The following is a 72,089-nucleotide window of genomic DNA, read 5'->3' on the forward strand; positions in this document are numbered from 1 at the left end:
ACTGGAATGGGTAAATTTAACTCAGATGACCATCATATCTACTACTGTGGGCAGGAATCCCTTAGAAGAAATGGAGTAGCCATCATAGTCAACAAAAGAGTCTTTAAAGCAGTACTTGGATGCAATCTCAAAGACGACAGAATCATCTCTGTTCGGTTCCAAGGCAAATCATTCCATGTCACGGTAATCCAAGCCTATGCCGCAACCAGTAATGCTGAAGAAGTTGAAGTTGAACGGTTCTATGAAGACCTACAAGACCTTTTAGAACTAAAACCCAAAAAAGATGTCCTTTTCATTATAGGGGACTGGAATGCGAAAGTAAGACGTCAAGAAACACCTGGAGTGACAGGCAAATTTTGCCTTGGAGTACGGAATGAAGCAGCGCAAAGGCTAATAGAGTTTTGCCAAGAGAACGCACTGGTCATAGCAAACACCCTCTTCCAACAACACAAGAGAAGACTCTACACATGGACATCACCATATGGTCAACACCAAAATCAGACTGATTATATTCTTTGCAGCCAAAGATGGAGAAGCTCTATACAGTCAGCAAAAACAAGACCGGGAACTGACTGTGGCTCAGATCATGAACTCCTTATTGCCAAATTCAGACTTACACTGAAGAAAGTAGGGAAAACCACTAGATCATTCAGGTATGACCTAAATCAAATCCCTTATGGCTGGGTCGTAAGGCAGTTCTATTTCCAGTTTTTTAAGGCATTTCCACACTGTTCTCCATAGTGGCTGTACTAGTTTGCATTCCCACCAACAGTGTAAGAGGGTTCCCTTTTCTCCACACCCTCTCCAGCATTTATTCTTTATAGACTTTTTGATAGCAGCCATTCTGACTGGCATGAGGTGGTACCTCATTGTGGTTTTGATTTGTATTTCTCTGGTAATGAGTGATGTTGAGCATCTTTTCATGTGTTTGTTAGCCATCTGTATGTCTTATTTGGAAAACTATCTGTTTAGTTCGTTGGCCCGTTTTTTGATTGGATCATTTATTGTTCTGGAATTGAGCTGCAGGAGCTGCTTATATATTTTTGAGATTAATTCTTTGTCAGTTGCTTGTTTTGCTATTATTTTCTTCCATGAAGGCTGTATTTTCACCTTGCTTATAGTTTCCTTCATTGTGCAAAAAAGCTTTTAAGTTTAATTAGGTCCCATTTGTTTATTTTTGCTTTTATTTCCAATATTCTGGGAGGTGGGTCATAGAGGATCCTAATGAGATTTATGTCAGAGAGGGTTTTGCCTATGTTTTCCTTAGGAGTTTTATAGTTTCTGGTCTTACGTTTAGACCTTTAATCCATTTTGAATTTATTTTTGTGTGTGGTGTTAGAAAATGTTCTAGTTTCATTGTTTTACAAGTGGTTGACCAGTTTTTTTCCAGCACCATTTGTTAAAGAGATTGTCTTTTCTCCATTGTATATTCTTGCTTCCTTTGTCAAAGATAAGGTGTCCATAGGTGCTTGGATTTATCTCTGGGCTTTCTATTTTATTCCATTGATCTATATTTCTGTCTTTGTGCCAGTACCATACTGTCTTGATGACTGTAGCTTTGTAGTATAGTCTGAAGTCAGGCAGGCTGATTCCTCCAGTTTCATTCTTCTTTCTCAAGATCGCTTTGGCTATTTGAAGTTGTTTTTTTTTTTTTTTTTTTTTTTTGTATTTCCGTACAAATAGTGAAATTATTTGTTCTAGTTCTCTGAAAAATACTATTGGTAGCTTGATAGGGATTGCATTGAATCTACAGATTGCTTTGGGTAGTATGCTCATTTTCACTATATTGATTCTTCTGATACATGAACATGGTATATTTCTCCATCTATTTGTGTCATCTTTGATTTCTTTCATCAGTGTTTTATAGTTTTCTATATATAGGTCTTTTGTTTCTTTAGGAAGATTTATTCCTAAATATTTTATTCTTTTCATTGCAATGGTGAATGGAATTGTTTCCTTAATTTCTCTTTCTGTTTTCTCATTGATAGTGTATAGGAATGCAAGGGATTTCTGTGTGCTAATTTTATATCCTGCAACTTTACTATATTCATTGATTAGCTCTAGTAATTTGCTGGTAGAATCTTTAGGGTTTTCTATGTAGAGGATCGTGTTATCTGCAAACAGTTAGAGTTTTAATTCCTCTTTTCCAATCTGGATTTCTTTTATTTCTTCTTCTTCTCTGATTGCTGTGGCTGAAACTTCCAAAACTATGTTGAATAGTGGTGATGAGAGTGGGCACCCTTGTCTTGTTCCTGACTTTAGGGGAAATCCTTTCAATTTTTCACCATTGAGGATGTTTGCTGTGGGTTTTTCATATATGGCTTTTATTATGTTGAGGTATGTTCCTTCTATTCCTGCTTTCTGGAAGGTTTTTTATTATTAATGGTTGTTGAATTTTGTCAAAGGCTTTCTCTGCATCTATTGAGATAATCATATGGTTTTTATCTTTCAATTTGTTAATGTGATGTATCATTTTGATTGATTTGCAAATATTGAAGAATCCTTGCATTCCTGGGATAAAATTCACTTGGTCATGATGTATGATCTTTTTAATATGTTGTTAGATTCTGTTTGCTAGAATTTTGTTGAGGACTTTTGAATCTATGTTCATCAGTGATATTGGACTGTAGTTTTTGTTTGTTTGTTTGTTTGTTTTTTTGTGGTATCTTTGTCTGGTTTGGGTATTAGGGTGGTGGTGGCCTCATAGATTGAGTTTGGAAGTTTACCTTCCTCTTCAATTTTCAGGAAGAGTTTGAGTAGGATAGGTGCTAGCTCTTCTCTAAATTTTTGGTAGAATTCAGCTGTGAAGCCATCTGGTCCTGGGCTTTTGTTTGTTGGAAGATTTATGATTACGGTTTCGGTTTCTGTGCTTGTGATGGGTCTGTTAAGATTTTCTATTTCTTCTTCCTGGTTCAGTTTTGGAAAGTTATAATTTTCTAAGAATTTGTCCATTTCTTGCAAGTTGTCCATTTTATTGGCATATAGTTGCTGATAGTAGTCTCTTATGATCCTTTGTGTTTCTGTTTTGTGTGTTGTAATTTCTCCATTTTTATTTCTTCTTTTGTTGATTTGATTCTTCTCCCTTTTTTTCTTGAATAGTCTGGCTAATGGTTTGTCTATTTTATCTATCTTCTCAAAGAACAAGCTTTTAACTTTGTTGATTTTTGCTATGGTCTCCTTTGTTTCTTTTTCATTAATTTCTGCCGTAATTTTTGTGATTTCTTTTCTTCTACTAACCCTGGTGTTCTTCATTTCTTCTTTTTCTAGTTGCTTTAGGTGTAGAGTTAGGTAATTTATTTGATTTTTCTCTTTTCTTGAGGTAAGCTTGTATTGCTATTAATTTTCCCCTTAGCACTGCTTTTCCTGAATCCCATAGGTTTTGGGTTGTTGTGTTTTCATTTTCATTCATTTCTAGGCATATTTTGATTTCTTTTTTGATTTCTTCTGTGATTTGTTGGTTATTCAGAAGTGTGTTGTTTAGCTTCCATATGTTTGTATTTTTAATAGTTTTTTTTTTTTTTTTCCTGTAGTTGACATCTAAACTTACTGCACTGTGATCAGAAAAGATGCTTGGAATGATTTCGATTTTTTTGAATTTACCAAAGCTACATTTATGGCTCAGGATGTGATCTATCCTGGAGAAGGTTCCGTGTGCACTTAAGAAAAAGGTAAAATTCATTGCTTTGGGGTGAAATGTCTTATAGATATCAATTAGGTCTAACTGGTCCATTGTGTCATTTAAAGTTTGTGTTTCCTTGCTAATTTTCTATTTAGTTAATCTATCCATATGTATGAGTGTGGTCTTAAAGTCTCCCACTATTATTGTGTTACTGTTAATTTCCCCTTTCATACTTCCTAGAATTTGACTGGCATATTGCATTGCTCCTATGTTGGGTGCATATATATTTATAACTGTAATATCTTCTTCTTGGATTGATCCTTTGATCTTTATGTAGTGACCTTCTTTGTCTCTTTTTGCAGGCTTTATTTCAAAGTCTATTTTGTCTGATATGAGTATTGCTACTCCTGCTTTCTTTTGTTCTCCCTTTTTCGTGAAATAATTCTTCCAGCCCTTCACTTTCAGTCTGCATGTGTCCCTTGATTTGAGGTGGGTCTCTTGTAGACAGCATATATAGGGATCTTGTTTTTGTATCCATTCAGCCTGTCTTTGTCTTTTGGTTGGGGCATTCGACCCATTTACATTTAAGGTAATTATTGATAAGTATGATCCCGTTGCCATTTACTTTGTTGTTTTGGGTTCAGATTTATACACCTTTTCTGTGTTTCCTGTCTAGAGAAGATCCTTTAGCATTTGTTGGAGAGCTGGTTTGGTGGTGCTGAATTCTCTCAGCTTTTGCTTGTCTCTAAAACTTTTGATTTCTCCTGCATATCTGAAGGAGATCCTTGTTGGATACAGTAATCTGGGTTTGTAGGTTTTTCTCTTTCATCACTTTAAGTATGTCCTCAAATGCAATGTTCTATGTTGGATTGCATCCAGGAACAGAAGAGTACACTAGTGGAAAAAAACTGATGGAATTCAAATAGAGTCTGCCTTTTAGTTAACAGCATTGTATTATTGATATCTTAGTTTTGTCCAAAATGTACATGGTCATTAACATTTGGAAAAACTCGATGAATGGTATAAGGCTACACTTGGTACCATCTTTGTAATTTTGCTGTAAATATAAATGTATTCTAAACATTAAAAGTCTTTAAAAAATGGTTCAGCATTAGAGAAAATGATGGACTTCCTGTGAAAAGGAACAACATATGTAAAGACTAGAAGGAAAATGAAAACATGTCTTGTTCATATAATCATGAGGATAATGCTTTGTTGGAATAGAGAATGCATGAGAAATAGGTGCGGTAGTGAGATGATGGAGAGCTTTGAAGGCCAGACTGAGTAGAACGTGGCTGAGAGGATAAAACACTATACTCTGGTAAAGGCAGAAAGCAAGTTTGGGCCTGACCAAGGAGTCAGATTTCCCCAGGTGCCATAAATCTCTCAAGACAACAATTTCTTCTTCATCACTCCGCTCACCCATCCAAAGACACCTGTTCTCTATCATGTGCTAGGCTCCAAATGGGCAGGGGGACAGAAGGACAAAGCCTTGTCTCTTGGAGCTACAACATCTTAACAGAGGCACACAATCAGGTCTGAGTCAAAGTGACCAGGATGGGGGCTTTCCTGGTGGTCCAGTGGTTAAGAATCTGCCTGCTAGTTGCAGGCAGGTTTGATCTTCGGTCATGGAAGATTCCCTATGCCATGGAGGAGCTAAGCCCATGCACTGCAAATACTGAGGCCCAAGCACCTAGAGCCATGCTCTGAAACAAGGAAGCCACTGCACCACCCATGAAGAGTAATCCTCACTCCCTGCAACTAGAGAAAGCCTGAACGCAGCAGGGAAGACCCAGTGCAGGCATACATACATAATTTAAAAAATAAAATAGCAAAAATAGACATAGGGTCTCTAATCTTTATTTATAAAGAAAGTGACCAGGATGATGCAGTGAGCACTAGCACCGGAGACAGAGGACTGAGAAGGAGCCAGGCTACTGCTCCCTGCCTCCTGGGGAGGTCTTCCCAGGGGAGGTGGCGCCTGCACTGGGACATGAAGGGTGAGCAGGAATTGGACAGGTGTACAAGAAGGAGAGCATTCCTGAGAAGGAAATACTATAATGTACAAAGAATGGGGTTTGAGGTTGCCTTGAGGAACTATAAGCAATTTGCAGAAGACTCTCACTATGGTTCCAAGAGAGAAAATGACCCAGTCTCCCTTGATAAAGTAGAATAACACAAAATGTATTGAATATTTTGTACAGGCTAAGAACCAAATCTCACATTTATCACCTGAAACAATGTGTTTTAATATTAGGTAAGCATTAGGGAAATGATCTGAATTTCACTGACTAAAAGAAAAAAAAATCAAGCAACTTAAAAACATAAAAGGATTCAAAGCAAAACACTTTGCACATGGAAATGGACTCCCACAGGGGAAGAAGAAAAGAGATGGTAAGTCAACAGTATTTGAGGAAAATTTGCAACTTTCCTTAAATGTAAGTGCTTCATTGTTATTTTTCAGTTGTTCAGTTCTGTCCAACTCTATGACCCCATGAACTACAGCACACCAGGCATCCCTGTCCTTCACTATTTCCTGGAGTTAGCTCAAAGTGCTTCATGGTGGGGTGTTTTTTGCTAAGTGACTTCTACCTAAATATAAATTAATAAAAGTTGGGGACGCTATCTAAGGTAAGAGTCCTTGAGCAGCTTGAATTTAAAATAATAATAAATGCAAAGCTCAAAGTTTGTTTTTAGATAAAGACCCAAGAAAAACATACTAACTGGGTTTCTCTATGATTATTGACCAGAAAACCATGTCCATGCCACCTTGGAGCCCTTCCCCTGACAGCCCTCCAGCCTCCCAGCTTGTGCTGAATCAGGTTCAAGCATACAGCAGGCACAGTGAGGATCACTTAGATTCAATACAGCACACATACCTGCACACATCCTAGAGCACAGATGAATCCAAAACAACCCAGTAATTAAGTCTGGAGAGTCAAGCGAACATCATCTGAGATTCATAAGCATCTGGCAAGCACATCAACCAGTGACAGCACATCAAACAACAGCTGTCACTTGCTATAATCATTTTGGATTTATCTTTAACTCTCTAAGAACTAATGCTGAGTGACCAATGCAACCTTCTGTGACAGATTGCAAGAGACAAGCCCATGGTATTTTGATGGGAAGATATACCACTCTTTACATTGAAGTTGTTGTTGTTGTTGTTCAGTTGCTAAGTCGTATCTGACTCTCTGCGACCCCATGGACTGCAGCATGCCAGGCTTCTCTGTCATCCACTCTCTCCCAGAGTTTGCTCAGATTCACGTCCATTGAGTTGATGATGTTATCTAACCAACTTTTCCTCTGTCACCCCCTTCTCCTTTTGCCTTCAATCTCCCCAGCATCAAAGTCTTCTCCAATGAGTCAGCCACATCAGGTGGCCAAAATATTGGAGCTTCAGTTTCAGCATCAGTTCTTCCAATAAGTATTCAGAGTTGATTTCCTTTAGGATTGACTGGGTTTTGCATTGAAGAGCAGTGGCCATTAGCACTCAACAAATCTTGCTTATCCTTCAGTTTGAGGAAGAGACACTGGACAAAGAAAAGGCTGTCCCCAAACTGTCTTTGTCAATTCTACACATTTTGTAACTCACCAGCCCATCCCTCAGCCCCTCTTGGAGTAGTTAATTTTTCATTCCATTCTCCACAGTGACAGGGCAGATGACTTTCCAGCACCACCTAACATGGGTGATGACCACTCACTACCATGGTTTAATGGGAACTTTCTGTACCTTGTGTCTAAGGTTATGTTAGATGATGCACATGATATACACAGCAAGCCACATTAACCACATGGGGATGTCTGCTTGAGTGAGATACGCTGAATTCAGTCCCAGCGTTAGAGTAAGGCTGTCCTGGGACTGTTGACCATGGCCATTCGAAACTCTTCAGATCCTCTGGTAACGCACCATGCCTCCAATGCTAGTGTCTTCCTAGTCCTAGTCCAAAACATGTTGCCCAGTCCTCCTGGTATGAGTCCCTAAATACCTGTTGATCTTTATACACTACCAGATCCTTTGTGGTACTTCTGTCAGCTTTTAGAGGTGCAAACTGTTCTTCAGAACACTAATGCATTGGTAAAAGGGAGGTTAGCATGGAGTAAACATTACACATCAGAAAAAACTTTCAACATTAGATACAGCCATGGAGGCTCAGGAGCAGAGAACAACTGCAATGAGCTGCAGTTATACTCAAGCCAAGTCTGCAATGGCTTCACACTTGTTTTCATTGGCTGAAACAAAAAGACAGCAGTAAGAAAGAGGGAGGATTTTTTTTTTCTTCACATAAAGAACCCAGATGCATGAGTGACCCCTTGGAAAAGAAGTACCAGGAATATCAAGTCATTTGGTCACTTACATGGTTACAGACTGAAATGTCAGCAAGAAATACACTTTAACTATGTAACCTCCAGAGAGTAGGGAGTTGCTTGTTAGAAAATAGCAATACCAGTGACCATGTGTTTGACGTTCAGAGCCTGGCATGGTTGAGGGCACAGGGCAACAGTCTCATGTCTGTACTTATTACATCTAGAGGGAAACTACTGACACAACGTGGGGTATCAGTTTATGCAATTTAAAGTTTCTGTGCCACATATAACCCACTGTTCATGGCAGAGCTATTTACAATAGCTAGGACATGGAGGCAACCTAGACGTCCATCAACAGATGAGTGGATAAAGAAGATGTGGTACATATCTACAATGTAATATTACTTGACCATAAAAAGGAATGCATCTGAGCCAGTTCTAATGAGGTGGATGAACCTAGATCTTATTATACAGGGTGAAGTCAGAAAGAGAAAAACAAATATGGTGTATTAACACGTATATATGGAACCTAGAAAGATGGTACTGATGAACCTATTTGCAGGGCAGCAATGAAGACACCGACTTATTAGAGAACAGACTTATGGACATGGGGGTGGGGGAGGAAGGAGGGGGGTGGGGTGTATGGAGAGCAACATGGAAACATATATTACCGTATGTAAAATAGATAGCCAATGGGAATTTTCTGTGTGATTCAGGGAACTCAAACCAGGGCTCTGTAACAACCTAGAGGGGTAGGATATGGAGGGAGGTGGGAGGGAGGTTCAAGAGGGAGGGGACATAGGTATACCTATAGCTGATTCATGTTGATGTTTGGCAGAAACCAATACAATATTGTAGAGCAATCATCCTTCAATTAAAAATAAATAAATTTAATTATAAAAAAGTTATAAAGTTTCTGTGCCAAGAACTGTGGTTTCCTGTGAAGTGAGAGTGTGCTATGAACATATTCCTCCTGTGGAATATCAAAACAATTGAAAAGCAAACCAATAGAAAACATTTAAATTATAATTTGTATCAAATTATCTGAATATCTATAACCACAGCTTTCTTAAATAATTTAAACATACACATGGTGGTTACAGGAATGGGCTTTGGGGTTGAGCAGACATTCTCACATTCACGTTACATATGCATGAGCTGGGTAAATGGGTAATATGAGGTTAATGGATTAATAAGGTTGCCTTAGACTTGTTCTGAAGATTAGGTGGCTCAGTGGTAAAGAATTTGCCTGCAAGTGCAAGGGATACTAGAGACTCTGGTTCAGTCCTTGGGCTGGGAAGATACCCTGGAGAAGGAGGTGGCAACCCACTCCAGTATTCTTCCATGAAAGGTCCCATGCACAGAGGAGCCTGATGGGCTATGGTCCATAGGGTTGCAAAGAGTCAGACATGATTGAAGACACACACACAGACTTATTCTGAACTTTAAAGAACACAGCTTGTGGTATTCTGGAATATAGAAAGCACTAAATAAATATTGGTAATTCTTATTCTGGAAAGCATTCTCTCAGTTAAAATGCATTGATCCTGTCTCTGGTCTAAAATGGGTAGATTAAAATAAAATGTAAAAACCTGATAAAACCTGTAAAAATAAATTCCTCAAAGTTTGATTTTTACAAGGTTTACCTTGTAAACTTTCTTACCTTTCTCTTTAGAGAAACCCGAGAACTGTGTCCTATTTTGCAGAGCAACTATTTGAAGCTTTGCTTATGCAAACATAAATAGGAAATCAACAAGTTTATTTATAAGGAATAAATGTGTTACTATTTAGAAATAGAGAAAGAGAATATATCAAAATTAAAGTTAGCTAAATTGTGAGATTCTTATTTCCCCTAAAAATAGGTTCTTAATTTTTGACAATCTAGCCATCATAGGTTATCTTTTAAATTGTTATTGATGTCAGTGTCTCTTTATGTGATCATAAATATAAGCTCCTTGCTTGAGAGTTCTAGGAGCAGAAAGAAAAAAAAAAACATAATTAAAATGTTAGAAGTGGCTGTCAATACAAATTCTAACCAAAATTAATGTAAAATTTCTCTAAAGCTAAAATCTGTCAGCGAACATAACCCTACATCCAAAAGTCCACTTAAGCATAAGTTGTACAGAATTTCACCTAGTGTTGTTTTTAGTGTAAGATTCAGAGGCAGTTTCATTTGTTAAGCAACTAGAGGGTTTCTTTCCAAAACAACTCTGCACTGTTTTTGGAGGCCAGCACACCATTCAGCCTCCTTAGTGGACTTGTACTTTATTTCACCACAAGGAAGCAGAACAGAAAGGCAGATGAGAGAGCTCTGGGTTTCACAAGGGACCTTTAAATATTGTTTCATTGTTCAGTAAATCTTTTTGCATCTTTTGAGTTTTGGAGCCCTCTTCTGGACAATCTGTTTCACAATTGCGACTTCCCTAAACGCTTAAATAAGCACATGCATGGCTGACAGGTACGCAAAACGGAATCAAAAACATAATTTCTGACAGTTAAGGGTAATACTATTTCTAATGCCTTAGGAAACCTTGCTTGTTTTTCCAAGTAAATAACTATGCAAAACAGGAGTCAGTTATTTCCTAAGCTTGAGCCTATTTTTCACGGAGGTCCAGAAAGTTTGCATTCCCTCTGCAATTAGAGAAGGTCTTATGCATTTTAAAAACAAGGGCATATAGGACTTCCCTGGTGGCCCAGTGGTTAAGATTTCACCTTCCAATGCAAGAGGTGCTGGTTTGATCCCTGACTGGGGAGCCAAGTCCCACATGCCTTGTGGCTGAAACACGAAAACATAATGTAACAAATTAAGTAAAGACTTTTAAAATGGTCCATATAAAAAAAAAAATCTTAAAAAAATAAGGATATCTGACATTAAAGTATGCTGTTAACTTTCAGCCCAGGACTCTAGGCACGAACTATTAGCTCAGGTCTCTGTGGACAAGTATTCTGCTGAGCAAAGGGGCTGCAATTTCAGTGTATCCACACAACCCAAGGCACTGCTCACTAGGGACATGAAGTCTGATGCAAATCAGGCCATGGTGAAATCCAAGTTCACCAGAGCCCTTGGGCCTGTGCAAGGCTGCTATGGACACCATCATTCTTACTGCATCACTCCATCAGTCTTACTGCATCACTCCATCATTCTTACACTCCATCACTCTTACTCCATTACTCCATCACTCTTACACAGGACCCTCCCCGAGTGCTCAAGCACAGAGAAGCATCATGTAACTGGTGGGAAGTTGCCGTGTAACACAGGAGCTCAAGCCAGTGCTCCATGACGACCTAGAGGGTAGGAAGGAAGGATCAGGAGAGAGAATATATGCATGCTTATGGTGTACATTGCTATACAGCAGAAACCAACACATTGTAAAGCAATTATCTTCCAATTAAAAATAAATTTAAAAAATACTGTTATCTGTTGTTATGATAGGTACCATATATCGAATGCTATGGTAATGAGGCTTTTGAGGAAATGACTGGGGTAGGGGTGCATCTTGTCCCCAGGTCAGGGGACTAGATTGTCCTTCAGGCTCTCCTACCACCTGAGTGCTAGACGTAGGCTGTGTCTAAGCTTCATGTTTAACATAAGAGAATTGGGTCATAGGTGGTACCTGATGTTGCTGCTGGCTCCTGCTGTGTACAGGATGCTCAAGCAGATGACTGAGATGAAATCAACTGTAACAAATGTTTCTCCAGTCTTCCCATCACTCCTAGCAACTGGACACATCTGTGTGAACAAACCAAAGGCAAAACAGGCCAACACAGGACATCTCATTGCATGATGAAATGTGCTCATCATTAAGCTCTTAGAATGATTCTAAAAGTTTGGCCTAAGGGTTGTGGGAGAAGCAGTAAGCCTTGTTAACAGGTTGAGAAAGAGCCCAGCGCTGGACTTATATTCTTCTGATTTGGGCAGATATTCTCAGCCATAGAAGTGGAGCGGTGGGAGGGAGTGTTAATATCAACACCACATCTTCATTAACAACCTCATTGCTCTTATCAATGCTATTTGCTAACAGGTTAATTCTTTTTGAAACGTTATTTTCTAACAGGTTATTTTATTCTGACAACATGGTGAATTTTGATGAAACATAGTCTTTTACACCCATGAGGATCTTTAATTCTTCAAAAATGAAGTAGAAAGGACAGTGCAATATTGCCAATTTGAGACAGCATGCTGGAGTACCAAGCTCAAAGCAATCCATGAGAAAAGAATAAATTGAATAAGTTTCTCTCTACTGTTCATTTTTTAACATCACAAAAACTTTCACCTAAAGATAACTAAACATTTTTATTGTAATCTTATCCTATATTTACCCCATTCTGCTTAAGGGAAAGAGTAGATCAAGCATTGGAAATGCTTCTCAACCTGAGGCATATATATCTCTTCATTGTGCCCTTTCAACTCACCAGTCCTTGAGCATGAATCCAAGACCTTCAAAAAATACAAGGAACATCTTTGCAGATTTTCAGTAATGCAGGATCCATATAGGTAGTTCTTGCACAAGTAAGGAGAAAGCTACATGAATTTCAAGTGCTGGAAATGAAACAAGTCACACATTTATTATCATCTCATTCTACATATGTTGATTATATTTAAATATCAATCACATAATTTTGACAGGAATTTATTCTAATACAATGAGGGGTACCCCTTAACTTAAATAATTGTTTCTGTGCAACATAGTTTGTGGTTGTGATGTTAAGTCTTATAGGACAAAGGGTCTATGGTGGTAGTTTGTCTTATTGCTGTTTAGGAGCAGAATGTATTTAAAGTGGGTCTCATATAAATTTGGCCACGAGGAAATTCAATAGAATATACACCAGGACAAGATTGAAAGCAATTTTTAATTGAGTCTGATTCTTGCCTGAAGTCTGTTTTAACGATGCCTGACACAGGGCAACAGAAGTGCAGGCACTGCGGTTGGGCAAGATGGTAGCGCTGCACGTGGGACGTAATAAATACTGGATGAGGAGGAGGAAGGCAGTGTCGACATATTTATTGCTTTTGCCTTGGGAAACTAAAAATACATAAATTACTTGGAAAAAACATTAGGACAGCCTTTCAAAACATGACAGAAGTCCCAAAAGCCAAAAAATAAAAATGATAAATCTTACTACATGAAACTAAACCCTTCTTCATGGCCAAAAACAAGAGTTTGGAAGGTCCTCTGGCTATTAAGCATCAGGGTCTGGGATGGGTAGGAGGATGAGCATTTTTTGAGAAAGAGGCTGAGAGAATATATATAAAGTCAAATTTTCCTAAAGAACTTAGGACTTTTCTTTGAAATTTCATGTTTTGAATTCTTATAAAAGTTCTTTATTATGATGTCCTACTTTTAGATACCTAACGCTAAGTCCTGAGGAGGTTTGTAGGAGGAATGTTCCACCCCTCTCCACTACTTTGCTTTTTGCCCCACATAAAAAAGCTCCCAAGTTCTCTTTGTTCTGTACTTGTATACGTATTGTGCAGTCATATCCGGAAGATGTATGTGTTGCATCTCCCTGAACATTTGCTTGATCACTTCATTTTGCCATGTGGCTGTATTGTTTACTTTTGAAAAACATGCATGTGTTTTCCCCTCTTTTTTCTTTCATTTGGTAAAACTGCTATTAAGTCTTCTCAAAAAACCAGCTTTTATTTTTATTAAGTTTTCCTATTGTTTCTTTCCTTTCTTTTCCATTTATTTTTGCTCTGATCTTTATAATTTTTTCCTTCTGCTAATTTTGGGTCAGGAGTCTTTGACTATATGCTGTGCTCCATTTTTTAGTAACTTTCACTATCTTAACCCTAAGAAATATTTTTATGTCTTTTAATTTTTCTTGGCCCCTCTGTGTTGAAAAGGTACACCAAGAAAGGAGATCTCAATTTTACCCCTACTTTGCACAAATTTTCTGCATACAATTTTCAGAATACAGTAAAATAAGCATCTGTCTTTCAATTTTAAATTTTCTTTGTGATATAAGCTATTTTTGCTTTTAAAAAGTAGTCAATTCAAAAAGTGTGTAACTTAAATCCTAAGTACCTTATTATACATGCTTTTAAATAAATTAGTATATATCTTATGCATTCTTACATTGTTTTCACACCGAACAAGAGTAATCATGTGTTCCTTAACATTTCTAATTTCTAGTCCACATTTAAATTTCCCAAACTTCCCCCAGTCCATTCTCTGTACCAGGTGCTGTTTTTCCAGCTGCCATCTGACTGAGGGGCAAACATTGTGCAGGATTGCAAAGGTCAAATTTCATCCAAAACACCCAGAGGCTACAAAAGAATAGAGGTAAAAAGGCAGTCACTGACAAGTCCAAACCTCTGTGTGTGCTAAGTTGCTTCAGTCGTGTCTGATTCTTGGACCCTATGGACTCTAGCCCACCAGACTCCTCTGTCCATGGGGTTCTCCAGGCAAGAATACTGGAAGTGGGTTGCCATGCCTTTCTCTAGGGGATCTTCCCAACCCAGGGATTGAGCCATGGTCTCTTGCATCTCCTACAATGGCAAGTGATTTTTAAAAAAAGATTTATTCCCTGGTGGCTCAGGTGGTAGAGAATCTGCCTGCAATGTAGGAGAAGACCTGGGTTCAATCCCTGGGTCAGGAAGATGCCCTGGAGGAGGATATGGCAACTCACTCCTGCATTCTTACCTGGAGAATCCCAAGGACAAAGGAGCCTGGTGGGCTACAGTCCATGGGGTCACAAATAATCCACAGCACTGAGAGGCTAACACTTTCATTTATTTTAACTGGAGGATAATTACTTTACAATGGGCTTTCCTGATAGCTCAGTTGTAAAGAATCCGCCTGCAGTGCAGGAGACCCCGGTTGGATTCCTGGGTAGGGAAGATCCACTGAAGAAGGGATAGGACACCTACTCCAGTATTCTTGGGCTTCCCTTGTGGCTCAGATGGTCAAGAACCCGCCTTCTATGCAGGAGACCTGGGTTCCATTCCTGGTTTGGGAAGATCCCCCGGGGAAGGGAAAGGCTACCTACTCCAGTATTCTGGTCTTGTATAATCCATGGGGTCACAAAGAGTCGGGCAAGACTGAGGGACTTTCACTTTCACTTACTTTACAATGTTGTGATGGCTTCTTGGCAGGTGACTTTACCACTAGCGCCACCTGGGAAGCCAATTCTGAATGTCCAAAGAAGAGGAAATGCTGCCAGTCATATCGAGGGGCGGGCGTGGAGGATAACGGGAAATGTAGTCTTGACTCCAGATGATCATCGCTCAGCACTCTGGGAACTGGTCCTCTGGGCTCCTAAAGCACTTGTGCCTCCTCAGCCCTTCTCTTTCCTTCTGACAGCTGGGTGTTCGGGATGACGGTTTGGAAGTTTAAGCCTTACGCAGATGCAAAGCACGCAGGCCAGCATGAGAGCGGTGAGGGGCTGAGCCTCAGGGTGTATGGGGGACCAGTGTGGACGTGTGGACCTTTGCTGGGGTGGACTTGAGTGGCGGTCCGGAACCTGGTGGTGGAACATGCAGCCTTTGGGCGCTCTCCAGCACGTGTGGGAAAGTGGGGCTGAATCCGGTCAGGAGCAAGCGCTCTGTTTGGATGGGTGTTCTCGGGGATCCTGTTTCTGACCCTGCCTGCAGCCCCAGCGGGAAAAACACCTGCCTACCAAGTGAGAGGGGAAAGCGCGTTTGTAGCATAGACAAAAAATATGCCAGAGAGAGCTGTGAAAATCAATAAAAAGAAATCCTTATTTACAATGGAATAAGAAAGCCTGAAGGAAGAACTCTCACTCAAGTACCAGTCATTTTTAGCCTGCGTAACTAGCACAATAAGGGAGATAAGAGTTCTTTTGATTAGGGAGCACAGTACCCGCATAGAAATTTCATCTCGTACTTTTAAGAAAAGGGAGAAAATTTTCTCCTTGCTTAGCAACAGTCCCAGCCAATAAGTCTGAATTCTAGGTCTCCTTTAATGACTTGTGTAAAACAATCTTCCTAATTTCCTTCTAAAAGGTTGTAAAAGCTGACCTCTCTTTTGCTCTCCAGACTTTCCTACACTTTTAAAGCTTGCATGCCACAAGCTGTAGTTCCTCTGCTATTCCTGAATAAACCCATTCTGTTGGTAAAATAACTAGCTGTTTTATTTATAGGTTGAGAGTGCAGGCAGTGGGTGTGCCTGGAGGCCACACTCCACAAACACACAGCAGACTCCAACTCTGTCACCTGTAACTGGAGGTAAGAGAAGTAACCTGGATAAGAGGTCACTTGTCTGAAAATGAGGACAGTAATAACGACTACTCAATGGCATTCCTCTGAGAGTTAGGTAACTGTTTAGCCAAGTGCCAGGTGAAGATACCAGCACACCCTTTGTTCCTGTGAGAAATCTCAGCTTCAGGTTGGTGAGATGAGAGCCTGAGGGGGCCGATGATTTGGCCACAACCCTAGTCCCTTTTACTTGCTTTCTGTGGATTTTCTAACTCAATGGGTAAAACATTACTATGAAAGATGGATAAATGGATCCTGAGTCTGTTTTCTACTGTTATAATTTTAATGAAAGAGCAGTGCTTTATCTTTTTATATGCTTTAATCATCTGTTATTTTTTTCTATTTTTTTAACTGATAGAAAAAAATTTAGAAATCTATAGATTTATGTCCCTATAATCACTTCAGTTGGAGAAGGCAATGGCACCCCACTCCAGTACTCTTGCCTGGAAAATCCCATGAACGGAGGAGCCTGGTAGGCTACAGTCCATGAGGTCTCTAAGAGTTGGACACAACTGAACGACTTCACTTTCACTTTTCACTTTCATGCGCTGGAGAAGGAAACGGCAACCCACTCCAGTGTTCTTGCCTGGAGAATCCCAGGGACGGGGGAGCCTGGTGGGCTGCCGTCTATGGGGTCGCACAGAGTCAGACACAACTGAAGTGACTTAGCAGCAGCAATTACTTCAATAACTTGTATGGAAAGTTTCTATTGGTTCTACACAATTATTCTTTTTTTTTTTCCTCCAACAGCCAAAGGGTCTTATTCCTATCAGAAATCTACTTCCCATCTAGAGTGATGAAATTTTGTGGAAATGAATCTGGGAGCTGAAAAGCAGGACAGATCTTTTAACCTTAGTAGTCTTTCTTTCCACCCAGCTGAATCTTCACAATTTCTCCAGAAGGACACTATACAAACACAGGTAATCTTTTCATTCATTCTCCACTTTGTGTCTTGATGGATTTATAAAGTTTATAAAGAGTCTATATATTCAGAAAAGCAGAAATAGATATACATCAAGTTAAGCTTTAGGAAAAACATACACTATTTTATTATTAATTCTGATTTTTAGTGTTAGAATGTTAGTAAGCATCATTTAAGTATAAATAGAGTATCTCCAATTATAGTTTACTAAAATGTTATTTTAGTGATGAATATGCAATAGTATGTTCTAGTTGTCCCAAATGTGAAACCAGAATTTCAAGGTCTGAAGGTGAGCTTGGATTTTGTGCTGACAGTGTACATTAAACACTGTGATTTGAGGCAGGGGTCCTCACAGGAGGTGAACACTGAGAAGGCAAGTGAAGCTTCATCTAGATTTACAGTCACTCCCCATTGCTTGTGTTACCACCTGAGCTTCCTGTCAGACCAGTGATGGCATTAGATTCTCATAGGAGGTTGAACCCTACTGTGAACTGTGCACATGAGGGATCCAGGTTGTTCACTCCTATGAGAATAAAATGCCTGATGATCTGAGGTGGAGTTGAAGTGGTCATGCTAGTGCTGGGGAGCAGCTGCAAATACAGATTATTGTTAGCAGAGAGATTTGACTGCACAGGGACCATAATAAATCAGCTGCTTGTAGACTCATATCAAAACCCTATCAGTGAGTGGCAAGTGACAAGCTGCAGCTGATGGCAGTCTTTAAGTCAGAATCTGACACATTTTAGTCCATGCATGGCCCATTCATTCTTTTATTTACCACTTCTGTCTGTGTGTGTGTCCCACACTGTACAGTTACAGTTTTGGTAAGCCCACAAACTAGCCCTAGCCAAAATGAGTAAAAAACAAATATCACTGGGGAGCTTCTTTGAAAGTGGGGAATGCCCAATGACGAGACAGTAGAAGACTCTAAGACAGCCAACAAAAAGAATGCTGCATTTAAAAGAAAATATCAAGAGTCCTATGGGTTAAAATTAATTATGAGTTCATTGCAACAGATGATTAGATGATTCACATTCTCCAAGACTGCTTTGTTTTGATATAATATGTCTTGACCAGCTATACAGTGAAGTCATGAAACCTTCAAAACTGCTTTCGCACATGGAAACCAAGCACCTGCATTAAAAGACAAGCCTTTGACTGTTTGTAATAGCCAAGTCATGGAAATAACCTAGATGCCCATCAGCAGACAAATGGATAAGAAAGCTGTGGTACATGTACACTATGGAATATTACTCAGCCATTAAAAAGAATTCATTAGAATCAGTTCTAATGAGATGGATGAAACTGGAACCCATTATACAGATTGAAGTAAGCCAGAAAGATAAAGACCAATACAGTATACTAATGCATATATATGGAATTTTAAAAGATGGTAATGATAACCCTATATGCAAGACAGAAAAAGAGACACAGATGTACAGAACAGACTTTTAGACTCTGTGGGAAAAGGTGAGGGTGGAATGTTCAGAGAGAACAGCATTGAAACAAGTATACTATCAAGGGTGAAACAGATCACCAGCCCAGGTTGGATGCATGAGATGGGTGCTCATGGCTGGTGCACTGGGAAGACCCAGAGGGATGGGATGGAGAAGGAGGAGAGAGGGGGGATCGGGATGGGGAACATATGCAAATCCATGGCTGATTCATGTTAACAATGAATCAAAACCACAATAATGAATCAAAAAGTGGCAAAAACCACTACAATATTGTAAAGTAATTAACCTCCAACAAGTAAAAATAAACGGGGGGAAGAAAAAAAAAGACAAGCCTTTGGAGTTTTTCAAAAGAAAAAAAAATGTGAACACAAAGAACAGAAGCACTTATTGAAGGCCACCACTTCATCAAATGTGTCTGCACTGAGAGCATCATTCTTAGTGGCTAACCACATCACTAAAGCTAAGAAACCCTTTACTCTCGGTGAAGAGCTGATCCTGCCTGCTGCTAAGGACATTTGTCGTGAACTTTCAGGAGAGGCTGCAGTTCAAATGGTGACACATATTCTTCTTTCGGTTGGCACCACAACTAGATGAATTGATGAAATAGCATAGGATGTTGAGGCACAAATGTTAGAAAGGATTGATGAGTCACCATGGTACACAATCCAGGTTGACAAGTCTACCAATGTTACTAACAAGGCTACAGTGCTTGTTTTTGTACAATATATTTTCCAGGAGGATGTGCCTGAGGATATGTTATGTGTAATTTTGTTGCCAACCAACACCACAGCTACAGAACTATTCAAGTCACTGAATCATTACACATCAGGAAAACTGAATTGGTCATTTTGTGTCAGTCTATGCATGAACAGAGCAGCTGACATGACTGAATGGCTTTCTGGCTTCACTACTCTAGTCAAAAAGATTGCTTCTGAATGTGAATCTACACACTGTATCATCAATTCAGAAATGCTGGCTAGCCAAAGAATGTCACCTGAACTTAGCAACATTTTGCAGATGTGACTAAAATTATCGACCACGTTGAAGTACATGCCCCTAACTTATATCTGTTTGTGCAGCTCTATAAGGAGATGGATGTGGAACACACACACATCTTCTCTTGAGATGGCTTTGTAGAGGCAGATCACTGGCCAGGGTTTTTGAGTTAAAAGAACCATTCCAGAGATTTCTTTTAGAAAAATAGCCACCACAGGCAGCACATTTCAGTGACACAGAATGGGTCGCAAAACTTGCTCACTTGTGTGACATATTCAACGTGCTCAGTGAACTCAATCTGTCACTTCAGGGAGAATGACAACTGTGTTCAAGTTGGCAGATAAAGTGGCTGCATTAAAAGCAAAACTGGAATTATGGGGGAAATGAGTGTACATTGGGATTTTTTTGACATGTTTCAAACATTAGCAGATATTTTGAAAGAAACTTAGCAAGGATCTTCTTTCTCCCAGCTCATGCATGATCACCTATCTCAGCTTTCAAATCAGTTTGAGCATTACTTCCCAACCACAAAAGACCCCTAAACTGGGAAGGGATGGATCCATGACCCATTTGTGAAGAATCCAGGTGAATCAACTTTGTCTGTGCTAGAAGAGGATCAACTGCTTGAGACTGAAAGTGGCAGTTGCTGTAAAAGTATGTCTGAGACAACGTCAAATCTCCATACATTCTGGATAAAGTCAAGGCAGAATATTCTGAAATTGCCACAAAAGCACTAAAAAGCCTGCTCCCATTTCCAACATCCTGTCTTTGTGAAGCAGGTTTTCTGTGGTGACAGCAACCAAAACAAGATTACAGAGTAGACTGGACATAAGGAACAAACCTCGGGTGTCACTGTCACCCATTACCCTCAAATGGGACTGATAGTTGCAAGAAAACCAGTTCAGGACTCCCACTGTTTCTGCATTATGGTGAGTTGTATAATTGTTTCATTATATACCACAATGTAATAATAGAAATAAAGTGCACAGTGAATGTAATGTTCTTGAATCATCCCAAAACCATTCCCCACCGCCCCCACCCCCCGCCAGACAATGGAAAATTGTCTTCCATGAAATTGGTCCCTGTGCCAAAATAGGTTGGGGGCCTCTGAGACATATATCCAACATTTTGGGCCTTCTGCTTATGCACATCCTGTCATTCTAAAAAATTGAGGGGGAGGGACAAGTCGTATATTCATATAGCTCTCACGTATATAGTGGCAGATTCTGTTCCTACTTGTATCTCCAACCTTATCTACCTGTATCCTCTGTGATTTTCAGTCAGTTTATCATACCCTTCAATTTTTTTATTTATGAAGAATCAATCAAAAATAAATTTATTTTCTCCACGTTCTTTGCAACACTTATACTGTATATTCTTACTGTAAACTTTGTGCTTTCTTTTCCGTAAATATAACTCAGACACTTTGTGTTGATATTTAGTGAGCATCATTTTTTTTTTTTAACAGCCGTATAGCAAGACATCATCTAAAGGCACTATAGGTTACTTAATCAGCCTTGTACTGAAAGACATTTGAGTTGTTTATAATTTTATATATTCCTGTGGGTGAAACTATGGGTTAAAATTGTCAGAGGTTAAATTTTCATTTTGTTAAATATTGTATAATTGTCCTCCATAGTGTTTGTTATATTTGTATTACTACATGCAAAGTGTTTATTCATAATTGAGATATTCATCACCTAATATGTTCCATGCACTGCTGTAGTTACTGGGTAAACACAAACAGTAGACAAAAATCTCTGCCCTCATGTTGCTTATATTCAGGTGACAGGAGATAAACAATAAACTTAAAAGACTTAATGCCATTTGATAATTGATTTGGAAGATATAAAACTAAAAAGGTGTTGGGAAAGACCAAATTTAATTTTAAATAAGACCACCATATAGGCTTCCCTGAGAAAATACTTGAAAGTTGTCAAAAATACTTTGACAGTTGTGAGGGAAGACTTTCAGGCATCCAGAGAATACTTCAAGCTGAGGAAACTGCAGTTTTGACCCACTGAAGTCTTTTCTTGGATCTGGTCAAACAAATTCCCTATCTAAATTTTTTTTTAATTGCAGTATAGTTGGTTTATAATGTTGTGTTATTTTCTGGTGCACAGCAGTAATTCAATTATATAAGCACACACACACACACACACACATACAAGAGAAAGAAAAACAAAACCCAAAGTCAGCAGAAGGGAAAAAAATCATAAAGATCAGAGCAGAAATAAATGAAATAGAAACAAACAACAGCAAAGATCAATAAAATTGAAAGGTCTTTTGAGAAGATAAAATTGATAAACCGTTAGCTGAAATCATTAAGCAAAAAAGAAGGGGGGTTCAAATAAATAAATAGAAACCAAAAAGGAAAAATTACAACTGACATCCCAGACATACAGAAGATCTTAAGAGACTCCTAATTCAAGCAACTATATGTGAATAAAATGGACGACCTGTAAGAAATGGGGAAATAATTGGAAAGATTCAACCTTCCAAGACTAAACCAGGAAGATATTAACAGACCAGGAACAAGTAATGAAATACAAACTAGTAAAAAAAAAAAAAATCTTTCAAGAAACAGAGGACCAGTGAAAATGGCATGGCAGGTGATTTCTATCAAACATTTAGACAAGAGCTAACACGTATCCTCAAACTCTTTCAAAAAGTTGCAGAGGGGGAGGAACACTACCAAACTTCTTCTATAAGGCCACCATCACTCTGATACAAAAATCAGACAAAAAAATTCAAATTACAGACCAATATCACTGATGAACATAGACACAAAAACCTCAACAAAGTACTATCAAAGAGAATCCAATAACAGATTAAAAGAATCATACACCACGATAAAGTGGGATTTATTCCAGGAATGTAAGAGTTTTTCAATACAGGCAAATGAATCAATGTGATACATAATTTTAACAAATTAAAAAAAAATCATATAATCATCTCAATAGATTCAGAAAAAGCTTTTGACAAAATTTAACACCAATTTATGACAAAAACTTTCCAGAAGATGGGCAGAGAGGGAACTTACCTCAACATAATAAAGGGCATATATCACTAATCCATAGCAAACATAATTCTCAATAGTGAAAAACTGAAAGCATTTCCTCTAAGATCAGTAACAGGACAAGGATGTCCCCTCTCATCATTATTATTCAACATAGTTTTTAAAGTCCTAGCCATGGCAATCAGAGAATAAAAAGGAAAAAATAAAAATAAAAAAGAAATGCAAAGTTAAAAAGAAGTAAAACCATTACTGTCTGCAGATGACACAATCCTATGCATAGAAATTCCTAAAGACACCACCAGACAAGTCCTAAAGCTAATCAATGAATTTGGTAAAGCTATGGGATACAAATTAATGCATGAAAATCTCCTGCATTCCTATACACTAAAAACTAAAGTGCAGAAAGAGAAATTGACTACATGACTCAAAGAAATCTGCAGATTCAATGCAAACCCTATCAAACTACAAATTACATTCTTCATCGCATTGAATTTTACAAAGAATTTTACAATTTGTGTAGAAAAACAAGACCCCAAATAGCCAACGCAATTTTGTGAAAGAAAAACAGCTGAAGGAATCAAGCTCCCCAATTTCAGGTGATATTGCAAAGCTACAGTAATAATGACAGTGTGATACTGGCAGAGAAATAGTATATAGATCAGTGGTACAGGACAGAAAGTCCAGAGAAAAACCCAGGCATCTATGGCCAACTATCTATAAGAAAGGAGGAAATAACATGAATGTAGAAAAGACATCCTCTTTCATTAAGTGGCACTGGGAAAACTAGACAGCTGCGTGTAAAAGAATGAAATTAGAACACTATCTAACATGATACACAACAATAAACTCAAAATGAATTAAAGATGCAAATGTTAAAGACCAGATAGTATAAAACATAGAGGAAAAGAGAGGAAAAACATTCTCTGACATAAACTGTAGCAAGATCTCTTTTGACCACCTCCTAAAATAATGAAAATAAAAACAAAGAAATGGGACCTAATTATAAATAAAGGCTTTTGCACAGCAAAGGAAACCATAAACAAAATGAAAAGACAACCCTCAGAAGGGGGAAAATATTTCCAAATGAAGAAATGGACAAAAGGCTAATCTCTAAAATACAGAAGCAGTTCATGAAGCTCAATATCAAAAAAACAAACAATCCAATCTAAAATTGGATTTTAGATTGGGGCCATCCCCCTCCCCAAGGGGATATGGGGCCTACTTTGAGAGGAAAGGCCCCTTGAGGAGCTGAGCCCACGAAGGCAACCAGTCATGTCCAACACACGCCCACTGCTTGCTTCTTCATGGGCAGTACCACTATCAGCTAGGAATGTCTTTGCAAGGATCGCAAAGGGAAGGGGAGATACACGGCCCTGCCTCTGGGACTTTGGTCCTCTGAGCAGATCTGGAGGTCTCCCGTTGTATAAGCGAACCCGTTCCTTCCAAATAGAGGCTTGCAAACACACGCAGGGTGGCTGCCTCTTCTTCCCTGAAGGAGGCTCGTTTTCCCCACATTCTAAGAACTCCCTGTCCCAGCCTCCTGGAAAACCGCTTCTTGGAGTTCCTTTCTATGGGGCAGTTATCCCTGAGCTTGGGGTTATAGGGAGTAGCCCCACATTCACAGGGAAAGGCAGAGCCACCTCCACACATCTCTTCTGTCCCCTTTGCTCTGTAGGAGAGCTCTAGTGAGCCTAGGTCTGTCGGGAAAATGCCCGGCTTTGATGAGAACACACCCTATGTGTGAACCTGCATACCTGGCCTAGGGGCCACAGGGCGCCTGTTTGACTCGAGTGTGCCCTGGAGGGGTGCAGCCTAGCAAGAGCTTTAAAATCCATCCGATTGCTCTTTTTGTACCTCTGACAGAGCTAGCTTTGCTCAACCCTTTGACAGTGTGGAGGGAAGAGGGCCCAACTTCCTGCGCAAGGGGACATGGGGCCCACTTCTAGAGGAAAGGCCCCTTGAGGAGCTGAGCCCACGAAGGCGCCCAGTCATGTCAAACACTCTCCCGCTGCTTGCTTCTTCTTGGGCTGTACCGCTATCAGCTAGGAATGTCTTTGCAAGGATCGGAAAGGGAAGGGGAGATACACGGCCCTGCTTCTGGAACTTCAATCCTCTGAGCAGATCTGGAGGTCTCCCGTTGTATAAGCGAACACGTTCCTTCTAATATAGGCTTGCAAACACTCGCCGGGTGACTGCCTCTTCTTTACCGAAGGTGGCACGCTTTCCCCACACCCTGGAACTCTGCGTCCCAGCCTCCTGGAAAAGGGCTTCTTGGAGGTCCTTTCTCAGGGGCAGTTTCTTCTGAGACTGGCGTCGTAGGGAGGGGCCCCACACTCACAAGTAAAATCAGAGCCACCTCCACATGTCTGTTCCATCTCCTTTGCTCTGTAAAAGAGCTCTAGTGAGCCTAGGACTGTCAGGAAAATTCTTGGCTCCTACGGGGACACACCCTGTGTGTGAACCTGTTTACTGGACTTAGGCCCACAGGGTGCCTGTTTCTCTCGGGGGCGCCTGAAGCGGTGTGGCCTAGCAACAGCTAGTGAGCCTAGGTCTGTCTGGAACATTCTTGGATCCTGTGGGGGAAAACTTCCTGTGTGCACCCCTGTATACTGGGCCTAGGAGCCAAAATTCGCATTTCTTTCCCCGGGAGCCCTAACGTGGTGTGACCTAGCAACTGCTTGAAAATCCATCCCATTGCTGTTTTCCTCCTTCTGACAGAGCTAGCTTTGCTCCTCACTTTGGGATATCTCCAGCAAGGGGCCGGTTCATAACTCCTCACCTGGGGCCCATTGGATGTGCAATGTGACCCCAGCATGGCACCCGGCCCCCTCAGACACTCCCGCAGCCCTCTTCCTCATGGGCAGCACCTCTGTGACCCAGGAATATGTTTGCAAGGCTCAGAATGTGCAGGGAGACACATGGCCCTGACTCTGGAATTGAGGCCCTCAGAGCAGACCTGCAGATCAGACGTCTGAGAAGCAAAACGCTTGCTGCAAATAGAGGCCTGAAAACACTCTGTGGACGCCTTTCCTTCCTCCAAGGAAGATAGCTTTCCCAGTCTCCTGCGTGCTGAGTGTCACACAGCTGGAATGCGCTTGCGTGGAGGTCATGAATCAGTGGCAATGGCCCCTGAGGCCCTGTGCCCAGGTAGGGCTCCCACACTCACAGGCAAATCAAAGCAACTTCCAAATGAGTCAGCTCTTCGCATTTAGTGGCCAAATTATTGGAGTTTCAGGTTCAATATTAGTCTTTCCAATGTATATTCAGACCTGATTTCCTTTAGGATGGAGTGGTTGGGTCTCCTTGTGGTCTAAGTGACCTTCAAACATCTTCTTCAACAACCACAGTTCAAAAGCATCAGATCTTTGGATGTCAACTTTCCTTATAGTCCATCTTTCACATCCATACATGATATATGGAAAAACCATAGCCTTGACTAGACGGATCTTTGTTGGCAAAGCAACATCTCAGCATTTTAATATGCTGTCTAGTTTGGTCATCACTTTCCTTCCAAGTAGTAAGCATCTTTTAATTTCATGGCTGCAGTCACCATCTGCAGTGATTTCTTAGCCCCCCAAAATAAGGTCTGCCACTGTTTCCACTGTTTTCCCATCTATTTGCCATCAAGTGATGGTACTGGATGCAATGATCTTAGTTTTCTGAATGCTGAGCTTTAAGCTAACTTCTTCACTCTTCTCTTTCACTTTCATCAAGAGGCTCTTCAGTTCCTCTTCACTTTCTGCCATAAGGGTGGTGTCATCTGCATATCTGAGGTTAGGATATTTCTCCCTGCAATCTTGATTCCAGCTTGTACTTCATCCAGCCCAGCGTTTCTCACGATGTACTCTGCATATAAGTTAAATAAGCAGGGTGCCAATATACAGCCTTGGCATATTCCATTTTCTATTTGGAACCAGTCTCTTGTTCCAGGTCCAGGTCTAGCTGTTTCTTCCTGATCTGTATACAGATTTCTCAAGAGGCAGGTCAAGTGGTCTGGTATTCCCATCTCTTTCAGAATTTTTCAGTTTATTGTGATACATGCAGTCAAAGGCTTTGGCATAGTCAATAAAGCAGAAATGAGTGTTTTTCTGGAACTCTCTTGCTTTTTTGATGATCCAGTGGATGTTGGCAATTTGATCTCTGGTTCCTCTGCCTTTTCTAAACCCATCTTGAATATTTGGATGTTCACTGTTAACGTATTGCTGAAGCCTGGCTTGGAGAATTTTGAGCATTACTTTACTAGCGTGTGAGATGAGTCCAATTGTGTGGCAGTTTGAACATTCTTTGTCATTGCCTTTCTTTGGGACTGGAATGAAAACTGACCTAACAACCTAGATGTTTTCAATTGCATATGCTAAAAGAACTGGTTTTGCAGTTTCCAAGGAAAAAAAGTTTCATGTTAACCAATTTTCTCTGAAGTCCAAGGAATATCATGGCCATCCTGCATTAAAAAGTCATCTTTCCTTTATGTAGTCATAGTTTCCTGCCTAAATTATAGACCAACTCATGCTCAAATTGATTCTGATATCAGGGGCAGATCAGATGATAAAAAGCTTGGATTTTCCCTCTGGAGGGAAGTGAGACCTTGGTCCCATGAGAAGAATCTGAGTGCTTAAGGGAATGTGCAGGAGTGGGAAAATCTTGGTCCATCCTACATGTACCATAATCTTAAATAATGCTTATTTACTTTACCGAAGTAAAAAATAGGTGATAAAAGCAAATATAAAACACTGAAAGGTAAAGAAATTAATCATCTGTGATTGAAAGCTGCATTCTAAGAAAACTGTTCTCTTAACCTAGAGAGGAGACTAAATTCCAGTCTGGTACCAGCTTATCAGATAACAAATAAAAAAAAAAAATTTTTTTTTTTTTTTACAGGTTAGCTTAGAAACGGAGAAGGCAATGGCACCCCACTCCAGTACTGTTGCCTGGAAAATCCCATGGATGGAGGAGCCTGGTAGGCTGAAGTCCATGGGGTCGCTAGGAGTTGGACACGACTGAGCGGCTTCACTTTCACTTTTCACTTTCATGCATTAGAGAAGGAAATGGCAACCGACTCCAGTATTCTTGCCCGGAGAATCCCAGGGATGGGGGAGCTTGGTGGGCTGCCGTCTATGGGGTCACACAGAGTCGGACATGACTGAAGTGACTTAACAGCAAGCTTAGAAAAGTCTTCTCCATATATATTGAAGTAGCAGTATCTTTGCAAGGGCATCAGTGTGAAACCATAGAAGACATGTTTAAAACCTGATTAAATAGAAATTGACAAAGTAGTCTGGTCACTGCTGTGACTTGAAACACTTTAATATGATAACTAGAATTATAACTGACAACATTTTACCAGGACACATCAGATTTTCATGGATGTCACATAATTTCTAGGATACCTGTATTAGTAACTGAAGGAGTCTTTGGGCCTAGAAAAGAAAACAACAGTGTCAAAGGCCCTTGCTGAATCATCTAACTTCAGAGAAAACAAAACTGAACTTTAGGTCCCGCCCTGAGGCTCCAGGCCAGTTGTATCTATCTGGGACTTTTCATCCCCTGCCCAACTACAAATGCCATCTCTCGCTCCTTCTTTTCTGCCTCAGCCCGAACTATACCTTACAGATATTTTAGAATATAATTATTAATAGTTTATCTAAAAGCTCATATCACATTTACATTTTTTAGGAGTTTTTGTTGTTGTTGTTGTTTTTATAGGTACTTTCTTTGTTGACAAGCTTGTGACAGATATAACAATATAGCAATTTTTAACTTATAATAAACCTAGGCACTATGAAAAGTTTGTGCTTAATGTCAATGACTCTTAGACATATCTATAGTAGAGTAGCAAAAAAAACCCCAACAAACTAGATATTTGATATTGACTATTTCCAAGTTCGTGTGAATCTGTAATTCATTTAGGTCAATTTTTTCTTGTATTTACAACTGTTTGATTTGTAAGGGCTTCCTTTTCTTTAGACAATTTAAATAAGAACTCACAACTTCAGCAATATTATAAAAAAACAGAAGACTCACACTGAGACATACATAAATCCAGAGAAACAGAGATCTTCTAGTTTTCTGCCTGAGATTTAAAACATTTCTTTGAGCCGTTTTTTTTTTTTTTTTTGGCGGGGTGGGGGGTGGGGGCAAGAATACTGGAACGGGTTGCTATTCCTTTCTTCAGCATATTTTCCCGACCCAGGGATCGAACCCAGGTCTCCTGCACTGTGGGCAGACACTTTACCATCTGAGCCATCAGGGAAGTCCTTCAAGGCCATGGAAAGGGTTAACTTCAAGCTTTGCCCTAGGCAGGCCTTTGTAACAAGCTAATTGTTTTTAATTGCATATGCAAAAGAACCAGCTTCACCATTTCCAAGGGGAAAAAAAAAAGTTTCATTGTAACCAATTTTCTCTGGTTCTATAAAATATCATGGTCATCCTAGGTCAGGTCATCTTTTCTTTCTGTAGTCATAGTTTTATCTCTAAATTATAGACAGATCAGCTGATAAAAAGCTTGGATTGTCTCTGTAGGGTGGATTTGGTCATCATTGTGTTTCACCTGGCGGCAGTAACGAGGCCCGCGGGCCTCTCCTGGAAGTCGGCGTGGGGGCGGGGCGCACCCGGGAGCTCGCCAGCAGCAGGGCGCACCTGGGCGGTGCATGGGGGGCGGGGCGCACCCGGGATAGGCTTGGGTTCCAGGGATGAATTATAGTCAGTTGTCCATGATTTTGCAGATGAGGAAACTGAGAGATAGAGAGGGTGGAGGCGCACAGTGAGCTCGCCAGGGGCAGGCCACTCTGGCGCATCTGGGGCCGGGCGGGGGGGTCCCAGTTGTGCTGTCAGGGGTCACCATTGCGGCTGGGAACACCCATTTCATGGGCTCCTGGGTCCCCATTGATCAGATCAGCATCCAGTGAGCGGAGTGGAGGGGTGTGGACCACAGGTAAGGGAACTGGGGCTCGGTGGCGTGGGTGGAGGAGGGAACAACGTATTCCGCCCTCTCTGTTGGCACAGTCTGGGAGCCCCCTAACCTGGCGGTCGCAGAAAGTCCTCGCCTTTGGGGTCAAGGCCTTTACCACTTTACCCCTTCACATAAAGCTCAGACCTGCGCGGTTTTCCCAAGCAGCCTAGTGCCTGCTGGAAGTCCAAGGGATTTTATCCTGCCTGGTGATTTCACCTGCTGTGACTCCACAACCTTACTCTGGCAGGCTGGCCCAGCCCTGCTTCCGGCACTGTGCAGGCCAGTGGACCCTCGACCATCTGCTGGGGTGGGGAAGGGTTCATGAATTGTACCCTAGAAACAGTAGGGTGCATGGATTTAAATACCTGGCGGCCACCCAGGCAGAAAAGAAGGGAGGAGGGCACCTTGCTGCCCTTTCCTGAGGGAATCTGTGGCTGTCCTGCTGAGAGGGGCCTTTCCATGGGGACCCTGTGCAATAAGTTTGGTGTTTTGAAACTGAATAATTAGAATGTGTAAAAATTTTAAATTATGTGGTGCTTTAATTAAAACAAAACAAAACAACAACAACAAAAAAAAAAGCTCAAAGTTTTTTGCAAATTGAGGTCTAAAAATTGAAGGTTTATTTTCCTTCCACGGTGACATTCTATGAAGAAATGTGCATTTTTTTAAGAAAAGAGTCAGAAAAGTGAGGGAAACAGAAAACCCAGAGGTGCCCCTGTAGTTTGGTGAAGGCCTTAGGAGGTCACTTGTAAATGCTGCTGGCTGTCAGGAGGCAGTCTCTTCCTGTGGCTGATGGGCACAGAGCTCTGCAGGCTTGTCCTCTGCATGGATGTTCTTGTTTGTGGAAATCCAGAGTGGAGCCATCTCCTGATGTGTAAGAATTTCCCAGAGTAGACCCCTAGGCAAATCCCGCAGGGCCAGGGCCTCCTTCCTTCATTGTATTTGTCTGATTGAAAAGCAATGACATATTTTTCTTTCAATCTGGTCTATCATCCAGGCCTTGGAGTAATATTTCTCCTCCCCCTCAATAGGCTTGGGTTCCAGGGATGAATTATAGTCAGTTGTCCATGATTTTGCAGATGAGGAAACTGAGAGATAGGGTGGAGGACTGTCCAAGGGAGAATGGGATAGCCTTCCAGGAACCCTGGCTCCTGGGTTTTTAATGAACTTCCTACCCAGCATGGTCATTAATTGGCAAGTGTTGACATTGAGAATAAACTATTGGTGGAAGTGTAAAAGGCTTTTTTAAAGAATGTGCCTACCAGCTGTGCATCTTATGGAGTATTTTCATTGTACTCCCCAACCCTTGGAAAGTACTGGGCACAGGGCAGATGCTTCATCATTTTTATTGAATAAGTTCAATTTCACACAATTATATCCATAGTGTCAGCAACACTATGAGGTATATTAGAACAGTGATCATCACAGTTGGTACTTCACAGATCAGTAAAGAAAGAAAACTTTTTCTTAGGAAGACTGTAACAGAATTGCTAAGTTTTAAGTTTATCCCACAAGGATATTTTTAAAAAATGTAACAAATCTCTCTGATCATCACCAAGGCTATCGGAGGTCTGTTGAGGACCCCACACAAGGGAGGTTCTACCTCTTGGGACACCCCTGCTTCAGCATCTCCCTAAGCCAGCAACCTGGGACAGCTGAGTACACTTGAAGTTCCTTCCTTGACCTCAAGAGTTTTTTTGGAAGACAGTTTTTTGACAGACAGGGGTGGGTGAAGGTTTTGGGATGTTTCAAGTGCAGTCCATTTATTGTGCACTCTATTTCTCTTTCTGTTCCCTGGTGGCTCAGTTGGTAAAGAGTCTGCCTGCAATGCGGGAGACCCAGGTTCAATCCGTGGGTCGGGATGATCTCCTGGAGAAGGAAATGACAGCCCACTCCAGTATTCTTGCTTGAAGAATTCAATGGACTGAGGAGCCTTGTGGGCTACAGTCCGTAGGGTCACAAAGGGTTGGGCACGACTGAGTGACCGAACACTTATTCCTATTATTTCATCAGCTCCACCTCTGATCATCAGGCATTAGATCCTAGAGGTTAGGGGCCCCTGCTTTAGTTCCCTCTTTCATCTTCTACACAGTTCCAGCCTGCTTCCTCCTCCTCTTCCACCTGCAGAACTACCTGCTGGGCTTCTCTGAATGTGACTAAGAGTCTCCTTCCTTCACTTCCTTTTCTCTGAGTCCCTTCTCGTAACTAGGTTTCCCTGATCTCCATTTAGGCACTTTTGCCCCAGGTGGTGCTAGTGGTAAAGAACCTACCCGCCAATGCAGGAATTTGATCCCTGGATTGGGAAGAGCCCCTGGAGTTTCGGGCATGGCAGTCCACTCCAGTATTCTTGCCTGGAAAATTCCCATGGACAGAGGAGCCTGGCGGGCTCTGACAGTCCACCGTGACTGAAGCAACTTAGCACTGCACACCAGAGGACCTTTGAACTGCAGACTCGTGTGATTGTTTTGGCTCCTTGGAGTCCCTTGTCATTCCACGTGTATGTTAGGGTCAGCTTGTGTATTGCTTCCTAAAGGCCTGGAGAGGGTAACAGGCAGGAAGGCCAGGGGTGTCTGGACAGAGAAAATAGACTGCAAGTGTGAGGCGTTTTTTTATCTCTCTCTTAAGAGGCAGGAGGAAACAAACTAATGTTACATTTTTCCCCTTCTCGATACAAATTTAAAAGGCGGTTTCTCTTAAAATTCTGTGTTGCCATGATGACTCCTGTCTCCACCTGAACTTAACTTTTCTCAAACTTTGAGCTAAGCAATGCATTTTTCTTATGGAAATGTTTGTCTTAAGCTATGTGAATGTACTATGTATTTACCTTAGACTCTGTCTTCCAGTCGGTTCCTCCTAAAGGCTCAGAACTGACTTGACAAACCAGTATGTTTTAGTCATACCTTATTCTCCTAATCTATGTCAATGAAACTATATATTTGCTTGGAAATCTGCCTTTTTTCAAGATTCATGTCGATCATTTTATGGCCCGGGATGATTCAGCTGCTGCCAATGTTATCTCAATGCTTGTGGGTGAGGGGCCTGGTGCCATTCTCTGAGACATTGCTGTTCTTTATTGAGCAGACTGCTAGTGGCTGTATAACATCTGGCTAAAGACTAGCAGGGGGTACTCTTTCTGGTCCCTTCTGATGTCTATGTCAGCAGCTTTCTCTATCTCTTTTATACTTTAATAAAACTTTATGACACAAAAGCTCTGAGTGATCAAGCTTCATCACTGGCCCTGGATTGTATTCTTTTCTGGAGGCCAAGAATCCTGGTGCCTTTCGTGGTTCAGCAACAACCTTTCAGTCTTTTGTAATTCAGATTGAATCTTCATTTCAGATTGAAGATGCATTCCATGGTATTGCTATCCTAAGTCTTTCCATCGCTATGGAATATGTGTACATGTGTTTAGGATATTTTTCAGCAATCGTGTAGAATTTCCAGTGGGCCAGTCTTGTCATCCTCATTACATCCATGGCAAAGTATTTTATTAATGTTGACACTATTGAAAGGGAATTGTGCTTTTAAATTCCTTTTCAGATTGTTATTTGCTAGTGTATACAGATAAAACTGTGTAATCATTAATTTTTATCAGTTTGGACAGCTTGATAGTTGTCTTTACTTTCTTTACTTTCTCATAATTTAAGATTACCCTGGCTCATATATTTACTGTCTCACCCCTAGTCTCAGTCATTTCTTCAAAGAACTTCTGTCTTTTTTTTTTTTTTTAACATTAGTTTTGACTATGCAGGGGCTTTGTTGCTAGATGTCTGGTTGTAGTGAGCAGAGGCTGCCCTCTAGGTGCTGTGCCATGGCTTCTCATTGGAGCGCTTTCTCTGGTTGCAGAACTTGGGCTCTGGAGCATGCGAGCCTCAATAGTTGTTTGGGGGCTTAGTTGCCCCTGGGCATGTGGACTCTTCTAGGACCAGGGATTGAACTGGTGTTCCCTGCATTGGTAGGCTGATTCTTTACCACTGGGCCAACAGGGACATTTCCTGTTCCCTTTTATTAGAGAATGATATTTACAACATACATGTAGGAGCTAAATATGCTCAGCTGAAAATACATGGAAATATATACATGTATTCCAGCTTACCTTTGAACATTCAGTTAAAGATAATTTGTGATGATGTCTCCAACCTGATCCACCATGACATGGATATGGTAACCTTTCCTTTTGTTTATCTGTAACTTCCCATTCCAATGGTAAGATACCTGGCTTCCACCACTTGTCATGTATAGAATTCAGTGCTTGTCCCATGTGGTTACTGAAAAAACTGTCAGTGTCTTCCAAAGGGGGCTGTGCATGCATCCCACCAGTATCTTGAGTATGTTTCTGTAGGAGAGTTTACTATCAGTATACCCTCCCTGGCCAGGTGTCTATTTCAGTCTTTACCAGTTATGAATGGGCTTGTTTGCTCTAGCGTTCTTGGACAATTTGAGTGCAGATTCTTTGTCAGACATGCATTTTTTAGGAAGATGATTGTATTTATTTTTGGCTGTGTTGGGTCTTCGTGTGTGGGCTTTCCCCTAGTTTGGGTGAGCGTGGGCCATAATCAGTGGTATGCGGGCTTCTCACTGCAGCGGCTCCTCTCATTGTGGGGCACAGGCTCACGGACTTCAGGAGTTGCAGTGTGTCTGCTCGGCGTTGTGGCTTCCAGGCTCCAGAGCACAGGCTCCGCAGTTGTGGCACACGGGCTCCATAGCATGTGGGATCTTCCCATCCCAGGGATCACACCTGCATCTCCAGCACTGGCAGGTGGAGTCTTTACCACGGAGCCACCAGGGCATATTTTAGATTCTAGTTTTCCACACATGTATCTGGTGAAAGAGGCCGGGATCAAGAGGCCAGGCAGCTGGGAATCCTCAGCCACAGTTCTGGCTGTGCCATCGAAAGGTCTGGGGCCTTTGGCGAGCACCTCAACTTCCCTGGGACTGTTTTCTCCCCTCAGAAATGCCCTGCTGTGGAACTGTAGCCCACCAAGCTCCTCTGTCCCTGGGATTTCTGAGGCCAGAATGCTGGAGGGGCTGCCATTTCCTTCTCTACAAGATAGCATTTTGAAGTTATTTTCTCCTGGATTGTGGTTTTGATGAAGGAAAGGGGATTCCCTTCCCAGGGATTGAGAGTGGGTTCTTGTCTGACACTTGGAAATGAATCGTCTGAGGAGAGGAGTGCTGTCCAAGCGAGAGACTATTGGGAGGGGCTGCCGGGGCGGAGGGCAGGGGGCGAGGGAAACGGAGAGAACTGCTCTGCCACGTGCCTCACAGTCTCAGGTTTTATAGTTTCTGGTTTGTCTCTTGCCAGTCATTCTGAATTGGGATCCTTCCTGTGGGCACATGCATCACTCAGCTGAGATGGATTCCAGCGAGGAGGATCCTGGGAAGTTGGTAGGACCTCTGGACTGGAGTCTCCCATCTCTTTTTGACCTCTCCAGAATCCTGGTTGGTGGTAGCTTGTTAGTTCCTTGTTCCTTACCAGGACCTCCTGTTGTAACATGACTGCTGCAAGTGTTTTCTCTTCTCTGTTGCCTGGCAAGGGTGGGTGGTCAGTGGTTCATTTAACCGTTTGTCTTTTGGTTCTCTCGAGTAAGGTCCTCTACAAAGTAAATGTATAAAATTATAGAAGTCAGTGTTTTCAATAATTTATATTAATAATTTGGTAAGATGGCTTTTTTGTTGTGTGTTAGAACTGATCACCAGACCAAAGGTCTTGTAGATCTTTTGTTGTTTTCTAATATGTTTATAGTTTTTTAAATGAAATTACAGTGTTGCAAAGCTTGTGTTTGCATTCATTTCATTCGATCTTTTTTTTTTTTTAAAGTTGTTTATTTTTAGTTGATTGATCATTGCTTTACAATATTGGTTTGATTGGTCATACATCAACATGAATGTACCGTAGGGGTACGTGTGGTCCCTCGCTCTTGAATCTCCCTCCCACGTCCCGCCCATTCCCACCTCCCTAGGCTATCAGAGAGCCCCAGTTTGAGTTCCCTGAGGCAGACAGCAAATTCCCAGTGGTTGTCTAGTTACCAAGGTTGGTGTCCACGCATCCGTGCTGCTCTCCCCGTTCATCTCACCCTCTCCCTCTCGTTCCCCACCCTTGTCCGTAAGTCTGTTCTCTATGTCTGCATCTCCACTGCTGCTCCGTGAACAGATTCGTCAGGACCATCCTTCTAGAGTCCAGGTTTTTCTCTTTCTGACTGACTTCCCTGTTTCATACGCTCTAGGTTCATCCACTTCATTACAAGTGCCTCAAATGTGATCCTTTTTATGGCCGCATTCCATGCAGGCTCTGACTGTTCCTTACCGTGTTTTGAGGAGGGTCGTGGAGCTATTCGGCTCCATTTGGGTTTGGGCTTCCAGTCTGAGTGCTCCCGCAGAGCTGCTTCTGGGTGAGCCCTCTGGGCTGTGTGAGCGCGGGGCTGCCCGCTCTTCTCCGGCGGCCCGCAGGGGGCGCCAAAGCCCCCTCTGACCCGCGGGCGCAGGACGCTCTGCCCTCAGACTGGGCTCGGTGACCAGCTGGCGGGAGCTTTCTCTCCTCAGGGCCGTCAGGGCTTGGGCTTCTGGAAACGGGGCTGCGTCCAGGCTGAGAGGAGGGGGCTCGCCTCAGTGCCCCAGCAGGGAGGCGCTGCAGGAGGGAAAAATGAGGACAAAGTAGACGTTTCCTGTGTCCGGCTGAGCGCTGACCGGAGGTCCATCTCAGAGGACTCGGGGCGCGGGGGGAGAGCTCCATGTGCAAAACGGCGGGTTTTCAGTTAGATTTCTTTTAGATGATCTAGAGGATGACCAGTGATGTTCTTCAGTGCAGGTGGCCAGTTTTCCTGACACTGTTTCTTGAGAAGACTGTCCTTTCCTCTTCGCTTGTTCCGGGTTTGATGTTCATGAACTGACCGCGTACATGTGGCTTCACTCCTGGGCTCTCTATGCCTTCCTCGAGTCCACGTGTCTGTGTTCCTGCCAGTTCCTCACTGTGGTGCTTCCTACCGCTCCGTGATGTAGTTTGAAGTCGGAGAGGAAGATGCATGCAGCTGTATTCTTCTTTCTCAGAGTCTTTTTGGCTGTTTAAGGGCCTGTTCAATATTAGCAGCCTAATATTAGGAATATTTCTATTTCTGTGAAAAATGCCATTGCATATTATTTTGTGATTGTAGTCAGTGTATTTGTTGATGGCTTTGGTTGGAATGGACATTTTAATTCCTCAGTGTTGCAGTGCATGAGCGTGGAATAGTTTTCTGTTTATTTGTGTTTTCTTTGATTTCTTTAACAGTACTTTCTAGTTTTCTGATTACTGGTGTTTTATGTCCTTGATTAAGTTTGTTGCTAGATGTTTTATTCTTTTTGATGCAGTTATAAGTGGGATTTTCTTAATTTTTGTGTCATTGTTATTAGTGTATAGAAATGCAAGTGAGTTTTGTATATTGGTTGGATTGTAAATTGTATTATTTTATATCATTGTACAGTGATCTGAAAGTATTCAACTTTACTGAATGTAGTTTAACAAGTTTTTGTGAAGTTATGGGGAAAATTTCATTTGTAAAATCTGTTTCTCCTGCAATAGGTCATCCGGAGGACTCAAGACATGGTGGTTACTAATAGACTTCCCAGAGTACTTCTTCATCCCATGTGGACTCCTTCAAGAGCGGTGAGCATCCCAGCTTCCCTTGAACTTCGTCTGGGCAAGTCTTGGCTTCTATAAGAAAGTTTCATGCCTATCTAATCTGATTTTCTTTTATGGTATTGACAAGGTTGTTTTGAAAGATAATTTACTTTCCAGTAATTTAAAATGTACAGAAAACTCCTAGCAATGGGAAAAAGTGCTTGCATTTGCCACATCATCTAAAATACTCTATGTGTTTTATCCAAAATGGATGTATTTTCCTGCAGAACCAGCACATAACCTCCAAAATCAGGAAATCATATGGTTTCTACATTATAATGTAATCCACAGCCCCACTTCCCTTTCATCAATTGTTCAGTTGTATGAATATATCTTTTCTTCCCATCCTCAGCACCCCCCCCCCGCCCCCCCCCCCCCCCCCCGCCTTTAAGAGTGTTACTGAGATTTTCAGTTATTTGGACAAACTTGATGGATTTAAAGCAGACATGGTGAATATGGGATCTGGGTGGCCTTTTCTATATGAATTTTTTTCACTAAAAGTGGTTGTAATGTTTATTCATGTTGTAACATGTATGGATCCTGCATTCTTTCTTTTTCCCGCATAGTAATTAAAAATAAATAGCATGCCATTTACCACATAGATATTTGTAAGCATACAGTGTTGTCGTATGAACTACCTCTACTTGTTTTGCAAACCAGTTTAATAATGTGTACCTTGTGCATGCTTTGGAGAAACTCAGGAAACTGAGTCAGTGACTGAAATGGCCCAAGATATCACCTTAGATCACATCTTCATCTAAAAACAAAACAGGGGCTTCCTGGTGGTCCAGTGGCTAAGACTGGACACTCCCAAAGAAGGAGGCCTGGGTTCAATCCCTGATGTGAGGACTAGATCTCCCATGCCACAACGAAGAGTTTGCATGCTGTAGCTAAGTATCTGGCTTGCCTCAACGAAGGTCGACCTGGTGCAGCCAAATAAAAAAACAGATAAATATTAAAAAAATAAAACCAAAGGAAAGGAAGGGTATGGTTGTTGTACAGATTTACGTCTTAGCTTTCCCTATTGTTTAAAAAAAGGGTTTCACAAAACTGTTATCCTTCTATCTGGTTTATATTGAGGATTCCTTTGAAATGAGATTTCTCTTGTAAATGTGACTCACAGAAGAGCCGTCTTGAACTTGGGTTTCAGAGACAATCATGTGTCTTCTTAAAAAAAAGTTAATTGGGTCCAACTAATTGTCATGCTGAAGCGGTATAGTTTGGGGTAGCATTTGCACCCTTTCACTTTGGATGTATCCCAATTTGTTTACACAGTCATCTACCGAAGACATCCTGATATTTGAAAGTTTTTAGCTGTTACAAGTAGAGCTGTTGTGTGTAATTGTGTGATAGTTTTTGTCTGGACACTTTCTCAAAGCTGTTTACTCAGTACTAGATGTGTAGTGCTCAGGTCACAGGTGAGCCTTGTTTAGCTGTGGTAAAATCCAGCTATGTTTCTCTGTGGCATGTGGGATCTTCCTGTGTAAGGGATGGAACTTGAGTGTCTTGCATTGTCAGGCAGAGTCTTTACCCCTGAGCCACCAGAGAAGCCCCGCCCCCTTTACCCCTGAGCCACCAGAGAAGCCCCGCCCCCTTTACCCCTGAGCCACCAGAGAAGCCCCGCCCCCTTTACCCCTGAGCCACCAGAGAAGCCCCGCCCCTTTACCCCTGAGCCACCAGAGAAGCCCCGCCCCCTTTACCCCTGAGCCACCAGAGAAGCCCCGCCCCTTTACCCCTGAGCCACCAGAGAAGCCCCGCCCCTTTACCCCTGAGCCACCAGAGAAGCCCCGCCCACTTTGAGTTTACTGGATCTCATAGGTGTGCAGTGCTACCTCACTGTTGTTTTAGTTTGTAATTTCCTAATGGTATATGATTTTGAGTATCTTTGATATGCTTATTTACTATCTGTATAGTTTCTTTGGCCAGGTGTTCAGATTTATACACTTTAAATGAGGTTGTTTGTTCCAGATTTTTTGGTATAGTTGGAGTACAATCCTTTATCAAATATGTATTTTGTAAGTATATTTTTCTGTGGCTTGTGTTTAAATTTTGTGAATACAGTTTTTCACAGTTTAAACTTATAATTTTTTAAAGTTCATGTTATAAATTTTATATCCTTTTTTGGGTATACTTTAGTGGTTTTTTTTTTTTGGTTAAATTTCATAAGCAAAACTGAGGTAGTGTAGATACAGTTTTAAGCAAAGCTGAGGTACCATAGATACAGTTTTGCCTTTTGTCTGTTGAGAAGTTTGAGTGAGGTTGGTGTAAATTGTAAAATTGTTTACATTCATTTGAGTGGATATGGCTTCCAATTAGTTGTCTAATTGGTTTTGGAGATGTCATGGGAAGTCAGTTTCCCCAAGGGAAATTGGGTGGGTTCCATGAAACATGAATTGTCTTCGATCCCTGGGAATCACTTTCTGCTTTTTCTGGCTTTGGATGTGACTTGTTTGGATATCTCATACTAATGGAATCACAGAACGTTTGTCCTTTTTTGGTCTGGCTTATTTCACTTAATACGATGACCCTAAGTTTCGTCCACATTGTAGCATTGTCAGAATTACCGTCTTTGAAGGGGTGAATCGTATTCCATTGTGTGTATACCGCAGTTTTTATGGAATTGGCTGTCCATGGACACTTAGATTGCTTCTGTTTTTTGGCTAGTGTGAATCATGCTGTTGTGAATATGACTGTAGAAATATGCATTTTTCAGTGCTGTTTTCCAAACCTTTTGGGTACACAACATGAATTAGAATTGAAATATATATTTATTCCATGTGTTAGTTTTGGAGTAATTTCTGTAATGTCTTGCACAGTGGCAGAACCATTTCAGTTTATTTTTTTGTACGGTAGAATACTGTTCAAGCTTCTGAGTCTACCCTGTGTTGCATATTCATTCACCCACCGATGGACACTTCAGTGGGCTCTACCTTTGGGCTATTGTGAATAATGTCACTATGAATATTTGTGTACCAGTTTTTGTTTGAATTATTAACAAATACATAGTACTATATATGAAAGAAACCACAAGGACCTACTGTATAGTTTAGGAAACTGTATTGCATATCTTATGATAATATATAATGGAACAGAATCTCAAAAGGAATATATGAAAAAGACATAATACCATGATAATTATTGTGCCAACACTATGAGTTATCATAACACTAGTCAACATGTATTTATACACGCCACTGAAATATTCACATCTGTAAGTATATTTCACTGCTTGATTGTATAAAAATAGAGAATTCAAACAGAATAAATAAACTTCCTGTCATTGCTCATCATCATTTTTGCACTATTATTACCTGTAACACTCATTGTATAAGTGCTGAACTAGGAATTTATATTCGTGTAAACCAAGTGATTGTGAAGGTGTAAGGAAGTATAACTTATTTAATTCCTTAACGAAGGATTGTAGAACTCTATGTACATGAAGTGAATGAAAGTCAAACAGTTTAATTGAGCCACATTCTTACTAGAGTGATGAGCTTCCACCCCTTCCAGTGTTAGCTCACAATTAAATCCTGAAGTCATCTGGCCTCAATGTCTGCTTCCTGCCATCCAGAAAGAAAAGGTGAGGAAGTCCTGACAGAATTGTTGCTATTTTGCTTTTTTTGATTTGTATTTTATTGCAGGGCTTGGCAAAAAGAGGGCCTAACCTGTGTTTAGAGTTCCATCCCAAGGCTTGCTCTGGCATGTTACATATGTTGACAAACTGCTGATTATTTTCAACAAAGGACAATGATCTGCACTTCACTGTCTGTTGCTTGAGCTGGAATAGTAGGCATCCCTTTAAGTGCAGTCCTTCAGGCTGAAGTAGGCATACCTGAAGCAGCAGCGTAAGATGAACACATTTATCATGTAGACCTCGCATCCCATGAATTTGTAATAATTTTTCAGTTATACCCATCATCATCGGAGGAACTGACTTGTCCCAGTAATAACTGGAGTACCCAGTATAACAGTTCCTTGACTAAATAATAATGCTTACAAGTACTTCTTCCAGTGTTCTTTCTTCTACCCTGGTCATGAACAGGAGAAGCTGATGGCTGTGGTTATTGAAATGTATATTGATTCCTAGGTGGCACAGTCAGCAAATAATCTGCCTACCAGTGCTGGAGATGGAAGTGATGTGGGTTTGATCCCTGGGTTGGGAAGATAACAATTCATACACTCATTTTATGTGAACAAGTTTGATACTCATGAGTTTTTTTCTTCTCTATACAGAGAAACAAATGCTGTTCAAGGACACTGAAAGAACCCTAATGTTGAAAATCAGATCTGTGTTGTGAGCGATGCTTAGAAATGCATGAGTTGAAGCATAGTGTCATGCCTATCATCCTTGTAGTTCCCTCAGTGAAATATTTTGAGAAAAGCTCTTCATGCATGGTATAGATTCATGAAGAAGCTAAATAGCATTAATCGTTTACGTTGACAACTGTGAATTTAAATCTCCTGTGAATCCTATGTGACAACCACACATACCAACATGATTTATTAGTATTATATCAATATTTTTAGTCCTATTGTATTTCAACTAAAAATATCAATATATAATTGTACATGAATTCAAGACATAAAATCAGTGCAAATACAAAATATGCCATCCTTTGAGGAAGGGAGCAAAAAATCTATGTGCTTTGCCTATTGCATTTTTATGTATTAGATCCTTAAGTATTTTATTCACCACACCCAACTGAATGATTAACAAATCTTCAGAGAAGAAAGGATCATTTCTCTTTAACAATGAGTAGTTGAACTCCTCTCAAAGCAAAGTCATAAGTGAGTCTAATTTTGTGTGAGACCATGAAAACTCAGTGTTTCTATTGTGCAACATTCCCTTTCTCCCTACGTGCAGTAGAAGTCATTCCCACTTCCCAACATGTCTGTCTTCTGTCCTCTGGAGTATGTATTACTTGAGCTCACCATGGCCTAGTAGATGGAAATCGTCAGGATATTCTAGAAACACTTTTTACTGCAGTCTCTTCAGGAGGTTAGAACTGCTGCAAACCTCAGGATTTTACCAAGCACTTTTTACAACCTCAGATAAAGGAGAAGTCAACACTCATCACAGCCACAGGCTTCCATGGCCTGTACATGATTGTTGGCTTTGCTTTCATCATCATCCTGTTTCTTATACCAACTAAGATGTCCCTGTATTTTTTTGTCATCATTTTTATCTTTGATGGTTTTTAGATCTATTATGGATTTTCCTATATATCTTCACTTATTGGTGAGGGTCTTATGTTAGTAGTAGTTACTAAAACTGACTTCCAGTCAGTTAGCTGTGGTAGAATAGGAAAAAGAATAACCAACTGTATATTATTATTATTATATATTAATATACTATTAGTTTTATTGTTTGCAGTCATCCAGTTCTAACTTTCTGAAATAAACATTCAGGAAAATCACGTCCTTTTGAGTGTCCATTTGACTGTATAGGAGCACGGCAGTGTTATTACATAAAATTGTTTACAGTTTCCATTATGTTTCTTCTGTTTGATGTATGTATCAGCCTTTGGTTCTATCACTAGCATTGCAAGTAAAAAAATAATTAATTAGAGCTCCTATGGTAATTTAACTGTTAGCAATAAGTATAGCATAAAGTGAATACAGAAGAGGTTAGAGTAGACCAGATATGAAAGTTAGTTTAAAAGAAAATATACAATGTTGAATGATTACAGTAGGATTAAATTTATATTTATGAAGTTCCTTTAGTATAGACAAGTATTCTATCCTTTCAGTTTCCTTTGCAGGGGTGTTAATGTACAGATTCCAGTACCATGGCTAGAGTGAATAATACTATCATTCATGAGAGCAACTCTAAGTCTTAGTGCTCATATCACTCAAGGTATTTTAATACCTATTATGTTAGTAGTGTTTGTAGTTTGTGAAGTCATATAAGTTGTATTCATTCAAGCAATAGTGTCAAACAGCTATGGCATCAATTATAGATGTGAATAGATATAGAATGTGAATCCGTTTCACTGTGACAGGTTATTATTTAAGGTATTCTATTAATGCCAGTAACAAAGCTGTGCAGAGATGATACAATGTTTATTAAGAAAACAAGATTTACTAATTTGTTTTAGTATTCTATTTCTTTTAAGCCGATTTAATGAGAACAGGCTTAACTTCTTGTTAACTTGTATGACCATCAGCAGTTTGACCGAGTTGAAGAACATGACTTGTTCGTAGTCTTCCTCATCAGCTCACTCCATCTACTAGCTTTAAAATTATTTAGTACAGAGCTCAAACATTGTCTAGGTGTTAATCCAGTGTTTTGCTTGATTATCTTGCAGGATCAATTTAAAAGTAAAAGTATGCCTGTATGGGTTGGAGCTCTGATCCCAACAGTCCATGTAGAAGCTTCCACTGAGAAAGGAAGGAGCTCACAGTTTACAGTTAAGAGAGGGCTTCCTGGGAAATAAACTGATTAGGAAGCCATGGTTTTGCTCTTGGGTTTGCAAGTCCAGGAGTTTCATTTTTCAGTTTACCCATGGGGCTTCCTAGGTGGCCCAGCGGTAAAGAATCCATCTGTCAATGCAAGAGATACAAAATACATGGGTTTGATCTCTGGCTCTGGAAGGACCTCAGAGAAGGAAATGGCAACCCTCTCCAGTATTTTTGCCAGGAAAAAATCATGGACAGAGGATCCTGGTGGGCTATCATCCATAGGATTGCAAAGTGTTGGACACAACTAAGCAGCAGGCGTGATATAGCATAGGTAAGCTGACTCAGGAGGATAAATGTATGAGACGCACAAACAAAGATAAAGAATCTTGAAAGCATCACAATAAAAAAAAAAGTCTTGGTATATACAGGGGTTCTTTCATAAAATTATTAGAGGATTTTGTAGCAGAAACATTACAAGCCAGAGGGAGTAGGATGATACAGTCAGAGAGCTGAAAGAAAAAAAAAAAGCAACACTTGCCAACCAAGAATGCTAAATGGAGCAAAACTGTCCTTCAAAAATGAAGGAAAAATAAGGAACTTCCCAGATAAAACCTGAGGGAGCTCATCACTGCTAGGCTTGCCTTAACAAGAGTTGCTAAAGAAAGTCTTTCAAGTTAAAATAAAAGACCCTAGGCAGGAACACAAAAGGATATAAAACTCTCCCTGGTAAGGGAAGTATATAGATAAATACAGAATCCTTTAATGGTGGTACATAAATCATTTTCAATTCAGATATAGAGCTTAAATTATAAAAATATACTTATGAAATATGTTAATGGGTTAAAAATATTTTTAAAAAGATGAATTTTTGACATTGATAACAAAGGAGTGGTGAAGACTTAAAGAAGTAGAGTTGTTATGTCACTGTACTTAATTTGTTATCAGTTTAAAATTGATTATTTTAGTTATAATATGTTTTATATAATTGGTAAAGAAAATACCTGTAGAAAATGCACAAAAGAAAATGAGAAAGGGATCAAAGTCTGTCATTGTATAAAAATAAACCACAGAGAAAGGCAGTGAGAGGAAAAGAGGGACAACATAATTATACAACATACAGAAAACAATAAACAAAATGACAATATAAAGTTCTTTTCTATCATCAATTACTTCAAATATAAATGATTTAAACTCTCCAGTCAAAGGACATAGAGTGTATGAATGGGTGAAAAACAAGGTCAAATTATATACTATTTAAAAAGAGCATATATGTTCTTTAGATATAAGGACATGACTAGGCTGAAAGTAAAAGAATGGAGAAATATATATGAAGCAAATGGGAACCAAATGAGAATAGGGATGGCTATGCTTATATCAGACAAAATAAATTTTAAGTAAAAACTGTTATAAAATACAAAGAAAGACATTATGTAATCATATATAATCAATTCACCAGGAAGACATAATGCTTGTAAATACTTATGTTCATAGTAGCAGAGGATCCAACTACATGAAGTAAACATTGACACAATTGAAGGGGGAAATAGTGCAAAGTAGCAGTAGATTGCCACACTCTACTTTTAGTAATGGGTAGGTCAATCCAACAGAAGATCAGCAAGTGAACAGAGGACTTCAACAACGCTATAGACTGTTGGACCTAATAGACATATACAGAATATCTCAACCAACAAGAGCAGAATAGATATTCTCATGGACACATGGAACATTCTCCACATATTAGACAACAAAACAAAATAGCTGTCCTTTCTGCCTCCTTATATCTAGGCATATAAGGCATCTAGATATATGCCTTATATCTAGAAAGGCAGCTCCTTTCTGCCTCCTTATGTCTAGTAAGAGAATCACTAGCCCACTTCAACTGGAAATGTACCAAAAAGATAATGGGAATATAGTTCAGTCAAACAGGCAGTTTACAAAGTCAACAGTCATGCATTAAGTCTATAGAGTTCTATGTAATATGCTTCTTATATTCTCATTTTCACAACTGCAGATTCAACCAAACATAGACCAAAAATATATTTTAAAAAATCAAGAAAGTTTCTGAAAGCAAAACTTGAATTTGCCCTGCACCAGGAACTATTTATTTTTTTTATTTCAGAATTTACTATTTACTATTTATTTCAAAATTTACCTTGTGTTTACAACTATTTGCATAGCATCTACATTGTATTAGGCATTATATTAATAAGTAATCTAGAGATAAGTTTAAGTATATGGGAGGATATGTGTAGGTTATATGCAAATACCACATGATTTTGTATGATGAGTTTGAGCATCTGTATGGGGTCCTGGAATGAGTCCCCGAGAATTTCAAGGGACAATTGCATTTTGTTCTCTTTTCTCGCCTTACATATTCTCCTGGCCACCTCAGTCTTCTCTATGACTTTGACTACCATGTCTATATGAATATTCCCCAACTTTATATTCCCAGCTTGGATGACTATAGTCTTCTCTATAGTCTTAGATAACCAAGATGCTGATAGACATCACCTCGATATCTCACTTAATCTTCAATTTGTTCAGGCTGAATTTGTCTCTTTCCTCTTTGTCTCATTTTGGTTAACAGTACCATTATGTACCTAGCACTCAAACCAGAAATCTTCTAGTCATTCCTTATAGTTTTCCTTCTCACACACATATGACTAGTGAGTACTAGTCCCATTTACCCAATTTCTCCTAAATTTCTACTGCTATTATTCTGATTCAAACCATTATCATCTCGCATATAGATCAAGGCAACCATCTCCTGCCCCCTACCCTCTCCTGTTACCCCATCCTTCTTTGTGCTTTAAGAATAGAAACCAGATATATTACTCTTCTATTGAAAGCCCTTCACTGATCCCCTTTAAGATAATGGGTGAAATCCAAATGTTGCATAGCTTAAACCATTCTCAATAATCCGACTATGACCTACCTTACCTGTAATCATGTTTGGAGCTATTATATTTGCTTCCTTTTTTAAGACTCAGACTGGACCTATTTTATTATTACTCCTTCCCTGGAGGTTCTCATTCTGCAGCTGGAAGAGAAAAATCTTTCTTCTCTCTTGATGGAGTTATCAGCATGTGGGACTCTAACTCCCTGTGTTCGTGTTCTTCACCCTGTAGAGAGATCCCGGCAGAGTGAAAAAGAACAAACAATAAGATGCAAAACAAAGAAGAGATTAGAGACAAAGATGGAGAAACAGAGCACTAACAGAAGTTGTGTCTCTGGATCCCGTTGCCCTAAAGATTACTGTTGACTTTCTGCAGTTCAGATTTCTCTTATATGTTTAAGTTCACTTGAGCTGTATTTCTCTTGCATCAGAGTAGTGATTTATATACATAATTGAAACTCATACATTCAATGTGTAGCCATAAAGTACCACATGAACACATTCCCATTATATGTCACTGTGTCTGATACAGCATTTCTCTTCATTTTTTAAGTGAATGAGCTTGAAGAATAATTCTTCAAGATTCTGTTTAAACATCAAATCTTACCAAGTTACTTCTTGATAACTTCAGATTAAGCTGACCATTATATTTTGAGAGCCTCTTCATACATACAGAATTTACCCTTTTATATTTATTCATATCCTTTATTAGGTGGTAAAATTTTGGAAAAAAGGGACCCTTCCTTCTTCATTTTTGTCATTGATCATAGTGTCTGAGATAGAGAAAGTGCCAAATTAATATTTGTTAAATGATGGATGATTTTGCAATTTATGTTTACTATTTTAAATAGGAATTATTTTTGTGTTTGGGGATGTTTTATCAATTTGCTTTTGGACATACTTGTAGGAACCTTCATATTATCACTTTATTTATACACTATGGGAACAAAGAAAGGAACAAATGCTATTGCTTTCATTTTATACAAAGTATAAATAAGTCAATTTATAGTATTTTGTCAACATGTAAGTTAGAAAAATAAATGGGATTAAACCAAAAGGAAATCGCCCTTAGGACATAGGTTCCTAAGCATTGTGAAGTGAGACTGATATTAACAAGCAGCAATCCAGTGGAGACTAAGCCAAGTGTTGAGGTAAAGCTTTTAGAGTAGATACCCTTACAATTGGGCTTCCCTGGTGGCTCAGACCGTAAAGCGTCTGCCCGCAATGCAGGAGATCCGGGCTCGATCCCTGGGTTGGGAAGATCCCTGGAGAAGGAAATGGCAACCCACTCCAGTATCCTTGGCTGGAGAATCTCATGGATGGAGGAGCCTGGTAGGCTACAGTCCACAGGGTTGCAAAGAGTCGGACACAACTGAGCAACTTCACTTCACCCTTACAATTATCAATTTTTTTTCCATTTATTTTTATTAGTTGGAGGCTAATTACTTTACAATATTGTAGTGGTTTTTGCCATACATTGACATGAATCAGCCATGGATTTACATGTGTTCCCCATCCTGATCCCCCCTCCCCGCTGCCTCCCCATCCCATCCCTCTGGGTCATCCCAGTGCACCAGCCCCGAGCACATGTCTCACGCATCCAACCTGGACTGGTGATCTGTTTCACACTTGATAATACACATGTTTCGATGCTGTTCTCTCAATTTCAAATCTGGTATGTGCAATCACCAGACTTAAGCCTCATATTCATTTTTCAAAGATTAACAACAATAAATTGATGTACCTATACACAACTGGGGCTTCTGTCATAGCTCAGTTGGTAAAGAATCCCACTGCAATTCAGGAGATCCTGGTTCGATTCCTGGGTCGGGAAGATCCCCTGGAAAAGGAAAAGCCTACCCATTCCAGTATTCTGGCCTAGAGAATTCCGTAGACTGTATAGTCCATGGGGTCGCAAAGAGTTGGACGTGGCTTTCACTTTCATACACAATTGTTCGTAGAAAGCTCTGTAACTTCCCAATTTAAGTCTGTTTTCTAATATTCAAAATAAAACTCCAAGTCAGTTTGCATGAACTTGCATCAGACAGCCTCTGTGTTTCATTTTCAAATTATGTTGTATTGTTCACTTCAACCAACCTCCAAAAGCAATTTTAGTAATTTAATATTATTTTATTTTACTTGAGATAAAACAACCTCCGAATTGATAAATAGATGTACATAATTCTAGCCAACTAGATTGATAGCAAGTAATTGTAAACAGTATTTTAATTCTAATAGAAATATATATATATATATATATATATATATATATATATATATATATATATATGTATGCTTAGTTGCTCAGTCATGTCCAACTCTTTGCAACTCCACAGACTGTAGCCGACCAGGCTCCTCTGTCTGTGGGATTCTCCAAGCAAGAATACTGGAGTGAATTGCCATGCCCAGGGGATCTTCCCAACCCAGGGGTCAAACTCCGGCCTCCTGCATTGCAGGGAGATTACTGAGCCACCAGGGAAGCCCAAGAATACTGGATTGGGTAGCTTATCCCTTCGTCAGGGAATCTTCCCAACCCAGGAATCAAACTGGGTTCTCCTTCATTGCAGGCGGATTCTTTATCAGCTGAGCTACCAGGGAAGCTCACATATATGTACACACACACACACACACACACACACACACACACACACATATATATATATATATGTATATATTCAAAAGTTTTTTATAATTTTAAAATATTGTCCTCTGTCTTAAGCCAGGTTGCTTCAACAAAAATACTGGGTGGCTTATAAACAACAGAAATTCATTTCTCACAGTTGTGGAGGTGGGAATCCCACGATCCAGGCTGGCAGGTTTGAAGTTTGGTGAGGGCCTGCTTTCTGGTCCATAGGTGACTATCTTCTCACTGTGGCAGAGGGGAGCAAGAGAGCTCTCTCAGGTCTGTTTTGTAAGGGCACTGATCCCATTCATGAAGGCGCCATCCCCGTGCCCTAATTACATGCCATGGGCTCCACTTCCAAATACCATCCCCTTGAGAGTTAGACTTCAGTATATGAATTTTGGGGAGCACAAACATTCAGTCCTTAGCAGTTTCTGATCTATCATTTACTGAGAAGCTGCATGAAACTCTGCCCCCATTTGTATGGATTGCTGAACGAGTATTGTCATTCTATCCGTTTTAAATTTCATATATTTTGAAGCAATGAAATTGAATGAAATGATTTTTGACATTTTATGTTTCCAGATAATTGTTCCTTTTATTCTTATAGTGTCCACCTTTCTCCCTAGCAACGAATATTCAACCATTCCTTATCATAATAGCAAATGATTATTTAGTGCTTCAAATGACTAGATGGGCTTCCCTGGTGGCTCAGCGGTAAAGAATCCACCTGCAATGCAGAAGATATGGGTTTGTCCCTGGGTTGGGAAGATTCCCTGGAGAAGAAAATGGCAACCCACGCCAATATTCTTGCCTAGGAAATCCCGCTGATGGAGAGCCTGCTGGGCTGCAGTCCAGTGTCACCAGGAGTCCAACATGACTCAGCGACTACACCAACCGCCATATATTTGCAGGTTTACAGAGAGTTTTAGCCCAGTAATACAATGCAGTGCTGAGTTTGATGGAATCATAGCATAAAATTTTCTTCATTGATTTTCAAAAAAAGCTGTGAATCAAACCAGTTCTTTCACTCATCTGTACTCAACACCATTGTGTCCATTTTCCTTTCTTTTGAGGTTTTTAGCCAAAAAAGAAAAAAAGATCTAGGACCATCTGATTTTAACCCCATAGGCAGAGATGACCATTTACATTGATGAACTCGGATTCTTTCCTTTGGTTGCTGTTCTTCAGTCACTCAGTCGTGTCTGACTCTTTGTGACTTCATGGATTGCAGCACTCCAGGCTCCCCTGTCCTTCACTATCTCCTGGAGTTTGCTCAGAATCATGTCCATTGAGTGGGTGATGCTGTTTAACCATCTCATCCTCTGCCATCACTTTTCCTTTTCCTATAGGAAAGCTGAAAATCTTTGAAAAATCTATTTATAGAGCATAACATAACATTTCATTTTATTTAACCTGATAATTTGTTCCATTCCTTAGATATGTAGTTCTGATCAAACTGATAAATTCTTCCACCAACCCCATAAACTTCATTCTACTCAATGTGGTTCTGACTTGGCCTAAGATTTTATATCTCCTATAGCTCTGTGGGATAGTTTGGAGTTGTATATTCAAATAAGGTTTTTTTTTTTTTTTTTTTTTTGGTTTGAAGGTATCAAAAAAGTCTATAACCTATTTGAACTAAATAGTAACTACTGTCTCATGAAACTTAGAATTCTTGGAACAGAGCCAACTTCAGATAATAGCTGCATCCTGGAAATCAGAAATTGTCCTCAGGGTTCTCCTGAACTCTTTCGCTCGTCTCTACTTAATTTCCATCTGCAGGCAGGGGCTCTTCTTGTGATCGTCAGAATGACTTCCTGGACTCCCTCTTAGCTCTTAGGAAACACTGTGACTGTGCCAGTAAAATCATATGACCATATTGGAATAACCAGCCTTGGTCATACCCTGTATATCCTGTGCCTAAGGGAAGATATGATATGCTTTTCCAAAAGAAAAGAAAAAACAGGATGGTATAAGCAAAGAGGAGGAAATGGAAGCCCGTTCCAGTATTCTTGCCATCGACAGAGGAGCCTGGTAGGCTGCAGTCCACGGGGTTGCAAAGAATCAGACACGACTGTGCACACATGCATAAGCAAAAAAAGGGCATAGGATACACCCTGTGATGACCACATCATAGCTTTTATAAGATTACTGTTCTAGAAAACATTCATCTTATCTGTGCAGCCCATATATCCTGAACAAAATGGTACAAAGAATAATGTTAAAAACAGTCAGTTGGAGGAAAGATTGTTTAGGAAAACTATACACTTTTTGACTTATAAGATGTTTTAATGTCTTATACAAGATTTTGAAAAACAAACAAACAAATAAACTCATGGTCTCAGAGGTGCTCTTAAAATATACCTGATGAGAATTTACATTGGTATAACATTTCTGGAAAACATTTTTGCCAATTCGTAACCAAGATAGTAAAAGATCTAATAATTCTTAACCTAGGTATTTATCTGCTTCTAGGTATACAGCCTAAGGATAAATTAGAAATAAAGACAAATATGTATCAGAATGTTAGTCATAGAACATCAGTCCTTAAAACTGATGAAACATTCAGTTCAGTTCAGTTGAGTTCAGTTGCTCAGTTGTGTCTGACTCTTTGCAACCCCATGGACTGCAGCACGCTAGGCCTCCCTGTCCTTCACCAACTCCCAGAGCTTGCTCAAACTCGTGTCCACTGAGTCGGTGATGCCATCCAACCATCTCATCCTCTGTCGTCCCCTTCTCCTCCTGCCTTCAATCTTTCCCAGCATCAGGGTCTTTTCCAATAAGTCAGTTCTTTGCATCAGGTGGCCAAAGTATTGGAGTTTCAGCTTCAACATCAATCCTTCCAATGAATATTCAGGATTGATTTCCTTTAGGATTGACTGGTTTGATCTCCTTGCCGTCCAAGGGACTCTCAAGAGTCTTCTCCAACATGACAGTTCAAAGGATCAATTCTTCGGCGCTCAGCTTTCTTTATAGTCCAACTCTCACATCCATACATGAATACACAACAACTCTCACATCAGTACATCAAAACCATAGCTTTGACTAGACAAACCTCTGTTAGTAAAGTAATGTCTCTGCTTTTTAATATGCTGTCTAGGTTCGTCATAGCTTTTTTTAGGAGCAAGAGTCTTTTAATTTCATGGCTACAGTCACCATCTGCAGTGATTTTGGAGCCCAAGAAAATAGTCTGTCACTATTTCCATTGTTTCCCCATCTATTTGCCATAAAGTGCCGTGATCTTAGTTTTCTGAATGTTGAGTTTTAAGTCTACTTTTTCACTCTCCTCTTTCACCTTAGGAAGATTAAATGTACTACAGTAGAAGATGGTTTAAAAAAATCATAGCATATTTCAAATAGTGGAATATTATGTAACCATTGTAACTTAAATGAAAAGAAAAATGCTCATATAAAAACCAGATTTGAAGCTACTTAATACAAATTTAATCTTTATTTGGTGTTTGTAAATAGTTGTATTTACAGAGTTACACAAAAATTTCAAGTTTTTTTTTTCGCTGGTGGTCAAGATTACATGTGGTTTCACATTCATATTTTTTTTCTAAGTACATAATTTATTGTTACTATTGATTTTTTAAAGAAAAATCTTTCTTCCTGAAAACTGTATCTTATTTAAAACTCAATATTCAAAAAAAGAAGATTATGGTATCTTGTCCATCATGGCAAATCTATGGGGAAATAATGGAAACAGTGACAGACTTTATTTTCTTGGGTTTGCAGATGGTGACTGCAGCCATGAAATTAAAAGATGCTCACTTCTTGGAGGAAAATCTATGACCAACTAAGACAGCATATTAAAAAGCAGAGACATTACTTTACCAACAAAGGTCATCTAGTCAAAGCAATGGTTTTTCCAGTAGTCATGTATGGATGTGAGAGTTGGACCATAAAGAAAGCTGAGCACTGAAGAATTGATGCTTTTGAGCTGTGGTGTTGGAGAAGATTCTTGAGAGTCCTTTGGACTTCAAGGAGATCCAACCAGTTAATCCTAAAGGAAATCAGTCCTGGATGTTCATTGGAAGGACTGATGCTGAAGCTGAAGCTCCAATACTTCGGCCACCTGATGTGAAGAACGGACTCAGTCGAAAAGACCCCAGTGCTGGGAAGGATTGAAGGCAGGAGGAGAAGGGGATGACTGAGGATGAGATGGTTGGATGGCATCACCGACTCAATGGACATGAGTTTGAGCAAGCTCCGGGAGTTGGTGATGGAGAGGGAAGCCTGATGTGCTGCAGTCCATGGGACTACAAAGAGTCAGACACGACTGAGCGACTGAACTGAAGTGAATTGACTATTAGACACTATGAATTAAGAGTTTTAAGTGCCTTTTTAGTAGCTATGTTACAATGCCAATATAACTAACTCCTTCCCATAGTGCAACAAAGAATATCTAAGAACTGCTCAGATAACATGAGATACTTAAGTGTGTTGGTAAACCAGCAGGGAGAGAGCCACTTGGACTCCTAATGGTGCCAAAGGATGTCAGCTTCCTGAGGCAGGGGCAGGGTCCACTGTCCCCAGCACAGTGGCTGACACAGACGCGATACTCATGGAATTGCTCATCAAACACATTTTCTCACTCATGCAAAATAACAACTCAACTAACTATAGCAGATAACTATGAATACAACTCACTGGCTACCTGCGTCTTTGAAATCTTTAAATACTGGCACATATGAAGAGAGGCTTGTTAGTTGGCATTTATGGAGAAAAGGATGATACAATATGAGACCTGGAGGTTCTCCTGGAGACTCCCACCCCTTCTGATGCTGTGAAGTGATTGTCATACAAATGGCACTGAACAATAACTGCACCACACTAACATCAAACAAAAGCATTTTGGATTTTCTGACAAACCAGAAATAATTTTCCAGGTGTAGGCAATATACTCATGTTGGCATTTGTAAGTTCTTACATGTGGTAATAAATATTGGGAAGCAGCCATGCCAGTTGTCTTGGGGGTGGTGGAACCATAGTTATTGGATTTATGGTGTTCCAGGTCAAAGCAGAAACTACGTCCTTGCCTTAAGTTCATGCAGGGATTCTTGGTAATATGTGGGGTCAGAATGGAGCTTACACTAACCTGCTTTCCATTAACTTTTACTCTAGCATTTGGTTTTGCAAAGAAACTGAAAATGACTAAAGGCAGTAAATAAAACTCGTGGCTCGATCACAGCTCTGCAGTTGTTTGCCAAAGGTTAGGCACACCGAGTGAATAGCAAGAGGAAAACAACCTAGGAATCTACAGATTGAAAAGATTTAAATGCACTTGTTTCAGCATGTACCCTCATAGGCCTTCTGTTAATAGTAGGATAACTGGTGTGCAGGGTTGCATGTTATAGGGATATTTGGTATATATGACAATCGAGAGAAATGGCACCAAATCCTACTTGGAGTAAAGCCTGACACTCATTCTCTTTATTTAGCAGATTCTCAGCGTGCACATCAGAGTTGAGATGTCTCAACATCACTTAGGGGTTTGGAACAAAACTGAGAGTGGGATCATTTGATTTCAACAGGGTGTAAGGGAAACAGAGCTGCCCAGCCCTCAGTGGCTTACTACTGATCTCTTGACTGTATTTAAACCACATGCTGCTGGTCAGGCCACAGAGGGAATGCCTGGAGTAACCCTGAACAGGATAAGGAGAGAATATGTGAACAATATTAATGCATAATGTCTGAAGTCTACAAAGTTAATGTTCCCCTAGGCTTATGGTCCTGAGGTAGAGTGAAGGAAACAGAAGATAAAAGTGGAAGTTACTTTGGCAGGTAATGGATCATGGGGAGAAAAGCCATCATACCTCTTCTGCGGGAATGCTGCTTCCTGAAGGAACTTCTAAGGATGTCTGATGGACACTGGGGTCCCTGTGACTTTGGCCACACAGAGGATGCTAATGCAATGACAGCCAAGCAGACAGGGGAAAAAGTGAGAAAATGAGTCCACTCAGCCTTGAGTCCTCCACAAGCTGTCCTTGCTTTGCTCAGAATCACTCTATCATCTCCTTTGAGAGGTTCCCATCTTGGAAAATCTCAGTGGTTCCTTTATAGCAGTGGTTCTCAAACTGGACTGCTTCAAAGCAATCTGGGTGACTTGTTAAAGCATCCATTTCTGGGCCCTTCCCTGAAGATTTGATTAAAAAGCTCTGTAGTGGGACTTGAAAATTTGCATTTCTAAGTTGCCAGTTGATAATGGTTTTGCTGGTCCTGGCAGCAAACTTTGAGACCCATTGCCTTACAGGACACTAGCTAAGATCACGGCATCTGGTCCCATCACTTCATGGTAAATAGAAGGGGAAAAAACGGAAACCATGAAATTAAAATATACTTGCTCCTTGGAAGAAAAGCTATGACAAAGCTAGTGAAAATGAAAGTCAGTCATGTCCCACTCTTTGCGACCCTATGGACTGTAGTCTGCCAGGCTCCTCTGTCCATGGAATTCTAAAGGCAAGAATACCGGAGTTGGTTGCCATTCTTTTTTCCAGGGAATCTTCCCAATTCAGGGATTGAACCGGAGTCTCCTGTGTTGCATACAGATGCTTTACTGCGTGAGCTACCAGGGAAACTCTAGACAGCATATTGAAAATAGAGGCCTCGCTTTGCCAACAAAAGTCCATATAGTCAAAGCTGTGGTTTTTCCAGTACTCACTTATGGATGTGAGCATTGTGCCATAAAGAAAGATAAGGTCTGAAGAACTGATGCTTTCCAATTGTGGCACTGGAGAAGACTCTTGAGATTCCCTTGGACAACAAGGAGATCAAATCAGTCAATCCTAAAGAAATCAAGCCTGAATATCATTGGAAGGACTGATGCTGAAGCTGAAACTCTAATGCTTTGGCCGACTGATGCAAAGAACTGACTCATTGGAAGAGCCTATGATGCTGGGCAAGTTTGAATGCAAAAAAAAGGAGGGGGGCTGCTGCAGAGGATGAGATGGTTAGATAGCATCACTGACTCAGTGGACATGAATTTGAGCAAACTCTGAGAACTAGTGAAGGACAGGGGAGTCTGGTGTACTACAGTCTATGTGGTCACAAAGAGTTGGACACGACTTAGCGGCTGAACAACAACAAATTCTGCTGTCTCCCCTCTCTATCATGACGGTTTTTCTAGCTTCCCATCTCAAATGGCAGGACCAGATTACTGGAAGCTTGTTATGTCAAACCTCCAATCTTCCCTGTAACACTATTGCTATGCCACCAGAGCAGCAAAGGAAAATCAATGTGAATGACTGGCAAAGATTATACATTTCTCAAGAGACTCTGATGCATTTTTTGCACAACCAGCTTAATTAAGAATCCTTGGCAGTATATTAACCACAAGCTTATGGATCTCAATGTGCCAATCAAACATAATAAGATAAATGCAAATGTCAAAGTACAGACTCTTTGCCTAGGAAGTTCCAATGGCTTAAAGCTGTGTCTTCAGTCAGTTGGCAGAAAGCAATGGGAATAGCTGGGTCTGGTGAGGCTGGGGTTTGCCCATTACAATTTAAATATATATGGCATGACCTCCAGGACTGAGCTATGCTGTGTCCACGTGGGGTTTCAGGGTGTGAGTATGAAGATAAAAGTCTCTGGCTCACACACTCACGTTAAGCTAACGACAGCAACAACAATAGTAACATACCCCAAGATACTTTTAGAAAACAGGCCTATAAGTCAGGAGCCAGAATCAAAACCTGCACCAAGGTCTGCCTCTATAAGGTAACAGAGCAGTCAGATGACAGCTCTGTGTCTGAATATCTAATAAAATAGACATGATAGTAGCTGCCTGTATTTGTTTCATAATAATTCATATCAGAAAAAAAGAGCAGTACATTTAATTATATTAATTTGTCTTTTCAATGACTGCACTAACAAACGGCTACACTATAGAACTGTTATCTACTTGGTGTATCTGGTTCTTGGCTAGATTTGATGATCTATTGACAGTTGAAGAACTTGAAACTTAAAACAGGCTAACAGATGGTTGTTAACCTGGTGGTGTTTGCCATTCTTACTGAAGACCTGAATTGAAAGTATAGATAACACATTTATGTGTGATGCAAATTTGGAAGAGATGGGCAATATTTTCTATGAATAAATCAGGAGCCAAATATATTTTCTTTTTAATTTGACTATAAGGTGAATTTAATCAATTGCACTTTAATAGAGTAAATATAAGGATATTCACGAAGATACAGAAAAAGAAATTCAAACAACAAATTCCACCCTATGGATAGGTGACTTAAGAATATTTTAGGTGGAAGAGACTTTAAAATTTCACTGTGAAGCATTAATGTGTTTCAGATTCTAAGACAGTTAATGTGATCTTTGTTGTCTTTAATGGATTATAATGTACAGAATGAAAGAAGTGATGATGTTCCTGTAAATTAGACAGACTATCTCTGGAGTATCCTTCTTAGCTCTGGATACCATGCTGTTGAGTAAAGAGACAAGAAATCAGGTCAAGGAGACAATGGTTTCATATAACGTGCAGTTGAATGAAAAGGGAGGTTGTAGCCCTTATACATGCAAACTGAAGGAAGAAGAAGATATCTGGTTTAAAGTACTTGAAAGATAGTCAGGATGAAGAGAAACGATCAATACTTTTATATGTTGAGTCATAAGGAGGATAATTAGGACCAGAAGGTAGAGAGGCAGATAATAGGTCAGAATAAAAAAAAAAGAAATTTTCTTTCAACTGCTTAATACTTAAAAAAAATGTTTATTAAAATAATTCATGCACACAGTTTACAGAGACAAATAACAGTGCAAAGCATGTAATTTAAAACAACAGCTATTTTCTTTCTCTTCATCCTAGTCCTTGCTTCCCAGAGCAAACATTATGGACTGTTTTCACTTATTCTTCCAATATTTCCCTCTATTTTCTAAACGTTATGTATATTCTGCTCTAAAAACATTAAATCTAATCACTTTTACTATAGAACATGGGAATTTGGGTGTCTATCATCTCCCCTCCTTTTCTCCCAGCAAGTTAAATAACTGTTTCTGGTTAAATCAATATTTAGAATGTTATTTTATATAAATAGCTCATGACTGAGTCACATAAAGTATTGAGGATATTTTCTGTTTTACACAATGTTTTGTTTTTCTTAGAATTAATGATTATCCTATTTTTGCTATTTCCCCTGGGTGCTTTTGTTAATTCATCCTCCAGATTCTCCATCAGAGCTGTAGGGCTTCAATCAATGCAGTAAACATGTTGGTCAATCTTTTAATGCCATTTTTTTCCTCAGGAAAATGCTCTTTGGAGCCTTGAGCTCACTGACTCCTACCTGGCAGCTGTGGGTCTTTTCAACACTCCTTACTTCTTTCTGAAATATTATGTATCCTATGTCTTGTTCGATTTCCCTATTTCAAAGGAACATTTTTCCCAGTAAGCTTCCTCAGAAGGGATGTATGATAAATAAAAATTTTGAAACCTGACAATCTGTTTCTGTTCTTTTCTGAAGTTGATTAAGAGTGTTCCTGGGACTAGAATTCTGGATTGGAAATTACACTCTTTCAAATTTTAAAGGCATGGTTTGAATTATTGTTTTCTAACTTTCAAGATTGTTGTTTAGAACCTGAGAATATCATTTGCATATACATTACATTCATTTTTTTTATTCGCCTGGAAATTTTTCAGTAAATAATCTTTATACCTTGTTATTGTTCAGTCTCTCAGTTGTGTCTGACTCTTTGTGACCCATGACTGCAGCATGCCAGGCTTCCCTGTCCTTCACCTCTCCCAGAACTTGCTCAAACTGATGTCCACTGAGTCGATGATGCCATCCATTTTGCTCTCTGTCGTCCCCTTCTCCTCTTGCCTTCAAATCCTTCCCAGCATCAGGGGCTTTTCTAATGAGTCAGCTCTTCACATCAGGTGGCCAAAGTACTGGAGGCTCAGCTTCAGCATCAGTCCTTCCAATGAATATTTGAGATTGATTTTCTTTAGGATACATGTTTGATCTCCTTGTTGTCCAAGGGACTTTCAAGAGTCTTCTCCAGCACCACAAAAGTATCAACTCTTTGGCGTTCAGCCTTCTTTATGGTCTGACTCTCACATCAATACATGACTACTGGAAAAACCATAGCTTTGACTACATAGACATTTGTCGACAAAGTAATGTTTCTGCTTTTTAATATGCTGTCTTGGTTGGGCATAGCTTTTCTTCCAAGGAGCAAGTTTCTTTTAATTTCATGGCTGCAGTCACCATTTTCAGTGATTTTGGAGCCCAAGAAAATAAAGTCTGTCACTGTTTCTACTGTTTCCCCTGTTTCCCCATCTATTTGCCATGAAGTGATGGGACTGGATGCCATGATCTTCGTTTTTCTGAATGTTGAGTTTTAAGCCAGTTTTTTTCACTCTCCTCTTTCACCTTCATTAAGAGACTCTTCAGTTCCTCTTCACTTTCTGCCATAAGGGTGGTGTCATCTGCATATCTGAGGTTATTGATATTTCTCCTGGCAATCTTGATTCCTGCTTGCGATTCATTCAGTCTGGCATTTTGCATGATATACTCTGCATATAAATTAAATAAGCAGGGTGACAATATATAGACTTGATGTACTCTTTTCCCAATTTTGAACCAGTCCATTTTTCCATGTCTGGTTCTCACTGTTGTTTCTTGACCTACATACAGATTTCTCAGCAGGCAGGTCAGGTTGTCTGGTATTCCCTTCTCTTTAAGAACTTTCCAGTTTGTTGTGATCCACACAGTCAAAGGTTTTAGCATAGTCAGTGAAGCAGAAATAGATATTTTTCTGGAATTCTCTTGCTTTTTCTATGATCCAATGGATATTGGCAATTTGATCTCTGGTTCCTCTGCCTTTTCTAAGTCCAGCTTGAACATCTAAAAGTTCTTGGTTCACGTACTGTTGAAGAATCGCTTGGAGAATTTTGAGCATTACTTTGCCAGCAAGTGAGATATGGAGATGACACCACCCTTACATGAGAAATCAAAGAAGAACTAAAGAGCCTCTTGTTGAAAGTGAAAGAGGAGAGTGAAAAAGTTGGCTTAAAACTCAACATTAAAAAAACTAAGATCATGCCATCTGGTCCCATCACTTCATGGCAAATAGATGGGGAAACAATGGAAACAGTGACAGACTTTATTTTTGGGGGCTCCAGAATCATTGCAGATGGTGACTGCAGCCATGAAATGAAAAGACCCTTCCTCCTGAAGAAAAGTTATAACCAACCAAGACAGCATATTAAAAAGCAGAGCCATTACTTTGCCAACAAAGGTCCATCTAGTCAAGGCTATGGTTTTTCCAGTAGTCTTGTATGGATGTGAGAGTTGGACTCTAAAGAAAGCTGAGTGCTGAAGAATTGATATTTTTGAACTGTGGTGCTGGAGAAGACTCTTGACAGTCCCATGGACTGCAAGGAGATCTAACCAGTTCATTCTAAAAGAAATCAGTCCTGAATATTCACTGGAAGGACTGATGCTGAAGCTGAAACTCCAATCCTTTGGCCACCCGTTGCAAAGAGCTGACTCATTTGAAAAGGCCCTGATGCTGAGGAAGACTGAAGGCAGGAGGAGAAGGGGACGACAGAGGATGAGATTGTTGGATGGCATGACCGACTCAATGGACATGAGTTTGAGTAAACTCCGGAAGTCGGCAATGGACAGGGAGGCCTGGTGTGTTGCAGTCCATGGTTTTGCAAAGAGTCGGACATGACTGAGCGACTGAACTGAGCTGAACTGAGATGAGTGCAATTGTGTGGTAGTTTGAGCATTCTTTGGCACTGCCTATCTTTGGGATTGGAATGAAAACTGACCTTTTCCAGCTCCGTGGCCACTGCTGAGTTTTCCAAATTTGCTGGCATATTGAGTATAGCACTTTAAGCAGCATAATCTTTTAAGATTTGAAGTAGCTCAGCTGGAATCCCACCACCTCCAGTAGGCTTGTTCATTGTGATGCTTCCTAAGGCCCACTTGACTTCACACTCCAGGATGTTTGGCCCCAGGTTAGTGATCACACCATCATGATTATCTGGGTCATTAAGACATTTTTTGTATAGTTCTTCTGTGTATTTTTGCCACCTCTTCTTTATATCTTCTGCTTCTGCTAGGCCCATACCATTTCTGTCCTTAATTGTGCCCATCTTTGCATGAAATGCTCCCTCGTGTCTCTAATTTTCTTGAATAGATCTCTAGGTTTTTACATTTTATTGTTTTCCTCTATTTCTTTGCATGGATCACTTAAGAAGGCTTCTTATTACTTTTTTATCATATTGTATGTATATAATGTATTTTCTATAATATTTCTTATTATTTCTTATTCATATTATATTTTCTTTTTATTATTTCTCTCCTTGATATTCTTTGGAACTCTACATTCAAATGGGTATATCTTTCCTTTTCTCCTTTGGCTTCCCTTCTTTTCTCAGCTATTTGTAAGTCCTCCTCAGACAACCATTTTGCCTCTTTGCTTTGCTTTTTCTTGGGGATGGTCTGGATTCCTGCCTCCTGTTACAATGTTATGAACCTCCATCCATAGTTCTTCAGACTCTCTATCAGATCTAATCCATTGAATCTATTTGTCACTTCCACTGTATAATAGTAAGATATTTGATTTAGGTCATACCTGAATGGTCTAGTGGTTTTCCCTACTTACTTCAATTTAAGTCTGAATTTGGCAATAAGGAGTTCATTATCTGAGCCGCAGTCAGTTCCTGGTCTTGTTTTTGCTGACTATATAGAGCTTCTCCATCTTTGGCTGCAACGAATATAGTCCATCTGATTTCAGTATTGACCATCTGGTGATGTCCATGTGTAGAATCTTTTATTGTGCTGTTGGAAGAGGGTGTTAGCCATGATGAGTGCTTTCTCTTGGCAAAGCTCTGTTAGCCTTTGCCATGCTTCATTTTGTACTCAGAACAAACTTGCTTCTTACTCCAGGTATCTCTTGACTTCTTACTTTTGCATTCCAGTCTCCTATGATAAAAAGGACATCTGTTTTTGGTGTTAGTCTGGAAGGTCTTGTACGTCTTCATAGAATCATTCAACTTCAGCTTCTTTGGCATTAGTGGTTGGGGCAGACACTTGAATTACTGTGATATTGAATTGTTTGACTTGTAAATGAACAGAGACCGTTCTGTCTTTTTTTGAGATTGCACCCAAGTACTGCATTTCAGACTCTTTACTAGTCTGAAACTTCTTAGTGATTTGCATTAATGTGGAGTTTTTTGTTCATTGTGTGGGATATTTCAGAAACTCTTGGCCTGCAGTTTTGAGACATTTTCTCATGTTCTCTATTAGTTTTTTTTTTTTTTTGTATTTTTAAAATTCCTTTTCTAGTAAAACGCGGTGCCTCCTGGATCTAATTTTCTCATGCTCTTTCTTAATCTTTATCTTTTTGTAATTTGCTTTATATTCTGAAGAGTTACACAACTTTATCTTTCAATCTATCAGAATTTTTATTTCTATTAATGTGTTTTTGATTCTCAAGAGTTCTTGTTTGTTTTCTGAAAGTTCTGTCTTAGAGCATCTCATTTTTAATTTTACGAATAAAATTTATCTCTTTGAGAAAAATTTAGCTTAATATTCTCTGCACTATCTTTCTCCTCCAAGTTCCTTTTTGTATCCTCACTTTGAATTGATTTGAACTCATTCTTTCATGTTAGAGTCTTTCCTAAAAATAAAGGCTGGGATGTCCTTTCAAATTCTAGAGTGAGTCTGTTAGATCAGGTTCCCTGGGAAATAGATTGTATAGTAAGTTTACTTGGGATTTTCTTGGGATCAACACCTGAGAGGATGAGAGAGAAATTGGTAGAAATATTGTTTCAATCACTTACCGGGCAATAACAGGGAAAGCTCTGGTACTGGGATGACACCTCAGAGATATACTAAATTGAGGCAAGTGTGCTGGAATTGGGTTTTCCTCTGGGAAAGATTGTAATCATCTACAAATCACTGGATTGGGTTTGTCCTCTGGGCAAGGCAGCTGTCTTCATTTGGGGTGATTTCCAGAAAGGAAATCAGCTATGATCCATAAGCCACTGATACATCCAACAACTGGGAGAATTGCCTCAGCCCCTGAAGGGTGAATCCGGAATCCACGAGAGCATGGTAATTAAGTGCTGTGATGTGCATGAGCTTAGGCAAATGGTAGACCTCACCAGAAGGTGATCATTTTGGGAGAAAGATCACTTAGGGGGATTCTTAATTGTCAGTATCAGAGATATTTCCCCTGGGCTGTTACATTCCCACAGATGAAATGGGGGAAGGAGTTGGGCGGTGGCTACCGTGTTAGCAGACCAGCTGAGGGGCTCAGTGTTCAGTATGCAGATCTACACTTAACCCCTTGTTTCCAGAAGATGCTTCACAGTCCTCTGTGCCTGGTGTCCAAATGACAATCTTTACAGTTCAACATCTTCAGAATGTAAATCCATATGCCTGGGTGGGAGGGAGAAGAGTTCACTGGCTTTATGAGGTGAGAGAGAGAATCTGGGTGTCTGACTTTTTTAAAAGCAACCTTCCAATAAACTCTCACTTTCAGCCCCATATCACCCCTCAGATGTACCTGAGCCTTTCCATGGTTTGTCTTCCCCCTTGCAGATTTAAAACTCAGCCTCTCTGTTCTGCCAAATCAGCTTCCAAAGTTTCACTAACATCCGTGGCTCTTGCAGGATTTTTCAAAAGCAATGCTATACTTGTTTTACTTGGGTTTTTGGTGATGAAAAAGGAGATAAACCGGTTGCTTAGTATTTCATGTTTGACTTTAGTTACAGTAATTACTTTCTATAAGATGCCATGTGCTATCTCAAGAGATGATGTTTCTCAACCACTGGAGGTGTTCAAGCAGAGAATGGACAATCACTCAAGAGGGATGCTGACAGGATCTTGCCTGATTGGAATTAGGAGATCATGTCACCCAATCCTGGGGCTTCCCTTGTGGCTCAGTTGGTAAAGAATCCACCTGCAACGCGGGAGACCTGGGTTTGATCCCTTGGTTGGGAAGATCCCCTGAAGAAGGGAAAGGCCACCCACTCCAGTATTCTGGCCTGGAGAATTCCATGGACTGTATAGTCCATGGGGTCACAAAGAGTCGGACACGACTGAGTGACTTTCACTCACTTACTAACCCAATCCTGAGCTTCTACAGTTCTGCATAATATAGGAGAAACAACTTTATTACAGGAAATGGTACATGATAGTCAAAGAACAAGACTTTATGTATTAAAGTTCTCCATTTGATAGATAGCCCTTAATATTCAAGGTCCTTTTTGATTTTTCTTCTATTTACCATGTGGGTTCAACTCACAATACTACTCAACACAGTTTATTCCCATCAATCAGATGTACCTAGTAATGTCTGAATATCAGTAGTGAGGGTAATTAACCAACACCCAAGGTGAGATCATATATACATAAGAAGGGAAAAGTGAATTACGTATTTCAGTTGTGTATATAGACTCATTAATGGATAAGTTAGTCAAAGTGATCAGTGGCCATGGAACTCTCTTTTGGGCTATTTATACTCTAGGAAGTCTTCCCTGGTAGATCCGATGGTAAAGAAAGTGAAAGTGAAAGTCACTCAGTCGTGTCCACCTCTTTGCGACCCCACAGTTCACGGAATTCTCCAGGCCAGAATACTGGAGTGGGTAGCCGTTCCCATCTCCAGGAGATCTTCTGAACCCAGGGATCGAACCATGGTCTCCTGCACTGCAGGCAGATTCTTTCCCAGCTGAGCCACAAGGGAAGCCCAAGGATACTGGAGTGGGTATCCTATGCCTTCTCCAGCGGATCTTTTGGACCCAGGAATCGTACTGGGGTCTCCTGCATTGCAGGGGGATTCTTTACCAACTGAGCTATCAGGGAAGCCCCCAGATGGGAAAGAATCTGCCTGCAATGCAGGAGCCTGAAATGCAGGAGACCTGGGTTTGATCCTTGGGTCTGGATGATCCCCTAGAGGAGGGCATGGCAAGCCACTCCAGTATTCTTGCTGGAGAATTCCACGGACAGAGGAGCCTGGTGGGCTACAGTCCATGGGGTCATGAGTAAGCAACACAAACACACACGCACACACACACACACACACACTTTAGGAATCAAATTTAGATCAAGTTTTCCACTCACATCTCTTGAAATTATTTGGGAAAGTAGACCAAGTGTTCTGTTTGATTTCTGTGTTATTACATTTTAGATAATTCAATACTAAGAGGTAATATTTATACAGCCCTTACCCTGCCAGACAGAGCTCTAAAGCTTGGGCATGCATAAACACATTTAAACCTCACAATAAAGTCTCATAGTAAATTCTCATAATAAAACTGTATGAGATAAGATAGAGTTTTATTCTCATTTTATAGATGATGAAACTGGGTCACAGGAAAATTAAGTAACTTACCCAACACCACACAGCAAGTGAAAGAGCCAAGATTTGAACCACATTCTGATTTTGCTCTAGACTCCAAGCTCTCAACTGCTGGGTTGCTCTGATCTTTGTAATCAAGGTCAGACACTTTTACACAATGAGAAATATTTGATATAACATACTGTGTCATACAATGTATTATACAACAGTGTACAATTCCAACAAGTTCTGCAAGTACTGCTCCCAATTAGACCAGCCGAAAGCAGCGCTCAGTGAATAGCATCTGGCATTAGTCAACAGAAAACACACAGTCTGCCCTCAGGATACTGGAAGACCACATATTTCTTTGATGACCAGATAAAAGCTGTTACAGCTTGACAGGCAAGTTCTGATTCATCCGCCATATTCACCGGATATTGCACCTTTAAATTTCCGTTGATTTTTGTCTTTACCAAACTGTCTTAATGGAAAAATTTCAGTTCCATGAAAGACTGCAAAGGGCATCTGAAATAGTTATTTGCTCAAACAGATAAAAAGTTTAGGGAAGATGAAATTATAAAGTTGCCAGAAAAATGGCAGAAGGTAGTGGAACAAAACAGTGAATATATTGTTCAATCAGTTCTTAGTGAAAATGGAAAAAAAAAAAAAGGAGACTTTCCCTGGTGGTCCAGTGGTTGAGATATGGTACATACACATTTTAATATTTGCACATTTATTATGGTCTAGATTAAGCCCTCATGAGCATTTTAAAAGCATGTTTCACTTTTTTACAGATTGACAAACCTCACAAATTTTTCTTGGGTATTACACATATGTAGCTATATTAAATATCTGATGTGTGGATAAATGATTAATACTAATATACAATATATGTCTGTATGTACATTGTATATAATATCATACATAATTGATATATATGTGTGTATTATATGCACATATATTTATAGTTAATATAGTATATAGTTAAACATAATATAATATATATAATATGTAGTTAATATAGCACTATAATATATATTATATAATTAATGGGCTATACATAAAACATATAACATATAATTAATATATGCATATACATAGATATATATATATGAGTATGTTTACATATCTCTGTATTACCATATTGCTTGTGACTTTCAGATTGCATTGCTCAAATAGCTAGAATGATAGAAGACACAAATCCTTGTAATCCGTTTTGGGGCTTCTTTTTTTTTTTAAGATTTATTCCTCTGGACTGAAGAATCTCCAGTTCCATTATAAAGGCACACTTTTTCTCTAGGGAAAGAATGTATGTATTTCAAACACTTATTTTGAGGGGATAGATATGTTGATGACTGTCTGTTTGGATAAAACTATTCCACCAGATGTCACTGTTTCCCTTTCAGTGGAAGTGATTTGCCATCAAATAGTTTCTAAGATACTTTAAATAAATTAAAATGAAGTAAAGAATTCCCTTGTATATGGGTGAGTCAGTCAGCACACATTTTGTCTACAAAGAAACACATGTTGATATCCAACACAGTCCTGCATGTTAACTTTAATACCAGTGCATACAGCTTTCTAAGCAAAGACCTTGATGTATATGATATTGCTACACATTAAAGAGAGGGATTCAAGTATAATACAAGGATACCTTTAGCTTTTAAGAAAAATGTAGGTAAAAGTAATTTTCTTGTTAAAAAGTAAGGATTTCAATTAGTTCACGAAGCCTCACTGCCACCTTATTGCTTTATCCTTTATTCTGGGGGGTTGTTGACCCCTTCCCAACCTTGCTGACCCAAATATAGAAGATTTAGTTATAAAAATACCAGAAAAGAGAAATATGCAAATTTCCCAATCTTGTCCTTAAGACCCCTAAATTCATTTGTATCATCTTTCTGTGGGATTATCTGCCATCCATTTCAATTAACCAGATCAGGTATGGAGGGCTTAACTTGATTGTGCATGGGCTAAGTATGAGGGTCAGTTTTATCTCAAGCTGTTTTCTTGTCATATTTTATTTTCCTGCCTAAAATGCCTTAGCCATGAGACCTTGAGGGCAGATAAACAGAGTGGGGATAAAACACAAAATAGAACATTTCAAATTGTGTTATTCTTTTTAGGAGTCAGTATTCTTTCTAACAGACATGTTGGAAGACACATAACTTGCTAAGTCAACATAAAAAGTAGTGTGAATGGATGACATATATTAATTCTATGAGCAAGTATTTATTTAACTTTGCTACACTTCCAATATTTTGATAGGGAGTGAAGATGACATGAAGACATGAAAGATAAGCTCCCAATCCTCTGGGAGCTTCCAGTCTAATAAGGAAGAAGGACAGGAAAGGGTGTGTAACGTGCCCTTAGGGCAATGGCAGGTGTATTCATATATGTAACACTATAGACTGACTGGTTAAAGTGAGGGGTCTGAGTTCATATTCCAGGAGCCCTAGTTGCCCACTGAGGTTTGCTTATGACGTTTCACTAACAATAGACCTTGAAGGAAACACCTAGTTCAGGATATTAATAAACAGGTAAAATAAAGTTTAAAACAGGTACATTATATAACTGGACTTCCAAGAGACTTATTTCACAATAGTGTTTTATTCCAGCAGAAATAAGTTTATCTTTAGAGATTCCCTAATATGCTCATAGGTTTAACACCAACCCACCTGATTGAATTTAGAAATACACTCTTCTCCACAGTAAGGCATCTGTTTATTTTAATAACATAAATCTGACTGTGGGTAAAGAGAGGATGTCGAGTCTTCTTTTCCTCTGTAGATGCCTAATAGGTGTTAATATAAAATAGAGGATTATTGTGGAGAAGGAAATGGCAGCCCACTCCAGTATTCTTGCCTAGAGAATCCTGTGGACTGAGGAGCCTGGTGGGCTGCTGTCCATAGGGTCGCACAGAGTCGGACACGACTGAAGCGACTTAGCAGCAACAGTAGAGGATTATTGGTCATTTTATTTAATTTTTATAGCTAGATAACTACATAGATTTTAATCAAAAGAAATGACTGTTTTTCTTCCCATAGTAGTATTGTTTTATTTCTTGGCTAAGGTGAGGAGAGTCTTTACTTTAGTTTTGCATTGTTTATATATAATTATATATTTATATATACATATAAACAGTATATATTATATTAATATATAATATATAAATTTATTATAATATTTTATATAATAATATACAATATTATAATATATAATAAAGAGTAATAATATAATATATAATATACTATATTATATAGTATATAATAATATATAATATAATATATAATAATATGTAAAATAATATAATTATATAATAATGTATAATATTATATTAATATATAATATACATTATATATAATAACACATATAAATATAATTATATATTTATATAAGTATATTATATTTTATATTTTATGATGTTTATAATATTTTAAATATAATATATTATATAATATTATAATGCACAATATCATATATTAATATTAATATATAATATATGTATAACTACAATAGTAGAACTATTTGCTCAGATCACAATTGCTTTCCACCATTTTTCCTGCTTTGTGACTTTTTAATGTAAAATTGCATTTCTCCATTCACGTGTGTTTGCTCTCCTTTCTCATTTAAAAAAAATATTGGAACATCTAAATTGCCTATATTTAGACATGGACTCAGAACTGCTTCATGCTGAATAGCTCAGGTTTGCAGGGTCCAATCCTCCAAGGATTTTCTGAACTGCTCTTGCTTTTTGGTGTGTTTTCCTCACATGAATCGAGATATTTCACCATGTAGTCGCACAGAAATGTTGATCAGAATGTGAGATGTCTCCTCACTTCTTGACAAAGCTAGTCCCTCAGTCTGGAAGGTTTTCCCTACTGTCCACTTTGACTTCATTAACTCCTACCCCAAATTAAAATGTTGATTCCTTTGTTAAAGCTGTCTTTCCTCAACCCTTCTTCCCCAGTTTCCTCCCACAATACAAGCATAGGCTTGGGAACTTGCAGAAAATATTACTCTAGATCCAGGCAATTTTGGTCGATTCTAATTAGGAATTTAGTTTTTTTCTCCTCTCGTTGATAGGGCAAGGGTGAGGATGAAGATGAAGATGAGGGTAGGGAAGGAACGCCCTTTAGCTCCTCCTCCTTCACTCTGCATCAACCATAAGAAAGTTCCTTTCCAACCAACAAAAGGTGATTAAAAAAAAATTACTTTGGGAGTGGCCTAATTGGAAATATAAAATAAAGTTCTACTATGATCATCTTAGAAGCACAAGATAATTTTCTCTCAACTGGTAATTACTTCTGCTTCAAAATAACTTTTTCCTTACATCTGCCCATTCTTGATTCTTCCCTAAGTATATTCATTATCAAGCTATTAATTCCTCTTTCTGCAATATTCCTTCTCTCCCTTTCCCCAAGACAATGACTTAATTAATCCTCCTTTTTTTTTCTCTCTCTCTTTACAAACATGCCATCGTTTCTTATATTTTAATGAGTAACCTTGTTCCTTAGTGATTTTTCTCCAGTTCTGGCTCAGGACCCTCAGGGCCTAGGGCACAGAAATCTTTCTGGGAAGGCCTAGTAATGTTCTTTTGGGTTTTGGTTGTGGTTTCCTGAAACTTGTTTCTCTCAAAACTCTATTTACTCTTCTGTTATGCATTGAAACTTGCTATTAAATTACATTTTGACATGTAGTTCTCCATTCCTTTGTAGGTAATATTTGCTCTTTCTGAAATCTCTAGTTACTACGACTCCTTGCTACTATTGTAATATTTCAAAATTATGTGTTTTGGTGAGATATCTTTCTCATTCTGTTGGCTGGGCACTTGATGAGCCCTTTTAATCAGTAGAATAATGTATAATCACTGTAAGAAATTTTCTTGTACAAGTGATTTATGAAATATTATATTTAATGGTTAAGAATGAGAGTTCTGGAGTTCTGAAGCATGCTATTTGATATTAAGCAATTTTAAAAAATATGTCTTTATTCAGTCATAAAAGAGAATGAAATAGTGCCATTTGCAGCAACATGGGAAGACCTAGATATTGTCATACTAAATGAAATAAATCAGACAGAGAAAGACAAATAGTACATCACTTATATGTGGAATATAGAAAATAGGACAGATTTCTTATTTACAAACAGAAACAGACCCACAGACATAGACCATCATTGCCAAAGGAGAAGGGAAGGAGGAATCCATCAGAAGTATGGGATTAACGATGCACACTACCACATATAAAATAGAGAGATAACAGTGCCTTACTGCATAGCACAGGGAAGTACATTCACTATCTACAATGGAAAAGAATAAGATATATATATATATACATGTATAAACAAATTACTTTGTTGTACACCTGAAACTAACACAATATTGTAAATCAACTCTTTGCTGTTGTTTAGTTGCTCAGTTATATCCAACTCTTTTGCGACCGCATGGACCGTAACCCGTCAGGCTCCTCTATCCATGGGGTTTTCCAGGCAAGAATACTGAAGGGGGTTGCCATTTCCTTTTCCAGAGCATCTTCCTGACGCAAGGACTGAACGCCTCCTCTTGCCCTGGCAGGTGAATCTTTACCACTGAGCCACCTGGGAAGCCCCAATCAACCGTACTTCAATTTTTAAAAAGCAGCCACAGAAAATATGTAAACAAATGAAAATAATATTTTTGTTTCTCAGTTTTCTTGTCTAAAAATTGAGATAATAATGTACCCCTATTTCACTGAGGTCTTCTAGGATTAAATAATTTTAATTTTATTGAAAAGTACTTAGAAACATATGACTGCTATTGTTCTAGAGAACTCTGCAATAGTAGTCATCCATTTAAAAAAAATTACTATGAGATTTTATGTAAATATGATGAATGGAAGCAGTTGATTTTTCCAAAATATCTCTGAAATAGATAGGTGTAATGAGAGTGCCTTTTTTCTTCTTGATTTCTTTAAATTTTTTAAATTATTAAAGTGTGATAACACATTTATAGGAGACTTGGAGATTACAAAGTTACATATAGTTACATTATATATTACAATTAATTTTTTAAGTAGATAAAAATTTTTAGTTGAAATTTCAATAGCAAACTCTCAAAAATCAATAGACTGAATAGACAGAAAAGTAGATCTGAGAAGCACTATGAACCAATTCAACATAATTAAGACTAATACAATTTTCACACAAGATGCAAATTCTATTCAAATTCTATTCATAGATTACAAACCAGGAGACACTCGAACATATCCATAGGCATAAAACAAGGTACAAAATTTCATGGTCTAAAGGTATTGAAATCATACAAAGTCTGTCCTCTTATCATGTGGAATTATGTTACAAATCAATATCAAGAGATATTTGAAAATAACTCACATATTTTAAGTGCAATGTTCTGTTCACTGAGGCCATATTTACCCATCTGCCATTTACCACCTTGCCCTTTATAAACTTTGCAGTTGAACAAAGACATTTCCTGATAGTTTCATGAATCTTTTCTATTCTTTCAATGCTTCAGTGCTTTGCCAAAGGAGAACCTTCATTCTGCATAATGATCTCACACAATTTTTAGCCATGCCAGAGAAGAGAACATTAAAATCCATCACTAAGTGATGTTATTTGGATTTGTGGCCTCTCTCCAGAGGCCACTGTGCTCATTAAACAATGAATTGATTAGATTCACTCAAAAGAGGAGTTGTTCACTTATGACAGA

The 72,089-nt window shown here is 39.5% G+C and overlaps 2 long non-coding RNA genes across 3 annotated transcripts; one reads left to right on the forward strand and one right to left on the reverse strand.

Moving 5' to 3' along the window:
* The first annotated feature begins 28,469 nt into the window (after positions 1–28,469).
* On the forward strand, positions 28,470–55,574 carry LOC122686245. Its single transcript, XR_006338673.1, has 3 exons — positions 28,470–28,666; positions 31,087–31,090; positions 55,538–55,574. It is a non-coding gene; the product is annotated as an uncharacterized LOC122686245 (long non-coding RNA).
* Positions 43,619–49,322, reverse strand: LOC122686244. Of its 2 annotated transcripts, none has more exons than XR_006338670.1 (3): positions 49,228–49,322; positions 46,494–46,675; positions 43,619–43,694 (listed from the first exon to the last, which is right to left on the reverse strand). It is a non-coding gene; the product is annotated as an uncharacterized LOC122686244 (long non-coding RNA). The 2 variants fall into 2 exon arrangements; XR_006338671.1 differs by having other exon boundaries at positions 43,626–43,694; positions 46,489–46,675.
* Positions 55,575–72,089: the final 16,515 nt, after the last annotated feature.

This window comes from Cervus elaphus, chromosome 29 (assembly GCF_910594005.1).
Source record: "Cervus elaphus chromosome 29, mCerEla1.1, whole genome shotgun sequence".
Lineage (NCBI taxonomy): Eukaryota > Metazoa > Chordata > Mammalia > Artiodactyla > Cervidae > Cervus > Cervus elaphus.